Source organism: Indicator indicator, chromosome 36, assembly GCF_027791375.1.
Source record: "Indicator indicator isolate 239-I01 chromosome 36, UM_Iind_1.1, whole genome shotgun sequence".
Classification (NCBI taxonomy): domain Eukaryota; kingdom Metazoa; phylum Chordata; class Aves; order Piciformes; family Indicatoridae; genus Indicator; species Indicator indicator.
The window spans coordinates 5094577-5162301 of NC_072045.1; the positions used below are offsets into that span (position 1 = coordinate 5094577).

The window sequence follows — 67725 nt, forward strand, 5'->3', positions numbered from 1 at the left end:
GCACACATGTCCACAAAGGTGCTGGGCTTGGTTTTCTGCTCATGGAAGCTGCTCAGAATCAGCCCTTCAGTAACAACCTGCAGGAACTATTGAAGTCTCTGAGCCTCTCCCTCACCAGAAAGCAAAGGAAAACAGATACGGTGCACATCAGGGGAAGAAGGTGAAGAAAAGCACTTTAAAGGTGCACTGGAGTTAAAATTTCATTTTCTTTCTGCCTTCCTCCCCTCTACAGAGTAGCAAAGAGGAGACAGAAGAAGAGAAACAGCAGGATTCAATGGAAGGCAGGAGGTTCTTGATGGGCTCACCGATGGCTCAAAGCTGCTTGGTGCATGGGTGATGGCTCTTTGCTTCACTGTTGCTTGGTTTTCAGGGATAATCTCTGGATCATCTTGTAAAGGAGACCAAAGTGCTGGAAACAAGGAAAAGAAACCTGTATGAATTCTAATAGAATGACTGAGTTCTACACAGGAAGAAAACTTACTACTAGAAGGCTTAAAAACAACACTCATGTGCAAATGCAATGCCTTGTTTGGATCATCCACTGGCACTCTCCTCCTGAAGACAGAGTGGCTGAATTACATGGAATGATGGCAATGAAGCCAGGTACTTGGGAATTGTGCAAGAAGTGAAGGCTTACAGGAAGTGTTTTGCAGGCCTGTATCACCCCCATGGTGAAAATGCAAACACTTGTTAAAGATTTGACTTTTTTTTTTATGCAATTCTGTTCCTTCTGAAGGGGAGGAGAAAGCTTCAGCTTTTGATACATGTCTGATACTGGTCACTACACAAAACACTGCTGCTAGCAGCTTCAGGAATGGAAAAATTAATCTGGCAAACAGATTCCTAGTAGTTCCCAACCTTTAAGCTGGATCTCCTCTTTCACCATTTCATCAGTGAATTAAAAATTCACTTTTGCTTCTGCTTTGATTAATTGTGTTTTGATTCAGTAACAGCTTCTTCAGATACCTGACAGACAACAAGATCCAGGCTTCAAATTATTTGCAACAGCCAACACCATAAAGATAGCTGACAAGTCAAAGTTTCTGTTTTTCCTCCTGTTTCTGTTGTTACATTGGATTTCTAAATGCTTATGCTTCAGCCCCCCCCCAAAAAAACCAAACCCAAACAATAAGCACAAATGATATGAAGAGATCAAAACTTACACTGACCTAAAAATGCTTTCCTTTCATTCATGTTCTTGAGGGAACCCAGCCAGAATCAGAAGCCCAGCTCACAGTGGCTTTGTGAACACTTAAAAACACTAAATTAAAGCTGGCTGACCAAGGTAGAGAGTATCACTTTTACAGGTCTCTGGACACAGGACTATTTATGGTTTCATTGAAAACAAAACAACCCCCTGAAGATGCATTTCTAAGCTGCATCCCAAGTTCAGACACTGGAAGGATGTCCTAACACTCCTAAACTTACTACATGCTGCAACCCTTTATTACAACAGATTTTTAGTTATCTTGAGCTTCACAAGTGAGTTGTATATGCCCTAGACCAAGAAAAGAGATTGCCAAGAAATTGTCTTCAGCACAGTCAACTGAGATGCTCAAAAACATTCACACTGAAACAGTCAGCCAGTTTGGATTGCTGCTTTTAGAGTGGGGTGGCAGTGGCCTGCACCATTACCAATTACTGTAGTAAATGTGATTTGTGAGGACAGAAACACATCTGTCTCCTGGCTTTTCTTCTCTTACCTGCACTGCAACATAGGCAACACCAAGGTAGGCTGCAATACAGACAGCCAAAAGGAGGTCAAAGATTGCTGGCTTGACCCTGCAATTAAAGAACACATGGAATTGTACAGCAGGTACTGCCATGGAGTGAGACAACAGCCCAACAAGCTCAAGAGGATTCCATACCTGTATGCATTCATCACCTGCTTCAGCTGGTCATAGAAAACAAACTCGGGGTCCCTGGGAAAAGAAGAAATTGTTCAGGTTCTATTACAGCTCTGGACAGTGCAGTAAGGACAGTCTAGACCTCTGTTCTCAGGGAGTTCATCCAAGTAAAGTAAGCATGACCAGCTTGCATACCAGCTTGGAACTGATTTTACTTGTCAAGTCTTTCTTTTCCTAAGGATACAACTCACATGCTGTTGAGCTGTCTCAGAAGAGGCACACAGAAGGCACCTCAGCAGGTTCATTAAACTGCTTCAAACCCAAGCAGGTTAGACAGGATGGAAGCTGCCCTTTTACAATTAAAGAAAAGCCTTCTAGGGGACTTCAGTCTTCTGAATTCAGAGGAAGCAGCACTCAAGAGTTGGAAGGGTGGAACCAAAGCAGCAGAACAACAAACAGACAGAGGGAGCTGCTGGGACTTGTCACTGTGCTATGAGGATCAATAAATTGCTTTCTCTGGAGAGCAGAGAGCATGAACCAAATCTGACAGGAGACCAGGAAAGAACAATCACTTCTAACTCCATGCCAAGAAGCTAGAAAAGCTGAGAGAGAGAATTCAGTGGAAGGGGAAGCCATTTCACATGGCCTGGCTGGTTCTTGCCTCTCTTCTCTTACCGTTTGTCTGCCTTTACATGATGCTGTTTGACATCCTTCAGGTACCGACCCATGCAATACTCTAAGGTGTTGAGGAAGGTGCTGTCTTTGTCAATCAGCTGGGCAGCCCTGGGCTGACTGCTTAGCCAGTCCATTACTGATTCTAGTTGCTCCTGTTGGATCTGCTGCAGAAAAACACCACCAAAGAAAGGGACTCAGCCACACATATGCTAAAGACCAGACCTCTCTCCCAGAATCTTCATTCCTTCTTTCCACAAGTTACCAAAATGCACTGTGCTCACCATCTGATCTGTGAAGATCTGCAGATCTGGGGGTGCTCCCTGTAAAGGAAAAAACAAACAAAATTCAGGCTACAGCTGAGAGCAAACTTGGTTGGGCAGGACAAACATGGCCAGCACTACAGGATGGGCAGCTCTTACCTTGTCTGTTAGGTTGTAGATGACCCTTGTCAGAGCCTCAGCAATGATCCTGGTATTCCTGGTTAGTGCCTTAGTGTCTATTCGTGCCCTGAAGCAGAAGAGCAGATTGTAGATTTGTCATAGAACCAGAAAATTGTCAGGGTTGGAAGGGACCTCAAGGCTCCATCCAGTTCCAACCCTCCTGCCATGGGCAGGGACACCTCACACTGGAGCAGGTTGCTCACAGCCACATCCAGCCTGGCTGCAAAAACCTCCAGGGATGAGGCTTCCACCACTTCCCCAGGCAACCTACTCCACTGTCTCACCACCCTCATGATGAAGACTCTGGGCTCAGCTTCCTCCAGAATCCCCCTTCTCCACAGCACCAAGCACAAGCCTGAATCCAGAGCCCTGCTCCCTGTGTTTTGGGCTTTTTTTTTTTAACCCATTCTCTGACCATCAGAACTGCACAAGCAGTCATGAGGCCAATTTGTCTTTCTGGGCTGGATTTCAACTGCAGCCCCCCATCCATGGAGCAAAACTAAAAGTGGGTAGATTCAGATTGGATGTTAGGAAGAAGTTTTACACCAGGAGACTGGATCAGGGAGGTGGTGGAAGCCTCATCCCTGGAGGTTTTTGCAGCCAGGCAGGAAGTGGCTGTGAGCAACCTGTGAGGTGTCCCTGCCCATGGCAGGGGGGTTGGAACTGGATGAACCTTGAGGTCCCTTCCAACCCTAACAATTATTCTATGATTCTGAAGGCCTCCTACCTCCTGTCCATGATGCTGTTGCGCAGGCTGTCCCGGTGGCTCTCCAGGTGGGAGATGGTGAAGGCTGGCAAGCGGCGGATTGCAAACCGCTCGTGCTCCCAGGCCAGCATGTCCTCAGCCAAGTTTATCTTCTTGTGCACCATGGAGAACTTCACCTCTGGGAACTGGCTGGTGACAACCTGAAGGAAAGGACAAGCAATCCAGCAGGGTGCCATGCTGTCCGCTGCTCAATCCACCTAGACCCACGTTTTTGTGGGCTCCAGAGGTAAATACACTTCCTACTGTAAGGTGCACTTACTGCCACTGAAAAGCTGTTTTACTGTCACTACAGGGCAGCTTCTGCAATGAGCCACAAAGAAGTGCAGTGGAAAATGCAGCAGATGTGGTCTGCTTGTTACAAACTACAGCACAGGAGCTTCCACCTCACCATGAGGAGAAACTTCTTTACTGTGAGGGTCACAGAGCACTGGAACAGGCTGCCCAGAGAGGTTGTGGAGTCTCCTTCTCTGCAGACTTTCAAGCCCCATCTAGAAGTGTTCCTGTGCCCCCTGTGCTGGATTCTATGGTCCTGCTCTGGCAGGGGGGTGGGACTCGATGACCTTCATAGGTCCCTTACACCCCCTAACATCCTGTGATCCTGTGCTTCCTCTGGGACTGTGGCATGAGGATTTGTCTGCCCTTCAAATCAAGTGACTGTACACAACACATGAAACATTTCAGTGGCACACCTTTTCTTCACATCCTTCCTTCCTTTCTCTCTTGGAGAGCTGCAGCTCCCTTTAGAAAGTCCCTTCTACCCAAAATGGTTTTCCTTACCATCTCCAGTTCTCTCAGAAATGCATGCTGCAAGGTCCCCTCCTTGGGAGGCTTTGAGACATGGAGATGAAGACTATTGTCCCGGCCCAGAGTATCAAGGCAGAGAACAAATGCTACGTTGTCCTGCAGCAGGCTGGAATCTGGAACAGAAAAATCCCAACCTTTATTGCTATGCTTTGTGCTGGGACTTCCACCACAAACAAGCAAGGCCCACACAGGAGAGCTGACATACTAAACATATTAACCAACACAGAGGCCTTGCCACAGAACATGCTGCAATGCCAACCTCACACTCACCAGTGTGGTCCAAATTGTCTTCCAGCCACCGTTTGGTTCCTTGATAATTAAACTTGCCACCTCCAGATGCAAAGAAGAGCAGGTTATACCTGTCCATCAAAGAAGATGAAGGTGTTAGCATGCTGCTACAGAACTCCTTTAACTCCCCTGTGGTGAGATGACAACAGCTACCACCTGACATTCAAAGCAAACAGGCTTCCTATGTGCCACATAACGGTGGGACAGGGTCCAAGGGGGCTGCCCCCAGTGCTTGAGGATGGAATTTACTTCCCACATGTCCCCAGGCTTGAGCAGAGCTACAGCAAAGAAATTGAAGCAAGGAGCTTGGCCATTAAGAACAGCTGTATCTGGAGGGAAGCAAAGCAACCCAAAGGGATTGAAGGACTGCTTCTAAGACTCTCTTCAGGTGTGGAGCAAAAGCCCTCCTTCTCTGATCTCAGCTACACCCATTCAGCCATGAGGAGAGAGGTTTCTTACGCAGCATGGGTACGTCTGTAGGTGTAGAGCCGGGAGAACAGCCTGGCCAGTTCCAGCAGCACTGAGATTCCACTGCCATTGGAGTCAGCACCATGTGACAGCCACTGTGGGATGAAGTGGGACAGAGACAAGGTGACAACCCTACACCTATTCTCATCAACCACAAAAGCTTTCAAGATAGCACACCACCATGTTCTGCTTACAGCTGTTCCCCATCTTTAATGCCGAGAAGAGGCCACACGAAAAAAAAACACCAAGCCAAAAAACAGGAAGAGAGAGCTGCAGGAAGAAAGAATACTCACTGGAGCCACTCCAAAAGAATCATAGTGGGCAACAATCACAACAGTGGGCAGGTCTTCTCCACCAAGCCCTGTCAGCCTTCCCTGCAGAGGAGAGAGATCAGTGCCACTCAGCATCACCTCCTGTGGGCCTGTACAAAGACAACTTGTCTTCTACACACCTCCTGAGTCTGGGGTGGCCTCAGGACTGAGAGCTTTAGGAACCTACCTGGCTAAGACTCCCCTGGCTTCCCCCATCAATGCCTGACAAAGTCCCAACAAAAGAAAGCATCCCATCAATGTTGCCAGTTTGAATCACTGCAGAACTCACCTCCACACTGGGTATGAGCCAGTCATTGATAGCTTTGCTTTGAGCCCCACTGGTCACCATCTGGAAGCCATTGGCAGTTGCTGTGTGCAGCAGAACTGGAAGAAAAACAAATCAGTAAGTACACCAGGGGAAGTTTCAGCCCTTTATTTCTCTTGCTAACTGAGCTTTGGAGAGACCACCTTTAAACCCTTCATGTCTTCTAACTTGTCACTTGTATTTATGCCTTGACATGGAATCCTGGTGACAATGCATTCTCCTTCTGTCCTGAAATCTCAGTGTTTTCAGCTGGATACACCAAAAAACATTTCTGCAGCAGTCCTAAAGTTAATCCTGAACACCAGATCAGTAAGACAGAACAAACATGAAGGCAACAGAACACTGGGTCATAAAATCATAGAATTGTTTCATTTGGAAAAGACCTCTAAGATTATCAAGTCCAACCTTCAACCCAACACCACCATGGCTACTTAACCATGGCCCCAAGTGCCATGGCCACTCATCTTTTAAATGCCTCCAGGGATGGTGACTCCGCCACCTCCTTGGACAGCCTGTTCCAGTGCCTGACCACCCTACTCTTGCAGCAAATATATTGTTCCCCATATCTAACCTAAACCTCCCCTGGCACAACTTCAGACCACTTCCTCTCGTTCTATCACCTGATCCTAGGGAGAAGAGACCAACTCCTACCTCACTGCAACCTCCTTTCAGGGAGTTGTAGAGAGCAATGAGGTCTCCCCTCAGCCTCCAGATTAAACAACCCAAGTTCCCTCAACTGTTGTTCTCCAGACCTTTCACCAGCTTCACTGCCCTTCTCTGGCCATGCTCCAGCCCCTCAATGTCCTTCTTGAAGGGAGGAGCCCAAAACCAAACCCAGGATTCGAGGTGCGGCCTCACCAGTGCCAAGTACAGGGGGACACTCACTGCCCTACTCCTATTGACCACACCATTGCTGGTAGAGTTCATGGTGCACATGACAGCAGACTGCTCCCAGAGGTGGGGATCAGGCCCTGTCTTCCTCTAAACCTTTCCCCCAGACAGCAGAACTCACCTTCTGCAGCAGAGGCAGAGCCCTGTGAGGCGGAAGCAGCTCGCGTTTGTTCATAGATGGACAGCAGCTCTTCATCTTCCACCGCGAAGTAGACTGGCACGATGGTTTCCATAGCCAGCATTTCTGGCTCTATCTCCATGAATTGCTGAGGATTTGAACGAGACAAGAAAATCAGCAGGAGGGCAGAAAAATAAGCCCTGACAAGCAAAGCAGACAGAAAAAGGTTTAAGTTTTCAAAGCAGAATGCGATCTGTGGTACATTACAGCAGGAGCTTTCCAGTCCCGAGGCAACCCAAGCTTCTCCCATCGTTTAAGAGGAAGGGAATGATTTGTTTTGTTTTACCCTTACAACATCCTGTGGGACAGAAGAGATGGATCGTGGCAAGATGATCACCACAGCCCCAGCTGACTGGCGGAGAGCCTTCTGGTACTGCTCATAGGAGAAATCCACCAGCCGCATCATGACGCAGCGGCGGCTCAGGACGTCTGCTTCTACAGTGCGAGCTTCGGTGTTCAGCACCGCGCTCCTGGTGCCTGTGAGGAGAGCACAGCAAGAGCTTTGCTAAGTGATTTCATCACATCCCCTTTGCTCGAGCCTGCCTCCTTCTCAGAATACTTTGGGTGCCAGCCTGATGCAACCAGGACCGACAGAAAAAGCTAAATTCATCTCTTTCCTCTTGTCCGAGAGGGAACAGATGTGAGCTGTGCAGAACTGCTCTGAGGGAGGACAGGAGGTTACCCCAAGTCCATCCAAAAGGCTGCTTCTACCTCCTACTTCAGTAGGAGGTTTAGCAAATTTTAGTTTTAGTTTAGCAAATCTCCTACTATGAAAATGCAATCCTTTGGGAGCACAGCAGTCTGGAGGCTTGCCAGCAGCTCCTGCATTCTCCAAGTGAGGCCCACAAGGACATCCTGTATGAGCCATTCAAATCCACCTCACTATTTGTAATGCTCCAAATTCAATTTCTTCTTCTAGAACTCTGGCACCTATGGAGCTGAAGATTTCATTGCACTGGGTCCCCAGGCAGCCAAGGAAAGAGCAAAGGTGCTCCAGCAGGCATCTCAGCCTATGCCAAATAGGAGCGAGTGCTGCTAAAGGTCATATTTAAACTTGCCTTAAGCCTAGCACTAGTTTGTTCTCACCAAAAGTCAAATCACCTGAACAAGAAAAATCTCTATTTCCACTGCATAATATCAGTGAAATACTCAACAATGCAGTTAAGGCAGTCTAAACTCTCCACACCAGAGCTTACAGACTGTGTAACAAACAGATAGGAACAGCAGCCCCCTCCCCAGCCAGAGAAAACCAATCCATAACGAGGATAATCTCTCCACCACTCCCCAAGCAATGATGCATGAGCACAGCAGAGTTGGCCCAACAGTATTTCCTGACAGCAGGACAAGGCAAGTTGATTCTATGTAGTTTCTCTCTAAAGAATCACAGCATTGTTAGGGTTGGAAGGCACCTCAAGGATCATCTAGTTCCAATCCCCCTGCCATGGCCAAGGACACCTCACACTGGATCACAGCCACCTCCAGCCTGGCTTTAAAAACCTCCAGGGATGAGGCTTCCACCACCTCCCTGGGCAACCTGTACCAGTGTCTCACCACCCTCATGGTGAAAAACTTCTTCCTAACATCCAATCTGAATCCACCCATTTCCAGTTTGGCTCCATTCCCCCCCAGTCCTATCACTACCTGACATCCTGTTTAATAATCATTCATTTCCAACCTAAAGAATTCCTTTCTAACAAATTTGTTCTGAAGTTGCTCTATAACTGATGTTGATTCTTCTAACCCCTGCAAGGAAAGGCTCTGCAGCAATCTCTAATTGGTCTTTTTGGAAAAGGAAGAGTCTCTCACAGGCAGCCTCCATGCCTTGATCTGCAGTAAAACATCTATGGAAGACTCAGAAACAACATCTGATTCTGAGTACAGGGGGTGGAGGCTAAAGGTTACAGCACTTCAGAAATTCAAAGAACAGGTTGTATTCCTGACTCAAAGGAAGATGTTGCACAATCATCAGCCTGGAAGCAACAGAACAAAGGAACTGGAGGTCAACCTTAAGATAAAGGAAGAAGCACAGGGCACTCAAATGAGAAGAGACTGGAGCAATGACACTGCTAAATGAGACTGGAGAAGATGCTGAAGAGCAAAGAAGAATCAACCTGTCAATAGAGGAGTCAAAGGAAAGAGAACAAAACAGCTCATGACCAGCATGCAAGACGGCTTGAGCTGAACTATCCGAAACACAGCGAGTTCAGCACACATCCAGGAGCCTGTAAGGACACCGCAGGGTCCTTGGCCACTTCTAGATCACCGCGTGCGAGCTCTGGACACCCTCCTGCTCCCGCTGCGACGTGGCCATATGGGCCACGTCTGCAGTCTCCTGGGGTCTGAGCCCGAACTCAGCCCCGGCTGCAGCCTTGCAGGGCTCTCCGAGCTCTCCTGCACCCTTCCCCTGGGCTGGGTCGCCCTTCCCGGCCACCTGCAGCTTCGCGGCCTACCCTGGGCGCCTCCCCAGGGTCGCGGCTCTTCCTAGGGCCCCATCGGCCCTGAACGGAGCCGCTGCCGGGATTCGCCCTCCCAGAGGAGGGAGGCCTAGAAGCGGCCGGTGGCCGAAGCGAGCCCGGTTGGGCGGTGCAGTCTCTCACCGTAGGGTTGCCCGCCCAGCTCGTACTGCTGCATGCGGTAGACCGTGAACTCGTGGGCGGCCTCGGCGGCCGGCGGCGGGCCCAGGAGCAGGAGCACAGCAGGCACGAACAGCAGGAAGCTGAGCGGCAGGCATGAGGCCTTCAGCACCGACTCCAACACCTCGCCCGCCTCCTCCAGCATCGCCGCGGCCCCGACCCTGCCTGCTGCGGCCTGCTCCACCGGCTCGCACGGCACGCACCTTACGCACGGCACGCACCCTACGCACGGCGCGCGCGCCCCGCGGGCTGCTGGGAGCTGTAGTTTGCTGGCCGCCGCCGCCGCAAGGGGGACTGGACGCTGTCGTTGCATTGCCCCTTCTCCTGCCTGGCCTGCAGGGGGCGCTCCGCTCCGCTGCTGTGCGCACGCCGGCCGTCGCCGCCGCTGCCCGGGAAGGACTGGCACGGCGCTGAGAGACAGCGAGGGCCGGAACGCTCCGCACAGCGGCGGTGAAAGCACCCGGTGCTGGCGGGACACAGCGCTGCGCCTCCCTGGGCCCTGCTCCCTCTCGCTGTGCCGCCCCGGGAACCGACCGGGAAGCTGCCGCAGGCGCCGGGCTCCGGTAATCCTAGTCCTGCGGGGGGCGTCTGCAGGCTCCTGCACACTCGGACGTGGAGCGTGCGGTCCGGGGGATCCTGAGCAGACAGCGAGCTGGGGCTCGGCCCAGGGTTGCGCTGAGCAGGCAGCCTGGCCCTGGCCGGTACCGGCCGGCCCTGCACTGCCACACGGAGGTCCCTGGCCGGCGGGACCAGCCGCCAGGTACCGGCTCTGCAGGAAGGTAAACTCGGAGTCAAAGGCTGGCCCTCCTCCGGGTCTCTGCCGTGCTGAGGACTCCAGAGCTGCCCCAGCACTGCCGGGGGAGTCCCAGCAGAGATGGGCAGAATCCCCTCCCTGCCCCTGCTGCCCACGCTGCTGGGGATCAGCCCAGCACAGGGCTGGCTCTGGGCTCTGCACGTTGCTGGCTTATGTCCAGTTTTTCAGCCAGCAGCACCCAGTACAGACCCCTGAGGGATGCCACTTGTCACTGCTCTCCACCTGGACACGGACCCATTGACCACTACCTTCTGAACGTGATCAATTCTGTATCCACCACACAGTTCCCCCCTTCCCCCCATCAAACCTCTCTCCTGTCAAACCATAGCAAACCAAACACAGCCTTTCTTATCTCTAGATTTATTGCAAAACAAATGGGCTGGAAGCTCAGCACCTCCTGCTGAGGGGCTGTGCCTGCAGGTTTGAAGTTCTCAGGAGCTTCTCCTTCCCACTGCCTGGGTGGCTTTGGTCTCCTTGCACAGTGAGAGGAGGCACTGGGTGCTGCTCTGATTTGTTTTTTCACTTGGCTGGGGAATAGAAGAGCAGGAATCTGAGTTGCAAGCTGGGCCCTACTGGGTCTCTACCAGACCAAGTCTGGAATGGGACTGGCCTGGAGCCAGCTGTTTTCTGTAGCACAGAACAGCCTTCTGAGTACCAAGGGTGAAGCCTGGCCCCAGCGAACTTCTGCAACCTGCAGGCTTCACATGTGGATGTCACTGTGCCCCTGGTCTCCCCTTCCCTGTGCTGCAGGCATTCTGCAATGTCCTGTTGGCTCCTCAGGACCTTCCAGTGCTACTTGACTCCTACCACAGCCCCCAGCCCTGCTGTGAAGTTCTCCAAGCCCTGCAGAAGCCTCTGCTGGCCCCAGCCAGCCCTGCCCCTTGGAGCAGTTCCCCAAACTTCATGCAGCACAGCTATGCCCACAGGACATGCAGGTTTGCTGCCAGCTGGGCTGTGTCCATGCACAGTTTGGCAGCCTCCTGAGCTTTCTCCCTGTGAAGCTGCAGCAACCTGGGGCCTCTCCTGCTGCTTCAGAGATACCAGGTAGCAAAGTGGCAGGGCCAGGGGCTGTGGGTAGGCAGTTGCTGGCTTGCATGGCATTCAAAGTGACCAAGGCAGCAGTGCTCAGCCCTGGGGCAGCAGGGAAAATCCCTGTGGCTGCTGTGAGCTCAGGCTCTTAGGATTCCTAACACAGAATCACAGAAGGCATTGGGTTGGAAGGAACCCTTGAAGGGCATCTTGTCCAACCCCCTGCAGCCAGCAGGGATACCTCCAACCTCAGCAGGTGGCTCAGGGCCCCATCAAGTTTGACCTTGAATGTGTCCAGGGATGAGGCTTACCACCACACATCTGGGCAGTATTCCACCACCCTCGTTGTGAAGAACCTGACGTCCAACCTTAACTCTGCCTTGCTCCAGTTCCAAACCACTGCTCCTCATCCTACCCCCACAGCCCCTTCTGCACAGTCCCTCCCCAGCCTTCCTGTAGGTCCCCTGCAGATATTGAAATGCAGCTCTAAGGTCTCCCTGGAGCCTTCTCCAGGCTGAACAGCCCCAACTCTCCCAGCCTGTCCTCACAGGAGAGGTTCTCCAGCTCTCTGATCATCTTTGTGTCCCTCCTCTGGACCCGCTCCAGCAGGTCCATGTCCTTCTTCTGTTGGGGACCCCAGAGGTGGACCTTAAGCACCTTCTCTGCTGTTGATGCTGCCCAGCTCCCAGGGAAGTGGAAACTCTCAGCACATTTCCCTGGCAGAACCCCTGTGTGACCCTCCTCTTAAATGTGACAGCACCTAGAGCAACCCTGCTAGGATCAGACCTCTCCACTCCTTTCCCCAGACCTCTCCACTCCTTTCTCCAGACCTCTCCACTCCTTTCCCCAGACCTCTCCACTCCTTTCCCCAGACCTCTCCACTCCTTTCCCCAGACCTCTCCACTCCTTTCCCCAGACCTCTCCACTCCTTTCCCCAGACCTCTCCACTCCTTTCCCAGACCTCCCTCCTTTCCCAGACCTCTCCACTCCTTTCTCCAGACCTCTCCACTCCTTTCCTCAGAGCTCTCCACTCCTTTCTCCAGACCTCTCCACTCCTTTCCTCAGAGCTCTCCACTCCTTTCCTCAGACCTCTCCACTCCTTTCCCCAGACCTCTCCACTCCTTTCCCCAGACCTCTCCACTCCTTTCTCCAGACCTCTCCACTCCTTTCAGTCCTGCTGAACTTCAGAAGGACTTGGGGCAGGCTCCACCCTGCTGTTGCCTCAGGGTGATGATTCTGTGCCAGGCTGATGAAGTGATGCTTACCAATCTGTGCTGTTGCCAGCACTGGGTTTGGACAAGGTTCTGGAAGGATGCAGCCTTTGCAGCCCCAGAGGGAAGAGGAAACAATTCCTGCTGCTTCTGTTCAGATGTCAGCCAACCCTCCCCCAGACACAGCAGAATTCAAAGCCATTTAGAACTTGCTGCTCAATTTTTCAGTGCCCACCACGGTGGGCATCTCCCCCTCTGTGGGCACCTTAGAACCTGGCAAACTTGCTGGCCCCACTTTTCTGGGAGGCCACAGCACTGTGAAGGTTCTGCTGTGCAGGCAGCTCTGCTATGCAGGATGGCACCAGACTCCCCAGTCACTGTGGGGACCTCCTGCCCGTGGTGGTGCCAGGGCTGTCACTGCAGGTTCAGCCCCGTGCCCAGAGGCACAGCAGAGCTCTTCTTGCTGCCAGGCTGCAAGCACTCTCAAAGCACTTGCCCAGGCACAGTGCCCAGACTGAGATGTTGCTGTCACCCTCTGCCATGCTGTGGCACAAACCAATGTGCTGCACTCCAGGTGGGCACCTGGCTCCTGGGCAGGGGTCTGAGCTCCCTGGCAAGACATTGAGCCTGCATCCCTCCTTTGCCAGCAGCTCTGCCCACCACAGCACTTCCACAAGGCTGTAAATTGCAGAAGAAGGTTTAAGGATCACCTCCATTCCCACATGGCATGCAGGGATGGCAACACTGCCAGCCTAGCCTGCTCCCAAGGGGTTGGGGAACAGTCTGGTTGGGGATCCCCCCCCCCCCCCTGCTTGTCACTGTGCCTTGGGGCAAAATGCCCTCATCTGGGCAGGGACAGCATCTATTTACATGCACACACAGAGCAGGGTCCACCTGTAACCCAGGCACAGCAGCTGGCATCAGTGCCCACATGTGCCTGTGGCCTTCACCCTAACAGCAGTGCCTGTCCCTGGGCTGCAGCCAGCCTGAAGCAAGGTCCCAGCCTGAAGCAAGGTCCCAAGCCTGCAGGCACTGCAGAGCTTGGCCACGGTTAGCCAAGTGTGCTGGGGCTGCAGCAGCTCAGCCTGGGCTGCGTGAAGACTACAGTTCTGCCAGGCCAGGCTGGCAGCATGAGGTCCTGGGGGGCTGTCTGACCCCTCCCCACCGCCTCTCAGAGGCTGGGCAGGTTGCTCATCATGCTGGAGTTGCTGGACAGAGGCGCCCTGGGCCGGGCGTTCGGGGCGAGGGAGCTGCGGAAGCTCTCCCGGTAGCGCAGGGAGCTCTCGGTGGACGAGCCGGAGTTGATGTCTGGGATCACCAAGCAGCTGCCAGGCTTGCAGAGCCCAGCCCTGAGGCAGCAGCAGCACAGCAGGTTCCCCACAGCTCGCCGCACCTCCACGCTCCGCAGGGAGTAAATGATTGGGTTGATGGCCGAGTTCAGCATGGCCAGAGCCAAGGGCCAGTCCAGGCTGTGCAGCGCCGCGCAGCTCCGGCTCTCGCAGAAGACATCCAAGAGCAGCAGGACGAAGAGGGGGCTCCAGCAGACGATGAAGGCACCCAGGATGATCAGCACCGTCTTGAGCAAGCGCAGGGACCGCCTGCGGCTGTGCCGAGAGCTGGTTTGCTTCGAACTGGCCTGGACCAGCTGGAAGATGGAGATGTAGACGCCGACGATGCCCAGCAGGATGATGCTGAACATGAGCACGGAGAAGAGGATGTAGTTCTTGGAGTAGAGGGGCAGGAGGACGGAGCAGGCGTCGAGGTCGCAGAGGCAGTTCCAGCCCAGCAGGGGAAGCAGCCCCAGGAGGAAGGCCAGCAGCCAGCAGGCGACGATGAGGCCGCGCAGCCGCAGGGTCTTGCTGGCTTCGTTCTCCGCGATCGGCCTCACCATGGCACTGTAGCGCTCCACCGCCGTCACCAGCAAGCTGAAGGTGGAGGCGGCCAGCGCCACGAAGAGGATCCCTTCCCGCAGGAACCAGAGCTGGGCCGAGAGCTGGAAGGTTTTGCCCCCCGACAGGCAGAGGTTGCAGAGGTAGGCGACCCCTGCCAGCAGGTCGCTGAGGGTGATGCTGGCGATGCAGGAGTAGACCCAGCGGCGGGCGCGCAGGCACCGCAGGACGGCCAGCAGCACCAGCAGGTTCTCCAGGATGATGCTGCAGCTGATGATGGCGAAGACGGTGCGGAGCAGACCCAGCCCCTCGGCCCCGGGGCGCCGGTTGCTCAGCCTGCCTGTGAAGTTGTAGTGCTGCAGGATGAGGTTCGCGTTCCGCATGGCTGCCAGCTGCAGGCAGGAAACTTTCCTGCCGAGGAGGTCGGCTCTGAGCTCAGGGGTTTGAGCAGAGCCCAGGGGAAGGGGAAGGGAGTGATTCTCCAACCAGCTCAGCTCTGCACCATCCATCTTCTGAGCCCCGGGGCAGCAGCAGCCAGGAGCTGCTAGTCAAGGGTTGAGAGAGCAGAGCAGAGCAGAGCTTCTGTTTGAGGACTCTGAGACTGTCTCTGATCCCTGCAGTCCCACCCAGCGTGGAGATGAGAGTTAGAGCCTTGCCTGCCAGCCCCACGGCACTGAAAGAGCAAGGGGAAAGGAGGGTGAGGTGTTTTGTAAGGCCACACATGAGCATGGGCTTCCTGTTGTTTAATAAAGCTTCCTGTTGTGAGCTAGAGGCTTGACATCGTTTCTGACTGCTGGGAAGGGTCTGGCTGCTGGCAGCTTTGCTGTGGTTCTGAAGGTGGGACAGGAACAAAGTGATGTGTCAGGGCAGGCTGGGTCAAACAGGGTAACACTTCCAGCCTTGATGGGGAGGGTCTGTTGGGCTAAGTGCCACTGAAAGCTCTCAGAGAGCTGGAGGCACTTAAATGCTTTGCCTTTTGTGGCATTAGATTCTGGCAGAGAGTGCCTGCCTCAGCAGCAGCTGCCCTGGGCACCACCCATGCCCAGATGTGTCCTTCTCCAGGGGAAAGCTCCTTGCTCTCAGCCCTGACTCCTCCATGGGCCCAGCCCCTGCCAGTCTCTCAGGACACAGCCCCCCAGGTCCTGTGCTGTCAAGTGCAGCTCTGTGTGGCTGCAGCTGGGGCTCTGCTCCACTCAGTGTGAAGGAAACCTGCATGTGCCCTGGCACTGCCCACCTTCAGCTCTCCAAACACCTGCTGGAGATGGCTCTGGGTCTTCCCATTGTCTAGGTCACAGGCAGGGAAAGAGAGGCACAAAGCTGCTGGCACTGAAGGTGCAAGGGACTGGACTGAGGCCAGAACCCAGAAGTTCTGACATGATGGCCACAAGAGTGACCACCACTGACCTGTTCCCTGTGTCTGCAGAACTTGCCTGGAGAGAGAAGGTCTTGCACTGTGCTATTCCCAGCTGCTGCTGTTGAATCTGCCTTTGGACTCACCTGGCCTGAGGCTCTTGCTTCCAGAGGGAAGTTCAGCAGGGCTCTCCAGCTCCTTGTCTGAGGCCCAGCCCAGAGCAGGTAGTGAGGGAGATGTCCCTGTGCAAATCAGTGAGACTTGTACCTACCAAAGTGACCAAAAAAGGGAAGTTACAACATCAACCACAGTGTTGTGCAGGATGGACCCCACCCAAAAACAACCCAAAAGAGGCCCAGAGAGCAGAAAGAGAGAGAGAGAGCACCTTTCAGCTGGGGCTCAAAGCAGAAGCTGTGCCCTGCCTTCTGCTTTCACCTCTGTCCTCCCTCCACGCTGGCACAAAGGCCTGGAGAGGTCCCCAGGTTGAGAGCAAAGTGTGGGCATCTCTTCCACCAGCATGGCAAGCAGGGAGCTGTCTTGGGAGTCCACCCACTGCTTGATGGGTGGAGAGATCCTAAGCCTGGATCCCAAGTGGAAAATGCAAAGGAGGTTCCCACTGCAGGAAGTCACAGAATCACAGAACTGTCAGAGCTGGAAGGGACCTCAAGGTTCAGCCAGTGCCAACCCAGTCCCATGGGCAGGGACACCTCACACCACAGCAGGTTGCTCACAGCCACCTCCAGCCTGGCTGCAAAAACCTCCAGGGATGAGGCTTCCACCACCTCCCTGGGCAACCTGTGCCAGTCTCTCACCAACCCTCATGGGCAAGAACTTCCTAACATCCAATCTGAATCTCCCCATTTCTAGTTTTGTCCCATTCCCCCCTGTCCTATCCCTGCCTGACACCCTCCAAAGTCCCTCCCCAGCTTTCTTGGAGCCCCCTTCAGACACTGGAAGGCCACCAGAAGATCTCCTTGGAGCCTTCTCTTCTCCAACCTGCACAACCCCAACTCTCTCAGCCTATCCTCATGGGAGAGGTGCTCCAGCCCTCTCCTCATCCTTGCCCTGTGCAGGGCAAGAGTGGCTCCTCAGCAAAAGCTGAGGGCTCCATCCCCCATGGTCACCCTTTCAACTGTTCTTTTGGGCTTTTCTATCAGCAGTGTGGAAAGAAACTCAACTGCTGATAAAGTCAGCAGATGACCCTGAGATTGGAGGAGAGGAAACCAGCAGGAAGGCTGAGCCCTGCCTGGGTGCAGCTCAAGTCCAGAGCAGAGCACTGCAAGGTGGCACATTGAAGCCCAAAGAGCACAGTCCCAAAGGTGCTGGGCAGCTGCTCCTGGCACAGCACTGGAAGCAGCAAGGTCACTGTGATTTTTTTTTTTTTTTTTTTTTTGCACATCACCACTGCTTCAGGCTGAGCCTCCACTTACCTGTGTCTGCTCAGGGCACAGCTGCTGGGGGATAGCCCTCAAAGATTAGAGGATGAAGAAAGTTGCCCTGGTAGGGGCCCCTAAGTTGCTTCTCAGGTAGCTGGCAGCAAGTCTCAGGAAGGAGGCATCTGACAGGAGCCAGCTCCTGGTCAGGGAGAGCTGCAGGGAGTGTGGGGCTGGTGGCAGGGAAATGTTTTTTGAAGGCAGGAAAGGGCTTGAGGCAGGGAAGCAGCTGGGACACCTCCACACCCCCCCCCCATGGGGTGCTGGGTCCTCTGGACCAGCTAAATATCAGAGGATCCTCCTGGTGCCCCTGCCACAAGCACCTGAGGTGCTGCCTGGAAGGCAGGGCTGATAATTTAGCCAAACCTTGCTGCTTGCACTGTCCTAGCTCCTGGCTTGTTCTCCCTTTCTGGAGCAGAGGGGATTGGGTAGCTCTGAAGCACATCACAGCTTCACAGCACATCAGGAAGAGGATTGATGGAATCACAGGGTTGGAAGGGACCTCAAGGATCCATCCAGTTCCAAGCCCCCTGGGCAGGGACACCTCACACCACAGCAGGTTGCTCACAGCCACCTCCAGCCTGGCTGCAAAAACCTCCAGGGATGAGGCTTCCACCACCTCCCTGGGCAACCTCTGCCAGTCTCTCACCAACCCTCATGGGGAAGAATTTCTTCCTAACATCCAATCTGAATCTCCCCACTTCAAGTTTTGCTCCATCCCCCCCAGTCCTATCACTGATATCCTCAAAAGTCCCTCCCCAGCTTTCTTGTAGTCCCCTTCAGACACTGGAAGGCCACCAGAAGGTCTCCTGGGAGCCTTCTCCTCTCCAGACTGCACAACCCCAACTCTCTCAGCCTGTCCTCATAGGAGAGGATCAGATCTGGGAAGCTCCTGAGCTGTGTGCCTGCCTTTGCTGGTGCCCTTCCAGCACTCTCTGACTTTTGGCCCCCAACAGCCTGCTGAGCACAAATCTCACCCTGCAGCCCCCTGAGAGCTGTGCTGCTGCCAGAGCTGAGGCAGGGAGTGCCCAGCTCCATGGCTGGGGGGGGGGGGCAAACAAGGTTCCCCTCAGCTGGGCACCCACCCAAGGGAGAGTTCCTGTTGTTGAGCACAGGCTGCCCTCTGCTATCTGCACAAACAGCCTGAGCATTATCTTGGCACTTCTCATTTGCTGCTGTTTCAGTTCAGATGTTCTTTCTTTGGAAGGAAGGGGGGGGGGGGGCAGGGGAGGGACACCCCCATCCTGCAACGTTTCTCATCTCTTCCCTTCAGACCAAGACCACAATCTCCTTCAAACTGCCTGACAGGGGCTGAGTGCTGGCCTTGAAAGGACCTAAGGGGTGCTAATGAGGGTGAGTAAGGGCCAGCTGCAGCCCCTCAAGCCCTTTGGCAGAGCCATGGCCACAGCAGCTCTGCGTGGATGCTGAGATGAGGCCACAGCAGCAGCAGAAGCCCTGGGACCCTCCCCAGCCTGCTCCTCCCTGGGCCAACAGCAAGGCTGAAGTACCTCAGCCCCAAAGGGAACAGTTTGGCTGCAGCCAGGGCTGCCTGGAGAGAAGCAGGGCAGGAGCAGCCTGGAGTTGTGGCCTGTGTGTGGTCACTGCTGCTCTTGGCAGGGTGTCCAGCTCCAGGGAGCCAGGGGCCATGAGCACCTGTGGGAGGAAGAGAGCAAGTGGTAAATGCAAGATAAAATAGCAATGATTTCTGTTGAGGTTTTCCTGCTGTGCTGCTGCAGAGTCCTGATTAAAAGTTGACTTTTCAGACATTCTGATTACCAAAAAAAAAAAAAAAAAAAAAAAAAAAAAAAAAAAAAGCAGCTCTGGGTGGAGCTGTGTGGAGAGCTCTGCCTGGAGGGCATAGCCCTGCACCCCCCTCCTGGTTAGCTCATGGACAGTTGGCAGCCTCATGTCTGTCCCACCAAGCTCTCTCTCCTCATCTCTATCCCACCAAGCTCTCTCTCTCCTCATCTCTATCCCACCAAGCTCTCTCTCTCCTCATCTCTATCCCACCAAGCTCTCTCTCCTCATCTCTATCCCACCAAGCTCTCTCTCTCCTCATCTCTATCCCACCAAGCTCTCTCTCTCTCCTCATCTCTATCCCACCAAGCTCTCTCTCTCCTCATCTCTATCCCACCAAGCTCTCTCTCTCCTCATCTCTATCCCACCAAGCTCTCTCTCCTCATCTCTATCCCACCAAGCTCTCTCTCTCTTCATCTCTATCCCACCAAGCTCTCTCTCTCTTCATCTCTATCCCACCAAGCTCTCTCTCTCCTCATCTCTATCCCACCAAGCTCTCTCTCTCCTCATCTCTATCCCACCAAGCTCTCTCTCCTCATCTCTATCCCACCAAGCTCTCTCTCTCCTCATCTCTATCCCACCAAGCTCTCTCTCTCTTCATCTCTATCCCACCAAGCTCTCTCTCTCTTCATCTCTATCCCACCAAGCTCTCTCTCTCCTCATCTCTATCCCACCAAGCTCTCTCTCTCCTCATCTCTATCCCACCAAGCTCTCTCTCCTCATCTCTATCCCACCAAGCTCTCTCTCTCTCCTCATCTCTATCCCACCAAGCTCTCTCTCTCTTCATCTCTATCCCACCAAGCTCTCTCTCTCTTCATCTCTATCCCACCAAGCTCTCTCTCTCTTCATCTCTATCCCACCAAGCTCTCTCTCTCCTCATCTCTATCCCACCAAGCTCTCTCTCTCTCCTCATCTCTATCCCACCAAGCTCTCTCTCTCTTCATCTCTATCCCACCAAGCTCTCTCTCTCTTCATCTCTATCCCACCAAGCTCTCTCTCTCCTCATCTCTATCCCACCAAGCTCTCTCTCCTCATCTCTATCCCACCAAGCTCTCTCTCTCTTCATCTCTATCCCACCAAGCTCTCTCTCTCCTCATCTCTATCCCACCAAGCTCTCTCTCTCCTCATCTCTATCCCACCAAGCTCTCTCTCTCTTCATCTCTATCCCACCAAGCTCTCTCTCTCCTCATCTCTATCCCACCAAGCTCTCTCTCTCCTCATCTCTATCCCACCAAGCTCTCTCTCTTCTCATCTCTATCCCACCAAGCTCTCTCTCCTCATCTCTATCCCACCAAGCTCTCTCTCTCTTCTCATCTCTATCCCACCAAGTTCTCTCTCTTCTCATCTCTATCCCACCAAGCTCTCTCTCTCTTCATCTCTATCCCACCAAGCTCTCTCTCTCTTCATCTCTATCCCACCAAGCTCTCTCTCTCTTCATCTCTATCCCACCAAGCTCTCTCTCCTCATCTCTATCCCACCAAGCTCTCTCTCTCTTCATCTCTATCCCACCAAGCTCTCTCTCTCTCTTCATCTCTATCCCACCAAGCTCTCTCTCTCTTCATCTCTATCCCACCAAGCTCTCTCTCCTCATCTCTATCCCACCAAGCTCTCTCTCTCTTCATCTCTATCCCACCAAGCTCTCTCTCTCCTCATCTCTATCCCACCAAGCTCTCTCTCTCTTCATCTCTATCCCACCAAGCTCTCTCTCTCCTCATCTCTATCCCACCAAGCTCTCTCTCTCCTCATCTCTATCCCACCAAGCTCTCTCTCTCTTCATCTCTATCCCACCAAGCTCTCTCTCTCTCCTCATCTCTATCCCACCAAGCTCTCTCTCTTCATCTCTATCCCACCAAGCTCTCTCTCTCTCTTCATCTCTGTCCCACCAAGCTCTCTCTCTCTTCATCTCTATCCCACCAAGCTCTCTCTCTCCTCATCTCTATCCCACCAAGCTCTCTCTCTCCTCATCTCTATCCCACCAAGCTCTCTCTCTCTCCTCATCTCTATCCCACCAAGCTCTCTCTCCTCATCTCTATCCCACCAAGCTCTCTCTCTCTTCATCTCTATCCCACCAAGCTCTCTCTCCTCATCTCTATCCCACCAAGCTCTCTCTCTCCTCATCTCTATCCCACCAAGCTCTCTCTCTCTTCATCTCTATCCCACCAAGCTCTCTCTCTCTTCATCTCTATCCCACCAAGCTCTCTCTCTCCTCATCTCTATCCCACCAAGCTCTCTCTCTCCTCATCTCTATCCCACCAAGCTCTCTCTCTCTTCATCTCTATCCCACCAAGCTCTCTCTCTCTTCATCTCTATCCCACCAAGCTCTCTCTCTCCTCATCTCTGTCCCACCAAGCTCTCTCTCCTCATCTCTATCCCACCAAGCTCTCTCTCTCTTCATCTCTATCCCACCAAGCTCTCTCTCTCCTCATCTCTATCCCACCAAGCTCTCTCTCTCCTCATCTCTATCCCACCAAGCTCTCTCTCTCTTCATCTCTATCCCACCAAGCTCTCTCTCTCCTCATCTCTATCCCACCAAGCTCTCTCTCTCTCTTCATCTCTATCCCACCAAGCTCTCACTCTCTTCATCTCTATCCCACCAAGCTCTCTCTCTCTCCTCATCTCTATCCCACCAAGCTCTCTCTCTCCTCATCTCTATCCCACCAAGCTCTCTCTCCTCATCTCTATCCCACCAAGCTCTCTCTCTCTTCATCTCTATCCCACCAAGCTCTCTCTCTCCTCATCTCTATCCCACCAAGCTCTCTCTCTCCTCATCTCTATCCCACCAAGGTCTCTCTCTCTTCATCTCTATCCCACCAAGCTCTCTCTCTCCTCATCTCTATCCCACCAAGCTCTCTCTCTCCTCATCTCTATCCCACCAAGCTCTCTCTCTCTTCATCTCTATCCCACCAAGCTCTCTCTCTCCTCATCTCTATCCCACCAAGCTCTCTCTCCTCATCTCTGTCCCACCAAGCTCTCTCTCTCCTCATCTCTATCCCACCAAGCTCTCTCTCTTCATCTCTATCCCACCAAGCTCTCTCTCTCCTCATCTCTATCCCACCAAGCTCTCTCTCTCCTCATCTCTATCCCACCAAACTCTCTCTCTCCTCATCTCTGTCCCACCAAGCTCTCTCTCCTCATCTCTATCCCCCAAGGCTCTCTCCCCCAGCTCACCCTTCCTGTCCCCCCTGTGTGGCCCCAGCACAGGCTGGCATCAGCCAAGGGCTTTCATCTCCCCACAGGTGTTTTCCTGCCCCAGGAAGGGTGGAGCTGTGCTGGTTGAACAATGACTGCTTGCTCCTGGCCCTGGCTTGGTTGCACTTCCCACCTTTGCTCTCTTCTACTGTGCAGCAGGAGGTGCTCAGCTTTCCAGTAGCACATCCCAGTCCCCAAGCATGGCAGGAGGCCTCCGAGGAGCTGGGAAGAACCAGCAAAGCCTCTCTGGCTTGGGCTGACACCAAAACCTGGAGCCCTGACCCTGCCTAGTGCTCAAAGAACTGTCCCAGGCACAGTCGTTGTGGCTGGGTGCCAGCTCCCTGCAGCTGGGCAAAGTCTCTGCAGGAAAAGGCTCTCAGCAGTGAATCTCTGGGCTTGAAGGAAAACAAGAAGGTGGAAGACAGCTTCAAGATCATCTCCTTTAGCCCACGTTAATCACAGGCTCAGTCAGGGTTGGAAGGGACCCCAAGGATCACCTAGTTCCAATCCCCCTGCCATGGGCAGGGACACCTCACACTAGTGGGGCACTAAATGGCAAAGCTTGGTTGGTTTTTGTGGTGGTTGCTGTTGTCTTTTCTTGAAGTGGCTTTGCTTTAGGAGCTGACACTCCCTCAGTGCAAAACAGCCAAGAGCAAGCAAACAGCTTCACAGCTTCACAGCTCCACCTGCTTGGAAAGGACCTGAGGCTGGGAGAGTCCAACCAGAAGCCAACAGCTCCCTGTAGACCACTCAGACCACATCCCTGAGCTCCTCACCCAGACATCTTCTAAGCCCCTCCAGGGATGGTGACTCCACCACTGCCCTGGGCACTTCCTGATGTCCCTTGCTGGGAAGAAATTTTCCCTCATACCCTGACACAATTTCAGGCCATGGTCAGTGTGGTGTCACCAAGACCAGGACCTGGCTGGAGCCTCTGGCCTAGGGTGCCCTGAGCAAGACCTGTAAAATCCCCTAGGTGAGCTCTTTGGTGCCACTCTGCACCCCCTGTGGCAGGGCCCAGCTCAATGCCAGCTCAATGCCAGCTCAGTGCCAGCCCTGCCTGCACAGGCTCAGCACTCAGAGCTGCTTCTGCCCCACGTTTATGGGTGGAGAGCATGGAGGAGGCAGCCCTCACCCAGGAGGTGGGGCAGGGAGGGCTCAGTGTGAGCAGCAGGAGGGAGCTGGCAGGGGCTGGTGCCAACAACCACACAGCCCAGAGGAAATCTCCCTGGTTTGAACCTCACCTGGGCACTGCAGAGGAAGGACAAGCACCACCCCTCCCTGTGGTTAGTGGGGCAGTGGCAGCTCCTCTGCCAGCAGCAGGGCTGCTGCCAGTTTGTCCCACGCTCTGCTGCTCACCATCCCGTGCACCACCTTCTCCACCTGCTGGTTCTCCTCCTTGCCTGGCATGCCCGAGATGCCCACAGGTGTGTGGCAGAGAACTGCTCTCTCAAGTGTCTTAGAGTGGACCCACACAAGTGCTGTGGCTGGAAGAGACCTTTCAGATCATCCAGTCCAAGCCTCACCCCAGCACTGCCAGGGCACCACCAAACCATGGCCCTCAGCACCACATCCCCACAGCCTTGAAACCCCTCCACGCCTGGGGACTGCACCTCTGCCCTGCCCAACCCTTTTGGGGCAGAAATTGTTCCTTATGGCCAACCTAATCCTCCCCTGCTGAACCCAAGGCCATTTCCTCTGGTCCTGTCACTTCTTCCTTGAGAGAAGAGACCAACCCCTGCCTGCCTCCAGCCTCCTTTCAGGCAGCTGTAGAGAGCCAGAAGGTCTCCAGCCCACATCGTGGATATGAGGAGGGTTCTCATCTTGGGAATGTGTGGTAGGAGGGGCAGAGGTCCCCTGTGAGGAGCAGAGGTCCCCTGTGAGGAGGGAAGCCCTCAAGCTGTCACCTGGCAGTGCTCTTTGGTTTCTCCTGCCTGCAGCACAGCCTGGCCCTGGTGCTGCTGACCCCAGCAGCTGCCACAGAGCAAGCAGTGAATTCCAGCAGCCCTGGGCATCCGAGCTTGGAGCTTTCAGCTCAGGAGCACTGGGCTCAGGGGGAAGGCAAGAACTTTGCAGGAGGTTATGGCAGGAGAAGCCTCCTGGAGGGAGCTGCTGCTCACAGAGACCCACTCTGCTGTGGGCATGCAACTGCCCAGCCAAGCCCCAGGGAGCAAGAAACAATGCAGCAAACTGGGACAAAACTTCTGTGCTCTGAGGGTGCTGGAGGCCTGGAGCAGGCTGCCCAGGGAGCTTGTGGAGTCTTCTCCTCTGGAGACTTTCAAGCCCCACCTGGATGTGTTCCTGGGTGACCCTGCTCTGGCTGTGGGGTTGGACTGGGTGATCTCTGGAGGTCCCTTCCAACCCCACTCTGTGATTCTCTGACCAGTGCCAGCCTGGGGGCACGGGGGGCATGTGGGCAGGCTGGGGCAGCAGAGATGCAGATAGCCCTGGAGGGATGCTGCACTGCTCTGATTAGCACAATCAGGCCATCACAGATGGTTTCCTGGCTGCTGGGGACAGCTGGTCCCAAGGTATAAAAGCAACCCTCGGGCATCAGGAGAGACTCAGACCTGCCACACACCTTGGAAGGGGCATCCAGCTGTGGGGAGAGATGTGCCAGCCCCAGCTGCTGCTGGCCCTGCTGCTCCTGCTCTGCAGGGCCAATGCCAGTGAGCTGGGGGTGCTGCAAGCTGCTGGGAGGGAGGCTGCTGGGCTGGGCTCTGACCTCAGCAGCCTCCCCCTCCCTGCCCTCACCCTGCCTGGGGGTTCTCTTGCAGGTGCCCTGCGGGGTCAGATCGTGGGAGGCCACGAGGCTCAGCCCCACTCCCACCCTTACATGGCATACCTGAAGATGGGGCAGTACTCCTGTGGAGGCTTCCTGGTGGCCCCTGACTGGCTGATGACAGCTGCACACTGCCTGCTGGGGTGAGTGCCTCGCTGGGGGGCTTCGTCCCCTTCCTCCTTCCCGGAGGGGTGAGGAATCATTCCGGAGCCGGTTCCTCCTCCTGCTGGGCTGAGCAGCTGCAAAAGCAGAGGGACACAGGTGTGCCACAAGCTCTTTTCCCCCTTTCTCCCCTCTGCTGCCACTGCCAGGAACATCACAGTCGTCCTGGGGGCTCACAACATCCAGGAGCCAGAGAGCACCCAGCAGATCCGGGGAGTCCTCAGCTACCACCCGCACCCCGAATACAACCCCGAGACCGTGGCCAATGACATCATGCTGCTCAAGGCAAGGGGGGCCTGGGGCCGGGGGGCTAGCAGGCTCTGAGCAGAGCACAGCCTTGCTGTTAGCTCCTTCTCCAAGCCATCATCTGCCTCTGCCTGGGAATGCTGCAGGCCGGCAGGAATTGCCGGGAGGGAGCTGCGGGCAGGGCTCGGAGCCGCAGGTTCCGTCGGTGGGGGCTCAGCAGAGCCTGCAGTGCTTTGCGTCCTGCTTGTGAGGTGTCCTGCTCGCAGCCTCCTCTAAAAAACCTTCCTCTTTTATCTCAGCTGACAGCAAAGGCCACCCTCAACGACTATGTCAAGACCATTCCACTGCCCAAGACCAGCAGCGATCTGCCCACGGGCACCAAGTGCCTCATAGCCGGCTGGGGCATGATCGACGAGGAGCAAGCCACTGATAAGCTCTTTGAGACCCAAGTCTCTATCTACAGCCGCAGGAAATGCACCCACTTCTACCCACACCTCACCACTGGCATGGTCTGTGCTGGCAGCTTCCACCAGCTCAAGGATTCCAGCCAGGTAGGGGCTGCTGCTGGGCTGGGGCATGGCCGTGGGCTCGCTGCTGCTGCTGGCACAGACTTGGCTGGGTCCCAGGAGAGGTGACAACCAGTTGTAGCTGTGCCCCTGAAAGCTTGGGCTAGATGATCCTTGGGGTCTCTTCCAGCCTGGTGTTCTGTGAATCTGTGAAAGAGTAGATTTTGGGTGTGAGGAGGAAGTTCTTGCCCAGTGGAACAGGTTGCCCAGGGGGGTAGTTGAAGCCTCACCCCTGGAAATATTCAAGGGGAGGCTTGACAGAGCTCTGGGCTACCTGATTTGATTGAGGGCCCCCTGGTCACTGCAGGGCGGGTCTGGGCTAGGTGACCTTTGGAGGTCCCTTCCAACCCAAACCATTCTATGGCTCCATGTGGAGGAGCTCTCTGGATGCTCTGACACAACAGCCAAGGCTAAAGCCCCAACTGGCCTGCTCCAGGCAGCTCCTCTGGGGCAGGAGCAGAGCCACAGACCTGCTGGCACTGCCTGGGCAGGGAGGGATGGAGGTGAAACCTGTTCCCATGGCAAAGAGGCCTCTGAAAGCAGCCTCTCCTCTGTCCCCAGGGAGATTCTGGTGGGCCCCTGGTATGCAATAAGGTGGCACAGGGCATCGTCTCCTTCGGCTACAACGAACCCCCCGGGGTCTACGCTCGCATCTCCAACTACCTGCCCTGGATCAAACACACCATGAAGAAGTAGCAGCAGCACCACCACCACCACCACCTCCACCACCACCACCACTGGCTCCAGCACTGCTGCAGCCCTGGAGACTGCAGTGGTTTCCTTCCTGCCCCTGCTGAAGCCTCGACTCCCTCCCTGCCCCTGGGTGACCCAAGCGGTGCCCTCCTTCTGCCCTTCCTTCTGCTCTGAGGCTGCTGGGCTGGCCCCTGCCCCTGCCCACCTCAGGAAGCCAGGTCAAGGCCATCTCAAACCACCCAGGCAGAGCATCCCAGATGGCACCAGAAAGAGCCAGACCCCACTTCTTTCTGAAATCCCTCTGTCCCTGCTTGAACCTTGCTGCTCCTCCAACACCCTCAGTAAACTCCGAGCTGCGTTTGCCCAGCGTTGGTCTTTCTTGTCCCTTACCCCAGGCTGAGGGGAGGAGAGGGGAGGGTTCAAAGGAAGGGGGAGAGGGTGAAAGGGAGAGGTCAGCCTCTTGGGACAGGAGCAGTCAAAGCTCTGCATCCACTGAGTTGCTGCCAGCCTTGGAGGATGAGAGCTGCTGTTGCCCTCCCTGTGGTCACAGGGATGAGTGCACTGCAGGAAGAGAATGGCCTGGGAAAAGTGATGTGCACAGCCCCCACTCCTTCCAGGGGCTGGACCTGGGTGCAAAGCAACCTCCCTGAGCTCTGAGCCTCACTTTCCTTTGCCCCAGCTAAGTTTCTGATGGCCTCTCTCCTGTAGAGTTAGGAGAGTGCCAGACACTTGCCTGGAGGAGCTGAGAAGGGGCAGAGTGAGCAACTGAGCTGCAGAGCCCTCGGTGCAGGATGACAGAGATCTGTCCAAGTGCAAGAGGAGACCAGATCTGAGGTGGGGAAACCCAGAGGGGAATTTGAAACCTCTGAAGGAAGGGGAATGGGAGGCTGCCTGATGACCTTCCCAAGCTCTGTGTGACGTTCAGCAAGTGCTGGATCATGCACTTGGCTCACAGCAACCCCAGGCAACACTCCAGGCTTGGAAGTTGATTGGCAGGAAGGAGTCTGGGGGTACTGGGTGGCAGCCAAGTGAATATAAGGCAGCAGTGTGTCCAGGAGGCAATGAAAGGCCAACAGCATCCTGGGCTGGACCAGGACCAGTGTGGCCAGCAGGACCCCTAGGGAGATGCTCATCCCTCTAGGGAGATGTTCACCCCTCTAAGGAGATGTTCATCCCTCTAGGGAGATGCTCTTCCCTCTAGGGAGATGCTCATCCCTCTAAGGAGATGTTCATCCCTCTAAGGAGATGTTCATCCCTCTAGGGAGATGCTCTTCCCTCTAGGGAGATGCTCATCCCTCTAAGGAGATGTTCATCCCTCTAAGGAGATGCTCACCCCTCTAGGGAGATGCTCATCCCTCTAGGGAGATGTTCATCCCTCTAAGGAGATGCTCTTCCCTCTAGGGAGATGTTCATCCCTCTAGGGAGATGTTCATCCCTCTAGGGAGATGCTCATCCCTCTAGGGAGATGCTCATCCCTCTGTACTTGGCATTGGTGAGGCCACACCTTGAATCCTGGGGTCAGTTTTGGGTCCTTCACTCCAAGAAGGACATTGAGAGGCTGGAGCATGGCCAGAGAGGGGCAACAAAGCTGGGGAAGGGTCTGGAGAACAGGGCTGGGGAGGAGCAGCTGAGGGAGCTGGGGGTGTTGAGGCTGGAGAAGAGGCTGAGGAGACCTCATTGCTCTCTACAGCTCCCTGAGAGGAGGCTGGAGCCAGGTGGGAGTTGGTTTTTGATCCCAGGTAACAACTGACAGGGTGAGAGGAAATGGCCTCAAGCTGCACCAGGGGAGGTTCAGGTTGGACATGGGGGAAAATTTCTTCCCAGAAAGGGTCATCAGGCACTGGAACTGCTCCAGAGTCACCATCCCTGGAGGGGGTTAGAAGATCACACAGAGGAGCACAGGGTGGCAGGGGTTGGAAGGGACCTCTGGAGGTGATCAAGTCCAACCCCTTAGGAACGTGGCCTAAGAACTGAGTGCAGGGAGAGCTTAGGTTATGGCTGGACTCTGCTCTCAAGACCTTTCCCAAGCAGCCAGGTCTCAGCTCCCAGCAGCCAGCTCAGTCAGCAGGAGCAGATGTGCTGCGCTCCAGCCCTGGGCTCTGACCTTCTCTCCCTGCTCTTGCCTGGCACAAGGGGAAACTCCTTCAGCATCCTTTCCCTTCAGCACCCACCTGCCAGCGAGGAAACTGAGCTGGGTCCATGGCTTGGGCTTCTGCTCAGCTGCTATCAGCTGAGGAAATCTGCCAGTGGAAAGGCTGCAGCTGCTTATCTGGGTGCTGCACGGCGCTGCGACACGTCAGGCTCTGCCTCGGAGCTCCAGCCTGCTGCAGCCTTTGCACGAGAGTGGCAGCTTTCAGCTGAAAACTGGGAGGGGGATGGGGAAGAAGGGGTGTGGAGGGAGGGGGGGGGGGGGGGGGAGGAGGTGTTTGCTCCGGGGGCAGAGAGGAAAGCAGAATTTCCTGGCAGCCAGGGAGGGCAGCCGAGAGGTTTCGGCGTGGTTGCCGGGATGGGAGCGGTGTGGATGTGGCCAGCTGCAACCTGCTGCTGCGGGGCGGGGGAGAATTCATGCAACATAGAATGGGTTGGGGTTGGAAGGCAGCCTCCAAAGGTCATCCAGTCCAACCCTCTCTGCAGCCAGCAGCAACATCCCCAGCTAGATCAGGTTGTCCTTGTCGAGCCTCACCTTGAGTGTCCCCCAGGGATGGAGCCTCAGCCACCTCCCTGGACAACCTGTTGCAGTGTTCCCTCCACTACCCTCATGGGAAGGAGAGAGGCAAGAGGGCATCCTCTGGAAGGGGCACTGCCCTCCAGTACCCTCACGGAAGGAGAGGGGCAAGAGGGCATCCTCTGGAGGGGGAACTGCCCTCCAGTACCCTCATGGAAGGAGAGAGGCAAGAGGGCATCCTCTGGAGGGGGAACTGCCCTCCAGTACCCTCATGGAAGGAGAGAGGCAAGAGGGCATCCTCTGGAGGGGGAACTGCCCTCCAGTACCCTCATGGAAGGAGAGAGGCAAGAGGGCATCCTCTGGAGGGGGAACTGCCCTCCAGTACCCTCATGGAAGGAGAGAGGCAAGAGGGCATCCTCTGGAAGGGGCACTGCCCTCCACTACCCTCATGGAAGGAGAGAGGCAAGAGGGCATCCTCTGGAAGGGGCACTGCCCTCCACTACCCTCATGGAAGGAGAGGGGCAAGAGGGCATCCTCTGGAAGGGGCACTGCCCTCCACTACCCTCATGGAAGGAGAGAGGCAAGAGGGCATCCTCTGGAGGGGGAACTGCCCTCAGTGGTTTGCCACTTCCAGCATGGCTGCTTTGGTCAAGGGCTGGAGGAGGAGGAGGAGGCACAGCTGCCACAGGGCTTGGTCTGGGGAAGGCCCTCAGGAGGGTCAGGATGGTGATCCAAGGGCTCTCTGTGAGGACAGGCTGGGAGAGTTGGGGTTGTTCAACCTGGAGAAGAGAAGGCTCCAAGGAGACCTCAGAGTAGCTTTCAAATGCCTGAAAGAGACCTCCAAGAAAGCTGTTCAGAAGGACCTGCAGCTGTAGGGCAAGGGGCAGTGGTTTGAAACTGGAGCAGGGAGGCTTTAGCTTGGACATCAGCAGGAAGCTGTTGGTGAAACACTGGAAGAGGTTGCCCAGAGAGAGGGTGGAAGCCACTGCAGACACTGAAGGTCAAACCTGCTGGAGCCCTGGAACAATCCTGCTCCAGCTGGAGATGTCCCTGCTGCCTGCAGGGGGGTTGGAGAAGCTGCCCTCTGAAGGCTCCCATCCAACCTGATGCATTCCAGGATTCCCAGACAGATCCCTGCCATGCAGAGAGGCACCTGGCACTTGTTTGGCATTTCAAAACTCACTGCCTGCCAGGGTGGGGGCAGCTTGGACAAGGCCCTCCCCAGAGGGACCAAACCAGCCTCAGGGAGATGTGGCACCAGGCTGCCTCCAGCCAGGGGAATCCCAAAGCTCCAGCCCTGCCTCCAGCCACCCTCAACACAGCCGGGGGGGGGGGCGGGGGGGAAAGAGGAGCCCTGAAGCCAGGGTCAGGGAAGTGTTCTGCTGTTTTCTCTCACACTGGCTGGTAAGGGATGGCCAAGTCCTCATTTCACCACGTCTGGAAGGAATGGGATTGGTTCCTCCTGCCAGCCCCACACCAGCAGCTGGTGCCCAGCAGCCAGGCTGCTGTGGGTCATGCTCTTGCAGCTTGCCCTCGCATGGCCGTGCCCACAGTGCTCCTTCTGAACGTCCTCACAGCAGTTTTGCTCCATCAGCCACCACCACACCTTCTGAGAAAGGGGCAGAAGGGTCCTCAGCTGCCACTGCCTGGCCTTTGGAACTGGGATGTGGAGGGGAAGAAATCTCTTCTGGCAGGGCTTGATGGTAAAGATCAAGAGAGTTTGCAAGTGCACAGCAAGAACAGCTGCAAGGGGAGAGCAGGAGGATGGGCATGGTCCCCACAGCCTCCAGCCCACAGGCCATGGGTTGGCTCAGGCAGGATCAGGCCCAGGATGGAGGTGAGTTGATGCCCCAGGGTGAGGCTGAGTGAATTCCCCTCTCTCAGATGGCTGAGGCATGCAGTTTTCAGCTAGGTTAATCAGATGAGGCTGCCTCCTGTGGTTTCCTGGAGTCTTGTCTCAGGCTATAAAACCTTGCTGGGAGCAGAGAGGGACCCTAACTGCAGCCTCACCTCCAAGGGATCCACTGAAGCTGGGGAGGAGGCTGTGATGAAGCACCTGCAGAAGCTCCTGCTGGCCCTGCTGCTGGTCACCTGCCCCTCAGCTACAGCCTGTAAGTAGAGCAGCCTGGAGGTGAGAAGAGAGCTGGGGAAGCAAGAAGCCCAACCAGCACACCCTGCATCCTCCCAGCCCCTCATCCTGGGTCCCATCTCTTGCAGATTATCCCTGGAATCGGATGGAAGGAGGAGGTGAAGCCTTACCCAACCTGGCTTACGTGCAGGGAAGGAACAACCATTCCTGTGGTGGCTTCCTAGTGGCCCCAGGCTGGGTGATGACAGCAGCTCAGTGCCAGGAGTAAGTTGTAGCTGTGCTGGAGAGGCTCCTGGTGCAGCCAGGGGGGCTGCTCCCAGGCTCTGGATGGCATCCCCTAGGTGGAAGGGTCTAACAGTTTGAGTCACTCCAGGAGCTGTGGCCAAACCCTTTGCCCAGCAGGGAGTGCAGGCTGGGCCCCAGCTGGCACTGGAAGAGCAGAGCTGTGTCTGCAGCTCTCTCCCTTGAGCTCTCCTTCCCCACGTCCCCTGCCCTCCCCCTTAGCCCACACTGGGATTCTTCCCTTCATTTTTCCATTCCCACCTCCAGGACTCATTTTGATCTTCCCAGGCACCACCACTGCTGAGGCAGAGCAGCTTCCTCCCTCGCTGGCACTGCCCTGCTGGCACAGCAGGGGTTGCTGGTGGCAGGCTTTGCCCTTTCTGCCACCAAAGACCTCCAAGACTGACCAGAATGAACAACCTCTTATGAGCAAGCTGCTTGCCCAACCCTCTTCCATCCCTCCAGCTGCAGAACCTGGGGCATGGCCAGGCAAGAAGGCTTTTCTAGATCCACATGGCCCTTGGGGGTAGCTTCTGCCCTCCCCAGGGCTGGCAGCTCTGCCCTGGTGCCACTAACCCAGGCTCAGGGTCACTCCTCTCACCCGAGCAGCAGAAAGGAAGGTCAGGAGACCCCAGGAGCCTGGATGCCCAAATCCCACCTGCTAGGTTGGGAGAGACTCTTACCCATCCCCAGGGTCCCTCCCAGTTCTCCTGAGGCACTAAGTCCCTTCTGCAGTTGGTGTGGGAGGCCAGGGCAGGTGCCTTGGCACAGGGCAGGCTCCTGACTTAGAAATTCCTCCTTAGTGCCATGGCCTTCCAGAGGCTTCTGTGTAGCCTGCACCAACAGCCCAAATGTTTCAGTACCCAGCAGCAGCATTGGCCCAAAGGCACTCAGCTCAAGGTCCAGAGGTAAAGCAGCACTCGCAGAGCTCTGGGCTGTCAGATGGGAACTTGCTTTGCCTCCTGCCTGGGTGGAGTCACTGGCAGAGGTCCTTGGTGCCACCATTCTTGGTGCCCATCCCTGGAGGTGTTTGCAGCCAGGCTGGGTGAGGCTCTGGCCAGGCTGATCCAGTGTGAGGTGTCCCTGGCCATGGCAGGGGGGTTGGAACTGGCTGAGCCTTGTGGTCCCTTCCAACCCTGCCTGATTCTAGGGTTCTATGATTCTTCTTCAAAGCTCAATTGGTCTCTCCTGGGCATGCTTCTGGGAGCTGTGCCTCTGTGTTACCAGGGATGACAGGAGGAAGCCAATGAAATCAGAGGGCTGGAGCTCCTCTCCTGTGCAGAGTTGGGGCTGTGCAGGCTGGAGAGGAGAAGGCTCCCAGGAGACCTTCTGGTGGCCTTCCAGGATCTGAAGGGGGCTCCAAGCAAGCTGGGGAGGGACTTTGGAGGGTGTCAGGGAGTGATAGGACTGGGGGGAATGGAACAAAACTAGAAGTGGGGAGATTCAGATTGGATGTCAGGAAGAAATTCTTCCCCCATGGTGAGAGACTGGCACAGGTTGCCCAGGCAGGTGGTGGAAGCCTCATCCCTGGAGGTGTTTGCAGCCAGGCTGGAGGTGGCTGTGAGCAACCTGCTGTGGTGTGAGGTGTCCCTGGCCGTGGCAGGGGGGGTTGGGACATTGAGGTCCCTTCCAACCCTGCCAACTCAATGACTGTGTGAAATGGCAGCCACTGAGCTTGGGTCTCCCAGGTACGGACCCCTGACTGTCACCCTGGGAGTCCACCCCCTGCCCAGGAGGCAGCAGAGCTGGCAAACCTTTGCAGTCCAGAGGTACCACAAGCACCCCCACTTCACAAACCCTGCAAATGGAAACGACCTCCTCTTGCTGAAGGTAAGAGCCTGCCTGCAGCAGCAGCTTGGTGCCCCCTGCCCCAGGCTCAGGGCTGAGCTGGAACCCCCCGGAGAGGCAGGGGGACAGCCTCCACCACAGGGCACCTGCACACCAACCACTTCCTTCTGCCTTTTCTTGCCCAGCAGATAGGCAATGCCACCAGCAGGGCTTCCCTTGCCCTTGGAAAGAGCAGAGTCCTTGCTGGCACCAAGTGCAGGATAGTTGGCTGGGGCCACCAGCCCCCCAGTGCCAGGCTCCGGGAAGCCACCATCACCATCATCAGGCCCAGGGACTGCCACACTAACTACAACTGGCGTGCTGAGAACTTGATCTGTGGCCACAGTGGATCTGCTGGGATACCTGGAAAGGTCAGCCTCTGCCTTGGGCAGGAGGAGGTGCTCCAGGGAGGTCTCCCTGCAGCTTTCTTTTCTCCGGGGTTTGTACAGCCTGGAGGTGAGAAGGCTCCAGAGAGAGCTTAGAGCTGCCTGCTGGTGCCTGAAAGGGCTGCAGGGGAGCTGGGGAGGGACTTCTGGCAAGGTTAAGGTCAATGGCTTTGAGCTGGGAGAGGGGAGACCGAGATGGAGATGAGGAAGAAATTCTTGATGGTGAGGGTGGGGAGAGACTGGCACAGGTTGCCCAGGGAAGTGGTGGATGCCTCCCTCCTGCCTGGAGGTGTTCAAGGCCAGGCTGGATGAGGCTTTGAGCAGCTTGGTCTGGTGGGAGTTGTCCCTGCCCATGGCAGGGGGGTTGGAACTGGATGGTTTCCAAGGCCCCTTCCAACCCAACCCATTCTATGGATCCACAGAGGCTGCTGGGGAGGTTTCAGACAGGTGCTGGCCACAGACCTGAGCTGGGCTAAAATCCCTCACTGAAAAGTGGCCAGTCTGAAAAACTGCTTCTTGTGGTCCCCTCACCACCACCAGCAGCCCAGGCTGCCTCACCAGCATCCCTCTCTCTTGCTGTGCTGGCCCAGGAGGTGCCCTGGGTCTTGGTCTCCAAGGATCAGACCCTCAGAGGCTCAGCACCACCACACTTGTGCTCAGCTGGGGGCCAAGCAGAGAGGCCAAAGGGATCTTTGTTTTTCCCCCTGCAGAGGACCTGGCAGTCTACATCAGGACAACAGCTTGGCCTGAGAGGGTTTGTCCTAAATCTCCTGGCTGGGCTGAGTGCATTTTCGTGTGCTCTGCAGCCAGCAGAAGGGCAGGAATGAAGCAAGACTTGAGGCTTTGCACTGTGTTTGCCCAGCTGTAGCTGTGCTGGCTCCAGCCAAAGCTGCCAGTGGTCCCTTTTGGAGCCAGATGCACTGAGGCCAAGCTTCTGGGAGAGCCCAGACTTCCCCTGGGGAAGCTCTGCCCTGATAGCTGCAGCCTCCTTGTTCTCTGCAAATGCCCTCCTTCCCCCTGAGCACCCCACTGACCTCTCTCCTCCTTTTGCAGAGTGATGCTGGGGATCCCCTCATCTGCAACAGCAAAGTCTATGGCATCTTCTCCTACAGGCATGGCCACTGGCCTGGCTTCTACACACACATTGCTCCTTACCTGCCTTGGGTCAACAGTGTCATAAAGCCAGCATGACCCTGCTCTGCTGCCAGCTGCTGCCCTCAGGACCCCATGCTCACCTTGCTCTTTCTGCCTTTCTCCCTGGGGGGGGAGAAAAAAAAAAAAAAAAAAAAGGCAAAACATCTCCTGCTGATCCCCACGGACTCCTCTCTGGCAAGGCCAAGAGATGGCAGTGAGAGGCTTGCACCCCTGCTGCATTTCCTCCCTCTGCCCATTCACACCCAGGCTGTGCTGCTCTGAGCTGCCCCTTTGGTGGCTACAGCTCCAGCAAGGCAGCAGCAGGACAGCCCTGAGCAGCTCCTGGGATGGCTTCCACCCTTTTGGGGACTGCAGGGCAATGAGCCTGGAGGCTCCTCCCTGCCCCTGGGGCTGCTCTGCCCAAGCCCTGGGGCTTAGAGGGTTGCCCTCAGCTCCAAGGAAGGCACTTCCAGCTCCTCCTTCACTTCTGCTGCTGCTGTCCCTTACCTCTGAAGCCTGCTGCCTCCTTTCTCCCCTCTTGCTGCAGCTCCAGTGTTGTAGGAATCCACAAAGCCAATAAACTGCATCTGCACTGGAGAGACTTCTTTGTTTTTTTTTTTTTTTTCCTTCTGTGGTTTGGATTTCTCTCAGCTGCTGGGTCCAGTGCTGAACAGCTCAGAAGAAAGTCACTGCTCGACCAGCTGAATCCCAGGCTGGAATTCCACACTGTCCCACACCACAGCCTGGTCTCCAAACTGGTGGCACATGGGTTTGATGGGTGGACCACGAGATGGATACAGAACTGGCTTGATGGCTGCACCCAAAGAGTGGCTGCCAATGGCTCTGTGTCCCAGTGGAGGCCAGGGACAAGCAGAGTCCCTCAGGGCTCAGTCCTGGGACCAGGCTTGTTCAACATCTTTGTTGGTGCCATGGACAGAGGCATTGAGTGCAGCCTCAGCAGGTTTGCTGCTGACACCAAGCTGTGTGGTGCAGCAGACAGGCTGGAGGGGAGGGATCCATCCAGAGGGACCTGGACAGGCTGGAGGGAAGGGATCCAGCCAGAGGGACCTGGACAGGCTGGAGGGAAGGGATCCAGCCAGAGGGACCTGGACAGGCTGGAGGGAAGGGATCCAGCCAGAGGGACCTGGACAGGCTGGAGGGAAGGGATCCATCCAGAGGGACCTGGACAGGCTGGAGAGAAGGGATCCATCCAGAGGGACCTGGACAGGCTGGAGAGAAGGGATCCAGCCAGAGGGACCTGGACAGGCTGGAGGGAAGGGATCCAGCCAGAGGGACCTGGACAGGCTGGAGGGGAGGGATCCATCCAGAGGGACCTGGACAGGCTGGAGGGGAGGGATCCATCCAGAGGGACCTGGACAGGCTGCAGAGCTGGGCACAAGCCAACCTCAGGAGGGTCAACAAGACCAAGGGCAAGGTCCTGAAGCTGGGTGGAGGCAATCCCAAGCACAAATCCAGGCTGGGCAGGGAGTGGCTGGAGAGCAGCCCTGAGGAGAGGGACTTGGGGGTGCTGGGGGAGGAGAAGCTCAGCAGGAGCCAGCAGTGAGCACTTGCAGCCCAGAGAGCCAAGCAGAGCCTGGGCTGCAGCAGCAGAAGTATGGCCAGCAGGGCCAGGGAGGGGATTCTGCCCCTCTGCTCCACTCTGCTGAGACCACTCCTGGAGCTCTGTGTCCAGTTCTGGAGCCTCTGTTACGAGAGGGATCTGGAGGTGCTGGAAGGTGTCCAGAGAAGGGCCACCAGGATGAGCAGAGGGCTGGAGCTGCTCTGCTCTGGAGACAGACTGAGAGAGTTGGGGTTGTGCAGTCTGGAGAAGAGAAGGCTCTGAGGAGACCTTCTTGTGGCCTTCCAGGATCTGAAGGGGGCTCCAAGAACGCTGGGGAGGGACTTTTTAGGCTCTCAGGGAGTGACAGGACTGGGGGGAATGGAATAAAGCTGGAAGTGGGGAGATTCAGACTGGATGTGAGGAAGAAGTTCTTCCCCATGAGAGTGGTGAGAGCCTGGAATGGGTTGTCCAGGGAGGTGGTTGAGGCTCCATCCCTGGAGGTGTTTGCAGCCAGGCTGGATGAGGCTCTGGCCAGCCTGATCTGGTGTGAGGTGTCCCTGGCCATGGCAGGGGGGTTGGAACTGGCTGAGCCTTGTGGTCCCTTCCAACCCTGACTGACTCTATGATTCTCTGATCCTCCACCAGATCAGCTTGCCCAGAGCCCTGTCCAGCCTCACCCTGAAGATCTCCAGGGATGAAGCCTCAACCACCTCCTTGGGCAGCCTGTAGCAGTGTTCCACCACCCTCATGGTGCAGAACTTGTTCCTAACATCCAACCTGAGGCTGCCCTAATCTAGCTTGAAGCCATTGCCCCTGGTCCTGTCACTGCAGGCCTTTGGAAACAGAAGCAGCTTGAGCACAATTCAGCTCAGCATCGAAGGGTTGGGTCCTGGTTGAAGCCAAAGGGTGGACAAGGAGGACATTGAGCCTTGCTGGAAGCAGCACCTCCCACAGCAAGGCCTTGTGCCTAGGCTGGAGGGCACAGAAGAGCTTATCTCAGATCTCTGCCAGTTCATAAAAGGGCAAAGTCAATCTGTAAGCAGTAAAGGAAACGGAACTGGGAGTGCAGCTCCTGCGCTGATGCTTCAAACCTATCCTCACCCTCCTCTTCCCACCAGCCCCTGTAGCTTGTGATAGCCTCCAGCCAAGGTGTTACTGAGGGGCAAAATCCACTTTTGCTGTGGCCAGAAAGAAATCATAAGCAAAGGTTCCAGAGGTTCTTTGGGGTGTTATGGGGGAGGTCTGGGTGTAGCTGGAAATCAAGAGTGAGAGGTGCAGGCATCAGCCCCCCTGGCAACCTAAACAATGGGAGAGGTTTCAGGGCTGCTGGCCAGCCAGCAGGCTCAGCCAGTCCCAACCCCCCTGCCATGGGCAGGGACACCTCACACCACAGCAGGTTGCTCACAGCCACCTCCAGCCTGGCTGCAAAAACCTCCAGGGATGAGGCTTCCACCACCTCCCTGGGCAACCTGTGCCAGTCTCTCACCACCCTCCTGGGGAAGAATTTCTTCCTCACATCCAATCTGAATCTCCCCATTTCTAGTTTTGTTCCATCCCCCCCAGTCCTATCCCTTCCTGACAGCCTCAAAAGTCCCTCCCCAGCTTTGCAGGACACTTCCTAAGGCCCATCTGCTACCTGTGGCAGTGCTTGATCCAAGACAGGAGACCAAAGAGTTGAAGATCATAGAATCCCAGAATGGGGTTGGGTTGGAAGAGACCTTGGAGACCATCCAGTCCCAACCCCCCTGCCATGGGCAGGGACACCTCCCACCAGCCCAGGGTGCTCAAGGACTCATCCAGCCTGGCCTGGAACACCTCCAGGGAGGGAACATCCACAGCATCCCTGAGCAACCTGTGCCAGTCCCTCCCCACCCTTACCAGGCAGAATTTCTTCCTCATCTCCAGCCTCAATCTCCCCTCCCCCAGTTTAAATCCAGGTTCTTTCCAAACGCAGTCGTTCAAAACATCTGAACCACCACCCCCAGGTCCCTCTCCCCCCCCAGGTCCCTCTCCCCCCCCAGGTCCCTCTCATCCCCAGGTCCCTCTCATCCCCCAGGTCCCTCTCATCCCCCAGGTCCCTCTCCCCCCCCAGGTCCCTCTCATCCCCCAGGTCCCTCCCCCCCCCCAGGTCCCTCTCATCCCCCAGGTCCCTCCCCCCCCCAGGTCCCTCTCCCATCCCCCCCAGGTCCCTCTCCCCATCCCTCCCCCCAGGTCCCTCTCATCCCCCAGGTCCCTCTCATCCCCCAGGTCCCTCTCCTCCCCAGGTCCCTCTCCCCCCCCCAGGTCCCTCTCATCCCCCAGGTCCCTCTCCCCCCCAGGTCCCTCTCCCCCCCAGGTCCCTCTCATCCCCCAGGTCCCTCTCCCCCCCAGGTCCCTCTCCCCCCCAGGTCCCTCTCATCCCCCAGGTCCCTCTCCCCCCCCAGGTCCCTCTCATCCCCCAGGTCCCTCTCGCCCCCAGGTCCCTCTCCCCCCCCAGGTCCCTCTCCTCCCCCAGCTCAGCGTCGTGAGGGATTGCTGCCGTCAGCGAGGATGTGGCGCAAGGAGCTGCAGCCGCGCCGGGGGTTGTGCATGCACACAGTGCCCTCTTCGGGTTAGCAGCAGCACAGATTCCTCAGGGTGCTGCCTCCCAGCACCTTCGGAACTGAATTCGGAATTGATCAGCAGCACAGGGAGAGGATTCTGCCCCTCCGCTCTCTGCTCTGCTCTGCTGAGACCCAGCCTGCAGCACTGCCTCCAGTTCTGGGGCGCCCCAGCGCAAGAAGAGCTCTTGGGGAGGGTGCAGAGGAGGCCACAAAGATGGTCAGAGGGTTGGAGAACTTCCCCTGTGGGGCCAGGCTGAGAGAGTTGGGGATGCTCAGCCTGGAGATAAGGCTCCAGGGAGACCTCAGAGCAGCCTTCCAGTGCCTGGAGGGGCTCCAGGAGAGCTGGGGAGGGACTTTGGACAAGGGCTGGGAGTGACAGGATGAGGAACAATGGTTTTGAGGTGGGAAAGGGGAGATTGAGACTGGAGATGAGGAAGAAATTCTTGCCAGTGAGGCTGGGGAGAGACTGGCACAGGTTGCCCAAGGGAGGCTGTGGATGTTCCCTCCCTGGAAGTGTTCAAGGCCAGGCTGGATGAGCCCTTGAGCAACCTGGGCTGGTGGGAGGTGTCCCTGCCCATGGCAGGGGGTTGGAGCTGGATGATCTTTGAGGTCCCTTCCAACCCAACCCATTCTGTGATTCTCTGATCCAGAAGAAAATTCACCTCTAAAAACCTTTTCAAGCAAAGATTGCAGGTTGGGAGCAAATCTGTAGCCAAGCTGAGGAAGACCTCTCTGTGCCTCAGGGTTCTTCACAATATTTACTCTGCTCTCCCATCAAGTGTTGCAAAGCTGACAGCAAGATGAAACTTCTTTTCTCATCAGGCTGCCCATTTGTCTCCAGCAGAATTCCAAGGAGGTCCTCATCCTGCACCACCTCTGCTTTGCAAAGAGCCTCACTGAAGCCATCAGCTGCTTGCAGAGTTAGAGACTGAAGATCTGATCCACTGGGAAAGGAGCCTATGAGCCAGCCCAGCAGGACAGACCTGTCCTTTGGATGCTTCACACCAACATCCATGGCCAGGAGCTAGAGATCCACACCAGAGATGAAGGGAGGAGAAGTTCTGGGAGCAGAGCATTGGAGTAGCACCTTGAGTACTGTGTCCAGTTCTGGGCTCCTCAGCTTAAGAAGGGCATTGAGAGACTTGAATGTGTCCAGAGAAGGGCAATGAGGCTGGGGAGGGGGCAGGAGCACAGCACTGTGAGGAGAGGCTGAGGGGGCTGGGGGTGTGCAGCCTGGAGAAGAGGAGGCTCAGGGCAGACCTCATTGCTCTCCACAGCTCCCTGCAGGGAGGTTGGAGCCAGGTGGGGGTTGGGCTCTTCTCCCAGGCAAGCAGCACCAGGACAAGAGGACACAGTCTGAAGCTGTGCCAGGGGAAGTTGAGGCTGGAGGTGAGGAGAAAGTCCTTCCCAGAAAGAGGAATTGACCATGGGATGTGCTGCCCAGGGAGGTGGTGGAGTCCCCATCCCTGGAGGTGTTCAAAAAAAGCTTGGATGTGGCACTTGGAGCCAGGCTTTGGTTGTCAGGAGGTGTTAGGTGTTAGGGTAAAGACCTCTGAGGTCTTTTCCAACCTGGATGATCCTGTGTGAGTGGCCAGGGACAGCAGGTGGTGGCACCTGAACAGCCCCCAGGCTGCATCTCCAGCCCCTGCTGAGCCACATCCTCCCCCCAGCTCAAGAGCTGGGTGAGCCAGAAGCTCTCCCCCAGCCCCAGACACTGTGTCCTGCCATACAATCTGGTGTGAGAGCTCCTCAGCAGCCAGGAGTCCTCAAGCCAAGGTGACACAGAAGTCACAGCAGACAACCTTGAGGTCAGGCTGGACATGGGAGAGGGCAGCAGTGAAAGGAGGGAGTCATTGTGGCCCTGCTTTACACATTCCATGTGACATTTTTTGTCCTCCTCAAGCTGGCCAGATGCTTCTCTCCTCTTTGCCAAGAGAGCAAATGTGATGCTCAAAGGACAGAGCTTTCTCCTGCTCTGAGGATGCCTGCCCAAGGTGAATCCCAAATTCTCTCTTTGCCCTCATCTTCTGCAGGAGATTTTTTTTTTTCCTTCTTTTTTAATACCAAAAAAAAAAAAAAAAAGATGGAAATTGATTTCTTTACTATCTGGGCCACCCAGGGACATCTAACAGCCGGGTGGCAGTGACTTGCAGCACTAACAAAAGCCCAGTCCCTGGGGCCAGCAGCACTTGGCAGGACACTCACCTGCCCCACAGCCACTTTCTGACCACCCTCTCCCCCCCAGAGTCCCTCGAGCGCAGGCTGCAGGAATTCTCCTGGCAGCAGCAAACTGTCCCTGGCTTCCCAAGACTTCTCCTTGCAGGAGGGGGTCCTGCCTGCATGGGACAAAGGAGCTGAGGGCCTCTCAGCCCAGGCCAGGAGCTGGCAATGGTTTACTCAGGCAATGTTTGAGGGGCCCTTGGGAAAGGAGGCAACTGTGAGCGAGCTGCAGGATCGTTCTGCCGGCTGCTGCTCCCAGCTGCCCCTTTCCCTGGGCCTCTCCAGGACCCAACCTCCTCCAGTGTGCAACTCAGCAGGCTGCAAGGCTTCAGACAGAGGCTGCAAGGCTTCAGACAGAGGCTGCAAGGCTTCAGACGGAGCCTCTACAGCTCCCTGCAGCAGCTGTGGGCCATGCACACCTCCCAGCTGGAGGCTTCTCATGCAGCCCATTAGGAAGCCTGGGCAGTGACCTCCTCCCCTGGAGAGTCCAAACCTGGCTCTGTGCTCTGCTGAGGTGGAAGGCACTTGGCTCTCTTTGGAGGAGTGGCACAACACATGACCCACATGGGGCTGAAGGAAGCAAGAAACCAAACTGCTTCCTTCAGGCAGTTCATAGAATCACAGAATGGGTCGGGTTAGAAGGGACCTTCAAGATCATCCAGCTCCAACCACCCTCCCACCAGCCCAGGTTGCTCAAGGATTCATCCAGCCTGACCTTGAACACCTCCAGGCAGGAGGCAGCCACAACCTCCCTGGGCAACCTGTGCCAGTCTCTCCTCACCCTCACTCTCAAGAATTTCTTCCTCATCTCCACTCTCACTCTCCCCTCTCCCAGCTCAAAGCCATTGGCCCTCATCCTGGCACTCCCAGCCCTTGTCCAAATCCCTCCTCAGCTCCCCTGTAGCCTCCTTCAGGTACTGGAGGGCTGCTCTAAGCTCTGCCCAGAGCCTTCTCTTCTCCAGGCTGAACAGCCCCAGCTCCCTCAGCTTATTCTCACAGCAGAGGTTCTCCATCCCCCCAATTCTTTTCATGGCCTTCCTCTGGACCTTCTCCAAACACTTTACCATGGAATGAGGAAGAAGTTCTTCACCCTGAGAGTGGTGAGAGCCTGCAATGGGTTGCCCAGGGAGGTAGTTGAGGCCCCATCCCTGGAGGTGTTTAAGCCCAGGCTGGATGTGGCTCTGAGCAACCTGATCTATGGCAGGGGGTTTGAAACTGGATGATCCTTGTGGTCCCTTCCAACCCGGACTGATTCTGTTCTAAGAATGGCTTAGGGTGGGAGAGACCTTGGAGAGCATCTGCTCCACCCAAACCACTTCGATTCTGTGCCTCAGAATCCTGATTTTGAGCAGTGACACCAACCACTGAGTTGGGAAAGCAGAGTGTGCAGGTCCCACAGGGCTCCCAGGATGGTAGGAGGGTGGAAGGGACCTCTGGAGATCATTGAGACCAGAGCAGGACCATAGAATCTAGAGCAGGTCACATAGGAACGCAGCCGGATGGGTCCTAGGCTGCACAGGAGACTCCAGGGTAGGGAAGCAGGGGGAGAGGAAAGGAGAAGCAGGGGGAGAGGAAAGGAGAAGCAGGGGGAGAGGAAAGGAGAAGCAGGGGGCGAGGAAAGGAGAAGCAGGGGGAGAGGAAAGGAGAAGCAGGGGGAGAGGAAAGGAGAAGCAGGGGGAGAGGAAAGGAGAAGCAGGGGGAGAGGAAAGGAGAAGCAGGGGGAGAGGAAAGGAGAAGCAGGGGGAGAGGAAAGGAGAAGCAGGGGGAGAGGAAAGGAGAAGCAGGGGGAGAGGAAAGGAGAAGCAGAGGGAGAGGAAAGGAGAAGCAGAGGGAGAGGAAAGGAGAAGCAGAGGGAGAGGAAAGGAGAAGCAGAGGGAGAGGAAAGGAGAAGCAGAGGGAGAGGAAAAGAGAAGCAGAGGGAGAGGAAAAGAGAAGCAGAGGGAGAGGAAAGGAGAAGCAGAGGGAGAGGAAAAGAGAAGCAGAGGGAGAGGAAAAGAGAAGCAGAGGGAGAGGAAAAGAGAAGCAGAGGGAGAGGAAAAGAGAAGCAGAGGGAGAGGAAAAGAGAAGCAGAGGGAGAGGAAAAGAGAAGCAGAGGGAGAGGAAAAGAAGCAGAGGGAGAGGAAAAGAGAAGCAGAGGGAGAGGAAAAAGAAGCAGGGGGAGAGGAAAAGAGAAGCAGAGGGAGAGGAAAAGAGAAGCAGAGGGAGAGGAAAAGAGAAGCAGAGGGAGAGGAAAAGAGAAGCAGAGGGAGAGGAAAGGAGAAGCAGGGGGAGAGGAAAAGAGAAGCAGAGGGAGAGGAAAAGAGAAGCAGAGGGAGAGGAAAGGAGAAGCAGGGGGAGAGGAAAAGAGAAGCAGGGGGAGAGGAAAAGAGAAGCAGAGGGAGAGGAAAGGAGAAGCAGGGGGAGAGGAAAAGAGGGGAGACAGCAATGAAGAAATGCAAACCTGACCACCATGGCTTTTAGGAACAAAATTTATTCCAATTTCAAACAGAGAATTTATTTCAGGAGAAAGATATGAAAATCAATTTCCATCAGCTAGTTCTGTAGTAAGGGTCAGGTGTTGCCCAGCAAGCAGAGTGAGATCATCCCAAGACAACAATCCCACTGCTGGGCCTGGAAATGAGACCACTTTGGAGCCTGAATAGATCCTGACACTTGGGAGCATCTCCTTCAGGAACTCCTTTTCTCCCCTCCCCTCAAAGAATTGCCCTCCCCCCCCCCCCTTACCCCAAAACACTCACAACAATACATGCATTGCAAATGACAAGGTTTAAAAACAGCCTTAGTTTAGAGAGTTCTCTTTTTTTTTTTTTTTTTGTCATTGTTTTTCTCGTTTTTTTCCTTCTTTTTTATTTTTTTAATTATTATTTTATTTCTTTTTTTTAATAGGCTAATGTTTAAATTGTCTTAAATCAAGGATCCTATAATATACAAGTATAACCAAATAATAATTTTTTTTTTGTGTGTTTTTTTTTTTTTTTCCACCACATTGGCACTTTTGTAAAGAGTCTCTGGCACTACTTAAAAGAAAAGAAAAAAAAAACAAAATAAAAAAAAAAGGATATTGGGGGGTGGGAGAGGGGGAGGGGAGGACATTGGCACAAACCATACTCTTTAAAAAAAAAAAACTGGGTGCTGCATAACACACTTTGACCTCTGCTGGGCTCTAACAAACCTGGGCTCTGTACAGTACAATACAATGGTCAGCACACTATTTTTTTTTTAATATATATATTTTTTTTAACCTTTTTTTTTTTAACCTTTTTTTAAACCTTTTTTAACCTTTTTTTCCTTTTTTTAAACTTTTTCCTTTTTTTTTAACCTTTTTTCCAACCCTTTTTTCCTTTTTTTAACCTTTTTTCCAACCCTTTTTTCCTTTTTTTAACCTTTTTTCCCTTTTTTTAAAACCTTTTTTAATCTTAACCTTTTTTTCCTTTTTAATTTTTTTTCCTTTTTTTTAAACCTTTTTTTCTCTCTCTTTTTTTTTTTTTTTTATAACTTTAAAAACCAATAAAACACATGAAGAGAAACCCAGAAGTTGAAGGCAAGGTCGACATTGCTAGGAAGCGACAACAAGAGACCAAAAGGATCAGTGCTGAGGGGAGGGGGAAAAAAAAAAATGAGGTGGGGAGGGGAAGGGAGGGAAGGGAAACAGGCAGAAAAGGGCAGGAAAGGTTGCATCTGACACACTGGAAAAGCAGGCCAGGGCTTTGTTGCTCACCAAGTTATCAATCCACAGAGAAATGATGCAAAGAATTGGGATGGTCCTCTCCTCAACTGGTTCCAAGGTTTCTTCAGCAAGAACAATGATTAAATAAAATAAAAAGTGCATGGTCAGCAGAGGTTAGCCAAGAGTTCCTTGGATTTTAAGATGCTGAGGTTCTCTTCAAGAACCCAATTCCACTGTTTTGCTTTTTTGTTGTTTTTTTCCTGAAGGTTCGATCTCAACCTGCAGAAACCCCTCCCCCCTAAAAAAAAAAAAAAAAAAAAAAAATTCTGCCTGGCCTCACTTTCAGAGATGATGATAGAGGCAAATTTGGTTGAAGGTTTGGCACTTTTTTTTTTTTTTTTTTTTTGGCTAGGGCAGGTTGGTTTGCCAAGGAGTCAGCCAAGAGAGACATGAACCAGTTCTGCAGGAATGCTTCATCGGCCACGCTGGAGGCACACGAGCTACTGCTTGCTGAGGCAAAAAAAAAAAAAAAAAAAAGCAGGTGCTAACACTGGGATCTTCTCACACAGAACACCACAGGTCACAGACAACTCCAGAGTATGTGTACAAGTCTGACCCACTCCTCCCCTGATGCAGAATGAGGTTGCAGGGAGCCAGGAGACAGCCAGCGCCGGCGCCGCCTCCTCCGCCCTTCGGAGACTCAGCGTCGCACCAAGTCCTTTATGAGGCCAACAGCTACCCCACAGCAGCTTTGCTCAGGAAGGTCCAACACATGCCTAAAGGTCCCTGTGCCCACAGCCTCCCCCCCACCACGGTGCAGAGTCACTCTGCAAGAGACAGAAGGCAAGATCCCTCCTCCTCCTGTGCCAGGGAAGCAGAGAAAGGGAGGATACAGAAAAAAAAAAAAAAACCCAAACGCAAGAAGTTTCTGATTCAAGTGGCAGTGCCACCATCATTCACCTTGATAAAAACAAAACAAAACAAAACAAACCCAAAACCAAAACAAACTTCTGGGAAGCTATTTCCAAGAACCTGTGTATCTGAGTGCCAGCTCTGGTGCTGGCAGTAGTTGTAGTGCGAACCATTTACAAGAGGATCATGGAAGCGGAAGAAAGTTGCTGCCATCTGTTGCAGATGAGCAGCACTTTGGAAATACGTGAAGATGATTCTAAATTCCTCCTTTTATAGGACAGTTGCTACCAAAAAAAAAAAAAAATTTTAAAAATATGGATCATTTTGGCATGAAGACACCCAAAATTAAAAAAAAAACAACCAACAAAAAAAAAAAAAAAAAAAACAAAACATCAAACCACAACCCAAGCAATGAAAGTGATGCAAAGTTGTCTGACAGGTGGGAATCCCTCTCCCTTTCCTCCCCAAGTGTTTTAAATGCAGTCCAGAGCATGGCTTAGACTCAAGGGATGCTGTTTTGTTTCCCTCAGCATCACCACTCAGCCAGACTGGCTCTTCAACAAACTCTTGGTCCCATGGCTACTCTTCCAGCTTGAGCTCTCTGATCACACCCAGCAGAGCTTGTTGCTTTCTTCTGTAGTGCTCTGAGAGCACACACAGAGGCTTCCCTCAGCTGGTCTGGCAAAGAAAGAAGGGCCCTAGAGACAAGAGTGACTCCAAAGTCCATCCCTCCACATCTTAGTGTTCTAGATCAAAGCATCTCAAGCAATGTCAGACAGTTTTAAGGTTTACTCTTAGGCGACGTGCAAAAACACTGATGTAGTGCTCTGTCTACAAAAGAGACAAAAATTATCACCAGCCCCCTTCAAGAGTGCAGCTTCATTTCTAGTCTGTCACCCTCCTGGCAGCCTGCTGGCCTCTCCAAGGGGGCAACCTTGGTTGTTCCAGAGAAATTTGGACCCAATGCTACTCGGTTGGGACTCGAAGCAGAAGCATCAGTGGCGGTGCAAAGTCAACACACCACCGTCCTGAGGTGGGGCAGACCCAACCCTGCTTCCTGAACTCCTGCCTTGCCTTTCTCACTGCAGTGAGCTTCCAAGGCTGCCAACAGATCTTCAGCACATTTGTTCAGCCCCTGGGAAAAAAAAAAAACAACAAAACAAAACAACAAACTAACCCCAAAAAGATAAAAAGCCCTCTCTAATGTGCAAAGGCCTCACATCCTTCTGCTTTAGTGGAGTTTCCATTTGGCATCTGGACTCCAGAACTCCTTCTACCTTTTTTTTTTTTTTTCTTCTTTTTTTTTTTTCTTTCTTTTTTTTTTTTTTTTTGGATTTTTCTGCCTGCAACCAGCAAACTCCCTGCTGCCTCCTGCTAAAAGCAAAGTGCACAACCACAGCAGGGCCTCCTGGATTCAACACAGCAGAACCACTGCAACTTGATTATCACTCACATGCAGCCCGGAGCAAGGATGTGTGCAAGTCTGGTTCAAAGAGGAGCAGAACTCCTCCAAAGAGAGACACAGCAGTGCCTCAGGGGAATGCAGAAAAGAAAACCAGGAGAGAGGGAGCTGCCTCTCTCTCTCTCTCCCCTCACCCCCCGCAAAAACCAAGAGCTATCCTCAAGCTTTTCAAGTAAGAATCCTATTTATGTCCCCCCCCAAAATTTTGTCACCCACCAGCTGTTGGTTCCTTCTAAACACCTGCAAGCTGGACAGGACCAAGGAATTCTTACAGAGTCATTTGACACACTGGCACCAAAGAAGAAAAGAATGCAATAAACAAAGGTTTGGTTGCTACTAGCAGCAAGAAAAAAAGAACTGGAGGGTGGCAAAAGACTTCAGATTGATTATTTTTGGGTCTTTTTTTTTTTGCCTTTTAAATCAACCCAGCCAAAGTCCTGATGTTTAGATGCCACAATTGGACTCAGTGTGCTTTTTGCTGTTTGCTGCATAGAGAAGTTGCTTGCTGGATGTCACAGCACTCAAGCAGAAAAGGTGAAGGAATTTCCTCCTCCTCTCTGCAAAGCATCCAAATTTCCTCTCTGCAAACCATTAAAAAGTTTCTCTTTGCTAAAAAAAAAAAAAAAAAAAAAAAAAAATATTAAAATTAAAAAAAGAAATCAAGAGCCTCGTGGTGTGGTGTGTGTGCATAAAAAAAATTAAAATTCAAATTAAAAGAAAATTAAGAAACAAATAGGGGAAAAAAAAAAAAAGAACAAATACAGTCAGGCACTTCCCCAGGCTCAGCAGCTATTGCTCCAAGAGCTTCCATCATCATTTTGTAGTCCATGAGCAAAATACAGCAACAGGTAAGCAAACTATGTATAGAACATCAATAATTTAAAAAAAGGGGAAAAAAAAAAAAAAAGACAAAAAAAATTAAATCACAGTCTCTCCACAACTTTTATCATTGATAAGAAGAAAAAAAAAATATATAAGTCAGAACTAGAACATAAAGAATGGAAAAGTGATGGCTTTGTTGTTGTTGTTTTGCCTTTTTCTTTTTTTTTCTTTCTCTCTTTCCTTTTATTATTTTCTTTTTCTTTCCTTTTTTGTTCCTTTTTTCTTTCATTTTTCTTTTTTCTTTCCTTTTTTTCTTCTTTTTTTTTTCTTTCATTTTTTCTTTTTTCTTTCCTTTTTTTCTTCTTTTTTTTCTTTCATTTTTTCTTTTTCTTTCCTTTTTTTCTTCTTTTTTTTCTTTCGTTTTTTTTCTTTTTTCTTTCCTTTTTTCTTTTTTCTTTCATTTTTTTCTTTTTCTTTCCTTTTCTTTTTCTTTTCTTCTTTTTCTTTCCTTTTTTCTTTTTTTCTTCCTTTTTCCTTTTCCTTTTTTCTTCCTTTTTCTTCCCTTTTTCCTTTTTTTCTTTCTTCTTTTTCTTTCCTTTTTCTCTTCCTTTCCTTTTATTTTCCTTTCCTTTCCCTTTCCTTTCTCTCTCCTATTTTTTTTTTTTTTTTTTTTTTTGCCTTTGCACAACAGCTGGAGAGCAATCAGCTCCTCCCCAACCCATTTCATCACAGTGAACCATGGAGCATGTCCTGGGGAAGAGAAGAAATAAAAAATAGAGGGGAAGGGAGGGGTGGAGGAAAAAAAAAGGCAAGCAGGGTTTAGCAAATGACACCAGAGGCACCCTACAGCACAAGGCAAAGGGACCAGTAGCATTCTGCACTCCCACAGTCCAGTGAATTCACAATCTCAGTTGGGAAGTTATTTCTTTTTACATATATATATATTTTTATATATATATATATACCATGGGAATGAAAAGAGAGGGGAGAGGGGGGAAAAATGGTTAAGCTACAAAAGGAAAAGCTCAAGATGAGGCTGCCTTAGGTGTTTGGCAAAAGAAACCCAACTTAAGAAGCAAGGTGCTGAAGAAAGGAGGCATTATCCCCGTTAATTGTGGAATAAAAAACAACAACAAAAAAGCAATCTGTTAAAAATGAAAGGAAAAAAACCAAACAAACAAGGAAAAAAAAAAAACCAAAAACCTCAAAGCTGCTCCTGTGGACAGAGACATGAGACTCCAGGAGAACACTGAGCACTTGCCACTCCACAGATCAGACAATTTGCAATCAATTTTACATCATCAAAATTTTAAAAAGGAAAAAAAAAAAAAAGAAAGGCAGAGAGAGAGAGAGGGGCAGAGAGAGAGAGAAAGAGAGAGGGGCACAGAGACAGAAAGAGAGACAGAAAGACAAGAGAGAAAGACAAGAGAGAAAGACAAGAGAGAAAGACAAGAGAGAAAGACAAGAGAGAAAGACAAGAGAGAAAGACAAGAGAGAAAGACAAGAGAGAAAGACAAGAGAGAAAGACAAGAGAGAAAGACAAGAGAGAAAGACAAGAGAGAAAGACAAGAGAGAAAGACAAGAGAGAAAGACAAGAGAGAAAGACAAGAGAGAAAGACAAGAGAGAAAGACAAGAGAGAAAGACAAGAGAGACAAGACAAGAGAGACAAGAAAGAGAGACAAGAAAGAGAGACAAGACAAGAGAGAAAGACAAGAGAGAAAGACAAGAGAGACAAGACAAGAGAGAAAGACAAGAGAGAAAGACAAGAGAGAAAGACAAGAGAGAAAGACAAGAGAGAAAGACAAGAGAGAAAGACAAGAGAGAAAGACAAGAGAGAAAGAAAGAGAGAAAGAAAGAGAGACAAGAAAGAGAGAAAGACAAGAGAGAAAGACAAGAGAGAAAGACAAGAGAGAAAGACAAGAGAGACAAGAAAGAGAGACAAGAAAGAGACAAGAAAGAGAGACAAGAAAGAGAGACAAGAAAGAGAGACAAGAAAGAAAGACAAGAAAGAAAGACAAGAAAGAAAGACAAGAAAGAAAGACAAGAAAGAAAAAGAAAGAAAGACAGAAAGAAAAAAAATAAAAAGAAAAAAAATTAAAATTTTCCTCTCAGCTTTAATTTTTTTTTTGGGTCTTTTTTGGCTTTTTTTTTTTTTTTCAGTAAGCTTTTTTTGTTGTTGTTGTTTTGTTTTTTTTTTTTCTCCCCTCTTCACAATGAAAACCTCTTCTTTCTCAAGAGGTGAAGAGAACCAGGTCAAACCAGGTTGTACTCCTTCAGGTTGAGCTGGAGGATGGTGTCCTTGACAGCCGCAAAGACGAAGCGGATGTTCTCCGTGTCTGTGGCACATGTGAAGTGAGAGTAGATGATTTTGTCACTGTCGGGATTCAAATCCACAAACATCTTCAGGATGAACTCCCGGGCTGCCTGGGCATCCCTCTGTGGGCCTGCAGCAAAGAAAGAAAAAACATTTACCAGGCAGTGCTTTTTTTTTGGGGGGTGGGGGGAGGGTGCAGCAGAACTGCTGCTGTGGTTTGGGGTTTTTTTTTAGTGGGTTAGAAAGCTGAAGATCAGAGAATCGTCAGAGAATCGTCAGAGAATCCTCACAGCATCCTCAGAGAATCCTCACAGCATCCTCAGAGAATCGTCAGAGAATCCTCACAGCATCCTCACAGCATCCTCACAGCATCCTCACAGCATCCTCACAGCATCCCCACAGCATCCCCACAGCATCCCCACAGCATCCTCACAGCATCCTCACAGCATCCTCAGAGAATCCTCACAGCATCCTCACAGAATCCTCACAGCATCCTCACAGAATCCCCACAGAATCCTCACAGCATCCTCACAGAATCCCCACAGAATCCCCACAGCATCCTCACAGCATCCCCACAGCATCCTCACAGCATCCCCACAGAATCCTCACAGCATCCCCACAGAATCCTCACAGCATCCCCACAGCATCCTCACAGCATCCCCACAGCATCCTCACAGCATCCTCACAGAATCCCCACAGAATCCCCACAGCATCCTCACAGCATCCTCACAGCATCCTCACAGCATCCTCACAGCATCCTCACAGAATCCTCACAGAATCCCCACAGAATCCTCACAGAATCCCCACAGCATCCTCACAGCATCCTCACAGCATCCCCACAGAATCCTCACAGCATCCCCACAGAATCCTCACAGCATCCCCACAGAATCCTCACAGCATCCCCACAGAATCCCCACAGCATCCTCACAGCATCCCCACAGCATCCTCACAGCATCCCCACAGCATCCTCACAGCATCCTCACAGAATCCCCACAGAATCCCCACAGCATCCTCACAGCATCCTCACAGCATCCTCACAGAATCCTCACAGCATCCTCACAGCATCCTCACAGAATCCCCACAGCATCCTCACAGAATCCCCACAGAATCCCCACAGCATCCTCACAGCATCCCCACAGCATCCCCACAGCATCCACATCCCCACAGAATCCTCACAGAATCCCCACAGCATCCTCACAGCATCCCCACAGCATCCCCACAGCATCCTCACAGAATCCCCACAGAATCCCCACAGCATCCTCACAGCATCCCCACAGCATCCCACAGCATCCCACAGCATCCTCACAGCATCCCCACAGAATCCTCACAGCATCCTCACAGAATCCCCACAGCATCCTCACAGAATCCCCACAGAATCCTCACAGCATCCTCACAGCATCCTCACAGCATCCTCACAGAATCCCCACAGCATCCTCACAGAATCCCCACAGCATCCCCACAGCATCCTCACAGCATCCTCACAGAATCCCCACAGAATCCTCACAGCATCCTCACAGAATCCCCACAGAATCCCCACAGCATCCTCACAGAATCCCCACAGCATCCTCACAGCATCCCCACAGCATCCCCACAGAATCCTCACAGCATCCCCACAGCATCCTCACAGCATCCTCACAGCATCCTCACAGAATCCCCACAGCATCCTCACAGAATCCTCACAGAATCCCCACAGATTCCTCACAGAATCCTCACAGAATCCCCACAGAAATCAACCAGGTTGGAAAAGACCTCAGAGATCATCAAGTCCAACCTCTTACCTAACACCTCCTGACAACTGAACCCTGGCTCCAAGTGCCACATCCAAGCTTTTTTTGAACACCTCCAGTGATGGGGACTCCACCACCTCCCTGGGCAGCACATCCCATGGTCAATTCCTCTTTCTGGGAAGAACTTTCTCCTCACCTCCAGCCTCAACTTCCCCTGGCACAGCTTCAGGCTGTGTCCTCTTGTTCTGGTGCTGCTTGCCTGGGAGAAGAGCCCAACCCCCACCTGGCTACAACCTCCCTTCAGGTAGTTGTGGAGAGCAATGAGGTCTGCCCTGAGCCTCCTCTTCTCCAGGCTGCACACCCCCAGCTCCCTCAGCCTCTCCTCATCTGTCATTAAGGTGCCAGGTTCCACACTTTGGCCACACCAACCCCATGCAGTGCTACAGGCTGGGGAGAGAGTGGCTGGAGAGGGGTCTGGAGCACAGCCCTGTGAGGAGAGGCTGAGGGAGCTGGGGGTGTTTAGCCTGGAGAAGAGGAGGCTCATGGGTGACCTCATTGCTGTCTACAACTACCTGAAGGGAGGTTGTAGCCAGGTGGGGGTTGGTCTCTTCCCCCAGGCAAGCAGTGACAGAATGAGAGGACACAGCCTCAAGCTGTGCCAGGGGAGGTTTAGGCTGATGTTAGGAAGAAATTCTTCAGAGAGAGAGAGATTGACCCTTGGAACGTGCTGCCCTGGAGTCACCATCCCTGGAAGTGTTTAAAATAAGACTGGATGGGGAACGTAGTGCCATGGTTGAGTTGTTTAGCTGGTGTTGGGTGATGGGTTGGACTTGATGATCTCTGAGGTCTTTTCCAACCTGGTTAATTCTGTGATTCTGTCAAGGTGTTTGCTCCACCTCTAGGTCTCAGTTCTAACCAAACCACCTTCTTAAGGGGTACAAAGATGAAAATGTTATTAAGATGTTTGCTCCATCTCTAGGTCTCAGCTCTAACTAAACCACCTCCTCAGGGCTTACAAAGCTGAAGAGGTTTCTAAATGTTTTCTCCATCTCTAGATTTCAGTTCTAACCAAACCACCTCCTCAGGGAGGTACAAAGATTAAGATGTTATCAAGATGTTCTTCATTTCCTCCATCTCTAATCTGAGTTCTATCCAAACCACCTTCTTACTGGTTACAAAGATGGAGATGTTATTAAGGTGTTTGCTCCACCTCTAGCTCTCAGTTCTAACCAAACCACCTTAAGGGGTACAAAGATGAAAATGTTTCTAAGATGTTTGCTCCACCTCTAGTCTGAGTTCTAACCAAACCACCTTAAGGATTACAAAGATGAAAATGTTTCTAAGATGTTTTCTCCATTTCTAGTCTCAGTTCTAACCAAACCACCTCCTTATGGATTACAAAGATGATGTTATTGAGATGTTTTCTCCATCTGTAGCTCTCAGTTCTAACCAAACCACCTTCTTATGGGCTACAAAGCTGAAGATGTTTCCAGGATGTTTTCTCCACCTCTAGTCTGAGTTCTAACCAAACCACTTCCTTATGGGTTTCAAAGCTGAAGATGTTTCCAAGATGTTTTCTCCCCCTCTAGGTCTCAGTTCTAACCAAACCACCCCCACCCCTTCTTCTGGAGTGCCCACTCACCATCAAACTCTGGGAAATAGTCAACGAGGTGGGAATAGAGGATCTTGTCTTCCAAGAGATCTTTCTTGTTGAGAAAGAGGATGACAGAAGAGTTTTGGAACCATGGGTAAGTGATAATGGTTCGAAAGAGAGCTTTACTCTCCTCCATCCGGTTCTGAAAGGAGAAAAAGGAAATCCTTGTGGTCACAGTGAGCACCAAGATGCACTTCTGCTGCCTGCACACAAACTCCAAGCTGTATTGATCCAGCCTCCCAAAACCCTTTGCCCCCAGGTAGGATCTGTCTCAAGCTGTGCCAGTAAATGAAGGTGTCCCTGCCCATGGTTGGAGGGGTTGGGACTAGATGACCTTTAAGTTCCCTTCCAACTCAAACCACCCAGAATCTGATGGACTCAAGCTTCATTTAATTGCCAAACCATTCACAGCAAAAGGCTTAGAAGTCATTTTATGCTCTGACAATGACATGAGAGGACTGGCAGGGTCACCTGGAGCACATGCTTTGTCTAGCAGACATCAGCTATCACCTGATGGCATCGCGTAATCTATTAGCAAGTGCAAAAATCCACTTCCCTTTGCAATAGGAAGAACTGAAGGCCAGAACTGGCCCTGGGCAGCTTGACCTAGTTGGAGATGTCCCTGCTGATTGCAAGGGGGTTGGACAAGATGACCTTTGAGGGTCCCTTTCCAACCTGATGCCATCTGTGAATATTTACTAACCCAACTTGGCATCAAGAACTTTGGTACCAACACCCAAGAAGCTTTCCCCCCCCCACTTCCTTTTCTTTCCACCCCTCCTGCAGAGTTCCCACTCTTTGGCTTACCTCATTATCAGATTCCACCAGAACTTGGTCATATTCACTAAGTGCTACTAAAAACATGATGGAAGTCACATTTTCAAAGCAATGGATCCACTTCCTTCGTTCTGACCTTTGACCTCCAACATCCACCATTCTAAAGGAGAGAAACACACACAGCATCACAGCAGGAGCTGCAGCTCTCTGGCTGAAGTCCAAGGACCAGCACAGGATAAAGATTCAGATTAACCTGGCACGGGGATGCTCGCCCACAAAACCATCAAGTTTACAAAACATCCTGCTCCAGAGCTGGCCACAGTCAGGCAAGCAATCCCTCCTTCAAATCCCAAATCCCAGCACTACCATTTTCAGCTGGATTCTGCTCTGGTTTGCTAAGCAGCTGCCCTGAGTTTGAAAAGAGGAAGTCCTTCCAAACTCTGCTCTGCCAAAGGAGCAAATTCATGCCCCTTAGCACTGGGGAGGGCCACACCTCAAATATTGGGTTCAGTTTTGGGCCCCTCACTCCAAGAAGGACATTGAGGGGCTGGAGTGGGTCCAGGGAAGGGCAACAAAGATGGTGAAAGGTGTGGAGAATAGGGCTGGTGAGGAGAAGCTGAGGGAACTAGGGATGTTTAGTCTGGAGGAAGCTGAGGGGAGGCCTCATTGCTCTCTACAACTCCTTGAGAGGAGGTTGGAGTGAGGTGGGAGTTGGGCTAGTGGGAGGTGTCCCTGCCCATGACAAGGGAGCTTGCAACTGGATGATCTTCAAGGTCCCTTCTGACCCAAACCTTTCTATGAATCTATGGAACTTCCCATGCTCAACTCTGTGCCTCTTACCCCTTGTTCTGTCACTGGACACCACTGAACAAAGCCTGGTCCCATCCTCCTGACACCCACCCTTGAAGTATTGATCAGCACTGATGAGATCCCTCCTCAGTCTTCTCTTTTCCAGGCTCAAAAGCCCAAATTCTCTCAACCTTTTCTCAGTGATGTCCAACAACAGGACAAGGGGCAGTGGGTGCAAGCAAGAGCAGAGTAGGTTCTAGATGAACATGAGGAAAAAAACTTTTCCACTGTGAGGGTGCTGGAGCCCTGGAGCAGGCTGCCCAGAGAGGTTTTGGAGTCTCCTTCCCTGGAGACACTCAAACCTCATCTGGATGCATTCCTGTGTGACTTGCTCTGGGCAGGGGGGGTTGGACTCGATGATCTTTGAGGTCTCTTCCAGCCTTCTTGATTCTATGATCTTTCAAGGTCCCTTCAGTGATTCTATGCTAAGGGTCAGCTCCCACTTAGAATCATAGAATCAGGCAGGGTTGGAAGGGACCACAAGGCTCAGCCAGTTCCAACCCCCCTGCCATGCCCAGGGACACCTCACACTACATCAGGCTGGCCAGAGCCTCACCCAGTCTGGCTGCAAACACCTCCAGGGATGGAGCCTCAACCACCTCCCTGCACAACCCATTCCAGGCTCTCACCACTCTCATGGTGAAGAACTTCTTCCTCACCTCCAGCCTGAATCTCCCCACTTCCAGCTTTATTCCATTCCCCCCAGTCCTATCACTACCTGAGATCCTAAAAAGTCCCTCCCCAGCTTTCTTGTAGCCCCCTTCAGATATCGAAAGGCCGCAAGAAGGTCACCTCAGAGCCTTCTCTTCTCCAGACTGCACAGCCCTAACTCTTTCAGTCTGTCCTCATAGGAGAGGTGCTCCAACCCTCTGATGCATCACAGCACATCCATCCCCTCCAGGCCTCTCCGCCGAGCACCCGGAAGCTCTAAAGCGATCCCAAACCCCATCCCTTTCTTGCAAGCCCTATCACTGCTGTCTCAAGTTCAGCTGTAACATGAATACACCTGCAGTACCTGAAGATAATATTCTCTAGGTCAAAGGGGTACTCTATGATCCCAGTGGTAGGAACTCTAACCCGTAGCACATCTTGCTGAGTTGGTAGATATCCCGGGGTAGCGATACGATCCACGTCGCTGAGATAGCTACAGGAAAGCAAAACAAAACACAAAGCAAAACTACCTTAGGTTGCAGCACATCAAGGCACAGGTTGGAAGGCTGCTAACCTTCAGGGCTCTCCCCCGGCGCTGAGGGGAGAGGCAGGAGTCACCCCAAGGGTTTCAAAACACGACGCGGGAAACTGAGAGGGCTGTGAGGAGCAGCAATTTGTCAGTCCTTGGCTTTGGAGACCAGCAGATACATTCTTAATGGTCTTAACTCTGCAGGAAGGACACCTTTCTCAGCTCTGGAGAGGAGTGGGGAGGAGAATCCTGGCCCCACTGGAGGAGGAACCCCTGGCCCTACTGGAGGAGGAATCCCTGGTCCCAGTAGAGGAGAATCCTGGCCCCACTGGAGGAGGAACCCCTGGCCCCACTGGAGGAGGAATCCCTGGTCCCAGTAGAGGAGGAACCCCTGGTCCCACTGGAGGAGGAATCCTGGCCCCACTGGAGGAAGAATCCTGGCCCCACTGGAGGAGGAACCCCTGGCCCTACTGGAGGAGGAATCCCTGGCCCCAGTGGAGGAGGAATCCTGGCCCCACTGGAGGAGGAGGAACCCCTGGCCCCACTGGAGGAGGAGGAACCCCTGGCCCCACTGGAAGAGGAGGAACCCCTGGCCCCACTGGAGAGGAGGAAACCCTGGCCCCACTGGAGGAGGAACCCTGGCCCCACTGGAGGAGGAACCCTGGCTCCACTGGAGGAGGGACCCCTGGCCCACTGGAGGAGGAACCCCTGGCCCACTGGAGGAGGAACCCCTGGCCCCACTGGAGGAGGAACCCCTGGCCCTACTGGAGGAGGAATCCCTGGTCCCAGTAGAGGAGAATCCTGGCCCCAGTGGAGGAGGAACCCCTGGCTCCACTGGAGGAGGAGGAACCCCTGGCTCCACTGGAGGAGGAGGAACCCTGGTCCCACTGGAGGAGGAGGAACCCCTGGCCCCACTGGAGGAGGAGGAACCCTGGTCCCACTGGAGGAGGAGGAACCCTGGCTCCACTGGAGGAGGAGGAACCCCTGGCTCCACTGGAAGAGGAACCCCTGGCTCCACTGGAAGAGCATCCCTGCCCCACTGGTGAAAATTTAAGCCCAGTGGATGCTTCTGCTTCAGAATCAACTCTCACCCAAGGTTTTCCATTTCTAAACAAAGCCCTGCCACCTGACTGAGATTTTATTAATGATAAATCCATTAAGTTACAAATCCATGGACACCTGTGGGCCACAGGACAAAGCTGAAGAGAAAGAGCAACATTTCTGCTGCCTAAGAGCCATGACCAAGGCAGATGGCATAAGGCAGAGCTTCCAGCCCCTAGGCTCAGGGATTCTGTGATATCCAGAAGCAGATGTGTGAACCACTGCCTTTATCACCAACCAGAACACCTCATGCCCTCATGAAAAGTAGCAAATGGGAAGGAATTTCCTGATCTAAATCTATCCCCAAATAAATATAGCTTCCCTCATCTCCAGCAAAGCTTTTTACCTTTCTGGAGCCAGATTCAAACAAGTTACCAGTTCCCTGCTCTTTGATCTTCATTTTTTTTTTTTTTTCCTTAGGATACTTCTGGCTGAGAGAGGCAAAGTGCCTTTATCACACTGCCTGGGATTTTTATCCCAACAGAAGCAGCCAGCAGAGACTGTGCAGCTGGTCTCCCAACACTACAAACCCCACCTGCCTCAGTGGAGAAAAGGAACTTTAAACAAACTACTCAGTGAAATCCACAGCAGGTGTTTGTTTGTGCCCTCTGAAACAAACTCTAGAAGGGGTTTGATCTGTTTGGAGCATCACCACCAGCCAGCCAGGGCATGCCACTGATCATATACTTACTATTTAGCTGAGTCAGAGAGCTGATATTCTCTTCTCCTGTCATAACACTCTTGTATTCCAGGGTCATTCCACAAGGTTTTAATTGCACTTACATATGGCTGCTCAAATGTCATGACCTTTTCTACATCCACTTCCCGGATCAGCACTGCATTGGCCTAGAAATTGAAAAGGAAGAGTTGTGGGGGGAAGGGAAAAAAAAAAAAAAAAAAAAAAAAAAGAGAGGATGGTGGTCAGGAGCAGCCATCCCAGGCAGACAAAAAGTCTTAGATCACCCAAAAAAAAAATATTTAGATGTGACTAAGTTCTCATTTAGATGGGACTAAATTCTTATGTTAGGCCTTCAAGGATGGAGGTGGTGCTTGTGGATCATGTTGCTAAGAGCAGAGGGACAGTGTCACACCTCAGATGTATCAGACACCAACACAATTCCCCCTCCCCAAAGCATTGGAGGCTCCTTCACAGAATAAGCTGTGGAGCAGCAGCAGGTTTCACCCATCATTAGGTGTTTGGAGAACATAGCTGCTTCCTAGACTGTGAGGAACCCCAGGCTGCCCAACTTCTGAGGAGGTTAAAGTGCAGCTGGAGCACAGAATGGCTCAGGTTGGAAGGGACCTCAGAGCTCATCTACTCCAACCTCGCCCCTCTGGGCAGGGATGCCTCTCAAATAGATCCAGCTGCTCAAGGCCTCTTCCAACCTGGCCTTGAACACCACCAGGGAGGAGGCATCCACAACCTCCCTGGGCAACCTGGCAGACTGCAGGAAGAGCTGCAGAGCTGTCTCTTGGCCAGGGTGTGTCTCGCTAGCTTCAGTGTGAACAGTAACACAAAGAAATGCCAAGCACATTTAGCACGGAATGCTTGAAATGAGGAAAAAGAACACCTCTCCTACACCCTATAGCCTATCCCAACCCCACCCCCCATCCTGTCCCAATCCCACCCCCCCTATCCTGTCCCAATCCCACACCCCCTATCCTGTCCCAATCCCACACCCCCTATCCTGTCCCAATCCCACCCCCCCATCCTGTCCCAATCCCACAACCCCTATCCTATCCCAACCCCACCCCCTATCCTGTCCCAATCCCACCCCCCCATCCTGTCCCAATCCCACCCCCCATCCTGTCCCAATCCCACAACCCCTATCCTATCTCAACCCCACCCCCCTATCCTGTCTCAACCCCACCCCCCTATCCTGTCCCAATCCCACTCCCCCATCCTGTCCCAACCCCACCCCCCTATCCTATCCCAATCTCACACCCCCTATCCTATCCCAATTCCCACCCCCCCTTACCCTATCCCACAACCCCTATCTACCCCCCACCCCTATCCTGTCCAACCCACCCCCCATCCTATCCCAATCCCACTCACCCCCCACCCTATCCCAATCCCACACCTATCCCATCCACCCCCCTTACCCTATCCTAACCCATACCCCCCACCCTATCCCATCCCACCCCCCACCTATCCCATCCCATACCCCCCACCCTATCCCAATCCCACACCCCCCACCCTATCCCCATCTCACACCCCTCATCCCATCCCCATCTCACACCCCCATCCCATCCCCATCTCACACCCCCATCCCATCCCCATCTCATACCCCCCATCCCATCCCCATCTCACACCCCCCATCCCATCCCCATCTCACACCCCCCACCCTATCCCAATCCCACACCCCCTATCCTATCCCAATCCCACACCCCCACCCTATCCCCCATCCTATCCCAATCCCACTCCCCCATCCTATCCCAATCCCAATCCCCCATCCTATCCCAATCCCACACCCACCCTATCCTATCCCAATCCCACACCCACCCTATCCCATCCCAATCCCACACCCCCCATCCCATCCCCATCCCCCTCTCCCACCACTCACTCTGCAGCCCAGTGCGCACAAACCACCCTGAGGAAGTTTCTCCGTCCCTTAACAGAACCAAGTCAGTGGAGTCAGGGATCAAGCAGAAGGCATTCAAAGCACTCCTCAAACACAAACCCTTCCTGGGAAAGCTTTCAAGGAGGCTGAGATGGCAATGCAGAAAAGGCCACAGACGGAGACTGCAATCCCCATGGCTTACAGACACACAGGAGGACAAAACCCAACCAAGCAAAGGAGAAGCTTTACCTTGTTCTGCTCATATTTGTAGAGAATCTTCAGGGTTTCCATGGCCCTGATCATAGACTGCATGGCAGTGAAGATGTTTTGGTACACCAGCTTGGTGAAGCCTTTTTTGTCCTCTTCAGAGTAGCCTGAGCCATGAATGATGCGCATCTGCTTAATGAACGTGCTTTTGCCACTCTCCCCAGTGCCTACAGGATGCAAGGCAGACAGTTAGGAGCCAGCCCAAGCAAAGCCTCCCTGCAGAAAGCAACCAACCTAACACCAACCACATCAACCTCCCTCCCAACCCCAGAAATTCCTGGGGCTATACCCAAACTACACCGCTCCTTCCAACCACCTCTCTTTTTTTTTTTTTAGCCGCTTGCCAGAGGATTAAAAAGACAACCTGGACGGTCCTGCTTATCCCCCAACGATGAATAAGAGCAAGGAAGGAAGACATCTCGTCCTTTACAGCAGCCTTCAAAAAGCAGCTCTGCTACTCTAGTCCCAATCTCACGTTACAGCCACTCCCACACCTCCTGCGTCAAAAGGCCCTCGTCCGTCACACCTGACCTATTCTCAGATACTCCAGCAAGATGCTACAGCCAGAGCACCCACCAGGGAGGGCCCAGATGCACTCTCAAGCTGGTAAGCACTGCAGACTTGAGATGACAGCACTTGGGGCCAGGGGAAGCTTCTTCCTCTTTGCAGCCAGATGCCTCGCGCCGCGATGCGGCACAAAAATTCTCTTTACCTCTCCCATCGGTTTTGGGGGAAAAAAAGAGAGAACTGAACACAACAGGAAAATCAAGTTGGAAGGAGAAGAGAGCTCAGGAAATTGCTCCCTCTCAAGTCATAGAATGGCTCAGGTTGGAAGGCACCTTAGACATCATCTCCTGCCATGGGCAGGGACACTTCTCAACCAGACTTGGCTGCCCAAGGCCTCATCCAGCCTGGCCTTGAACACCCCCAGGGAGGAGGCATCCACAGCCTCCCTGGGCAACCTGTTCCAGAGTCTCACCACCCTCCTATTGAAGAACTTCTTCCTCAGCTCCAGTCTAACCCTCCTCTCCCTCAGCTTCAAACCACTCCCTCTTGTCTTTAGACACCCTCAGGAGAAGTGCCTCTGCAGCCTTCCTGTAGGCTCCCTTCAGGTATCGGAAGGCAGCTCTAAGGTCCCCCCCCAGAGTCTTCTCTTCTCCAGGCTGAGAAGAGAAACTCAAGAAACTATTTGCTTCTCCATCTGACATCAACAACCCAATCAGTGCATCTGCCCAGTGTCTCAAACCACTGTGCAGTTTGTTCTTAGGGCTGGGCTGCAATGATAATCATCCCTGTGGCAAGCCACCTCTAACACTGCTTTGCAGCCTCTGGGTACTCCGGAGTTAAAAGCAGCAACCGGCAGGGAGAACAGGGTAGGATGCTGCTGGCAGCTGCCTGAACGCTGTCCTGACCCTGATCCCCACCAGCCAGTGGCTGCTTGGGAGGTCCCCCAGCTTCTTAAGCACAGGAGAAGCTGGGAGGGCCAGGCAGCAACACCGTGGAGTTCCACAGTCCAGCCCTCTCTCAACGCCTGCTTCCTGCACAGTCAGCTGGGCAGGTCCTCCCACTCCTACATTTATGGCCCCAGAAAAGCGTCATTCAGCATGTGAAGGCCAACAGATGATATAAAAAGACAGTCAGAACTTTCTAAGACAGCAAGGGAGATTGAGATTAAAAAAAAAAAAAAAAAAAAAAAAAAAGGCACTGCCTTGTTAAATCCACAGCCCAGAAAGGACTCAGCCACCTTCCTTCAGCACGTGGAGAACTGCGGCGGAGGGGACGTGTGGGTCGAGCCTTGCATGCCTTATCCACACCTCCACGCTTCACCCCACGACCAACAGCCCAGGCATCTACCTCTGACACTTTGATTCGGTCTTCTACGAGTTGCTATTGATCTGCAGAACGTTTATCAAGGGAAAAAATAAAATAGAACAAAAAAAAAAAACAAAGGGGAAAAAAAAAAAAAAAACAAAACCACAGAATCCTGGAGTGGCTGGGTTGGAAATGAGCTGCAAAGGTCATCCAGACCAACCCCTCCACCCACCCTCTGCACTAAGCAAGGGCATCCTCAACTAGTTCAGGTTGTCCAGAGCCCTGTCAAGCCTCACCTTGAATATCTCCAGAGATGAGGCCTCAACCACCTCCCTGAGCAACCTGTTCCAGTGTTCCACTACCCCCACAGTAAAGGACTGTTAAATTCAGCTCTTTTGGATTCAGTGGCCCAGCTCCCTTGACTGCTGAGAGCAAGAACCTAAAAGCATGGCACAAGTGGGAAATGCTTTTTGACCTGCAGGCTGGCTCCCAGCACAGGATCCACCAGGTCCACTGCTCAAAAGAGGAGACAGATCCATTAGGACCTGAGGATTAGGATCTTTCATGGTGATACACAACTGCTGCTCACATTCAGCTTCTCAATTAGTCATGTTTATAGTGCCTGGCTAAAAGGCAAACAAATAAATATGCTCCAATAAAAGCAGCAAACACGTAACCAGAAGCAGCATGTTGAAGATAAAACAACTCTGCCCATATCTGAGAAGTGCCAGGAATCATCTCAGCATCATTAGAAATTCACATTACAAACACCATTAAAATGCACCAAACCATCTCCACCTCTCACAGGAAAGAAAGAAAAAAAACAAAACAACACACCATAAATGAGAGGTGGGGGAAATAGAAACTGAAATCCTTTGTGGTTTCTCTCACTGTGGTGAGAAATACTTCCCTGTCTTTTACCACAGCAACCAAAACTGGGGGGGGGGGGGAAAAAATATAAGAAGTGGTGTTTCAAATCACTTCAATAATGAAAAAAGAAGAGAAACCTCAACAGCAGCCATTCACTTCCTTCAGAAGTTCAAACACTGATGATTCTTTCTGACACTCCATCATCACTTGGCTTTTTGGGTTGGATTTTTTTTTTTTTTTTTTGGGGGGGGGAGGTTGTTTTGTTTCAAAAAAGGTGCCTGGTTTACAACAACACAGAGCAGCACCACCCCAGAAGGTGAAAGGCTTTGGTGGGGATGGGCTCCTGACAATAAATCTCTGTTCAGCTGACAATGCTGAGGCAAGAAACTAACCTGAGTTCACCTTCTGGCAGCACCTGAAAGCAGCAGGGTTTACAAGTTGCTGCTGACCCACTAGCACCTGCCAGGCACGAAGCACATCACTGTCTGGTGGTTAATCAATAGGAATTTTTACATACAATATTCTCCCCCCCTCCCTCACAGCCACTTCCTCACACAAATGACTGCCCTGTACCAGAGGGCAACGTCCAACACCTTGATATCAAGTTTCACCAGTGCTTAGAAGTGTTCTTTCCCCCCCACCCTCCCTACAACTTTGTTTTAGGCTTCAACAAACTAACTGTCACTTGATGTAGCCACAGGGGGAAAAAAAAAAAAAATCCTCAGAGTTTCTACAAAGCAGAAATTCCCTCCACAAACAGAGCCCTCCAGTTCTTGAAGGTTTGGGAAAGGCCTCTCATTGATACAGTTGTGAGAGGGGAAAACCCCACATCGTGGGAGCAAGGCAAGAAACCCCTGCAAGGAGCACAGGGAAGACATCACCTGGCACAGCTTCAGGTGGGCAACGTCCTGCACCCAGTGAAAGGCTGGCAGTAAGCATCCTAAAAGTAGGAGTCTTGCTTACACCAATATGAACCACATACAATTGATGTCCACCACTAATCATTCAGATTTGGGGTGGGTTTTTTGGTTTGGGTTTGGGTTTGGGTTTTTTTGGGTAAATCTGATGCTGAATCTTATTTAACTGTTCCTTTTAGAAAAGCAGAAAGGATTCTTCAACACTTGGAATTATTTCTAAAGTGAAATCTTTAGATCCAGTGGGATCTTCTTAACCCAGATCTATCCTATAGTGCCAACCTATTTTGAAACAGCTGTTTCTGGGGGACTGCTTTAGGGAGGCATGAGAGAGAGGGACGCAGTCCCTCACCTACAAGGAGCCTTACACAAACTGTCACAGCATCCTCCAAGAGCACAGACGTCAAGCCCTTGATTTTTACCTTTCACCTGAAGAACAGCAACATGTTAATGGCCGAGGATTCAGGGTGAGAAAGCAAGCCCTGTCCTTCACGATCACTATGCAACAATGTCACTATTGGAGACCTCCAAAGGGCTGGCCTCACATCACCCCCTCTAAAGCTTTCCATTTGTTTTCACACAGATCATCCTAATTCTTCACCTGGACCTTTCCTGCCTTGCCAACTCCTGACAGACCCCAAGGGAAGGAGCTCAATCCGCCAGACCTGCTTCGTATTTCAGCTTGAAATGCCACCGTATTCCAGACACAAAGCAATGACAAATCACAGGACCCTTGAAAACTGTAACTTCCATTTCAATTCGAGGGCTACCTAGACACCAACACCAAATTCACTGCTGAAGGACATAAAATGCCCGAAATGGAAGCTGGCTGCTCTTCTAACTGGTTACCCACCCCTTTCAACCTTTATCTAACCAGGGACTAGTTATCCATCTGCACAACCACACGACACTATGTTCCCATCTGAACAGCCACATCCTTATCGCTGCAGGGGCCATCTCCACCTCTGAAGGCAATGCTCAAGCACCAGAGCCATTTCCTCATCGGACACACAACTCCTGCACTCTCACTGCAAAATCCACTGCACGGAGCTCCTAACGCTGCCGGCCCTCCCAGGACTGCGCCAAGGCAACTCTGTGGTTTGGGGAGCTGGAAGCCAATTTTAAAACCCCACAGATGTTCATTCAGAGCCCAGAAGTTCACCGAGGGTACCGAGAAGAACCGACTCCACCAGCAAACCTTCCCAGGCCACTGAAGGCCGGCAGGCTCCGGGAAGCCTTTGCTCCAGTCCATTTCCCAGGCGTGTGTGCGCCTGCACCGAGAAGCAGCAATTTCAGCCTCCCCGGTTCCTGCTCGTGTCAAAATCCATTTTGACAGAGAACGCATCATAAGGGGAAAAAAAAAAAAAAAAAAAAAAAAACACGGAAAAAAAAAAAAAAAAAACAACAAAACCAAACAAAGGGCAGCCAACGAGGCGGCCGGGCCGGCACCGGCAGGAAGGCCACACCGAGCGCCAGGCTCGGAGGCGGAGACCACTCGTCGCTCCCGCCGCTGCCCTACCACGCCCGCTCCCTGCCACGGCCCGGGCGCGGCGGGGCCGCGCAGCCCTACCCGGACCTGTCAAGCCCTGGGGCTGGGCGAGCGGGCGGCCGGGCCAGGCCCCGCGGTAAAGAGCAGCGGCCCCGCGGGCCCGGCTGGGCCCCGGCGTTCCTCACCCAACAGCAGCAGCTTCAGCTCACGGCGGGCGTCGCGCTTGTCCCTCCGCAGCTGCTTCTCGATCTCGGCGTTGATGCGCTTCGACTCCTTCACCTCGTCGCTCAGGCAACAGGCCATCATGGACTCCAGAGTCATGGTCGCGCCGCGGCCGGGACGCCCCCGCCCACCCCCCACCCCCCCGCCACCGACCACCGTCCTCCGCACGGCCGGGAGCCCGGCCCGGCCCCACGCCCGGCGCCCCCTTCCTTTGCCTCCCCACCCTCCCTCCCTTCGCGGCGCCGGCCCGGCCCGGCCCCGGCTTCAGCCCCGACTCCTGCGGCCGGGCCTAGCGCCGCCGCCGCCGCCGCCCCCCTCAGCGCGCTGCCCTCGCCCGGCTGCGCCGCCCGCCGCTCCCTCCTCACACAGCCCCACCGAGCCAGCGACGAGCCGGCGCAACCCAACCCGCTGCCGCCGAAAACAAGCTCTAACTGACAGCCTCCGCTGCCAATGAGAGAGGGCGGCGGGGGGCGGGGGCGGGCCCGGGCCGGCGGGGCGGGGCGTGACGGCCAACGGGAGCGCAAAGTTTGGTTGGCCGGCGGCGGGGGAGGGCGCTGGGACGCGCGTTCCCAGAGCGGGGCGGGGCCGCCGGGCATTGTGGGACGGTGGCGGACCGGGGCTAGGCGGCGGCCGGCGCGGGGCGGGCCGGGGCGGTGGGCCCGGGGGTGTCGGCGCAGATAAGCGCGGAGCTGGGGCCGCCCTCCCGGCTCGCTGCGGGCCCGCGGCCTAGTCGCACCGGATGCTAGGTGGGCGGCGCAGGGCGGGCCCCGCGGCCTTGGGGGCCTTGTGGCACTTCCCGTATGTGCCGGGATCCGCCCGCCGCTCGGGATGCCCTGCGCCGTCCCGGCGGAGCCAGCCCGGCCTGGCTCTGCTCGGTGGAGGGCCTGCCTCAGCTGTAGGCCCCGCAGCCCCAGCCGGCTCGGCCTCCCTGTGCCGCCCACGGCTGCGGCAGTCCTCGATGCAGAGGAAAATCCCGAGACATACAAGCGCCAGCCCTGCGCTCCCAGGCTCTGGCTGCCGCCGTCTCCTTGCCTGCATCCTGCCAGGGATGAGCCAGACAGGGGCAGAACCTGTCGGCCGAACTCTGAGTGCCTCCTCTGAGCAATCCCTCCCTCTGCATCTCTCCAGGCAGGGGTCTCACAGGTGTCTTCAACCCTGCTTTCCCCTTTGCTGCTTACTGGGTTCCTCTTGCCCTTCAACTATGAGCTGCAGCCTGACGCATCCCAATCAAGCCAGAGCCAGTGGAGCTTTTGTCTATCTTTCTGAGCAACCCCACAGTGTTCCACAGGAACCTGCCCCAGCAAATCTTCCACCTGGACTCACACACCCCACTGGTGAGCACTCCTGGCTGCACAGCCCTGGCCTTGCACAGCCAGCTGCGATCCCACCTCCAGTCAGTTTCCCTTCAGAAGAGAGGTGGCTGCAGCTGGAGGTGGAGGGTTTGAAATCAAATCAAACCAGCTGAGTTCCATCCCAGTAACCCCAGGATTGTTTTCCTTCAGTCAGGCATTACCCACAGCACAGTGAACACTGACAGGGACTGGAGACCCAGTACAGGGTGCCCCAGCCAGCCATGTGCTCTCCCCAAGA

The 67725-nt window shown here is 53.5% G+C and overlaps 5 protein-coding genes across 6 annotated transcripts; 2 read left to right on the forward strand and 3 right to left on the reverse strand.

The window, feature by feature from the left end:
• Positions 1 to 292: 292 nt before the first annotated feature.
• Positions 293 to 9771, reverse strand: NCLN (nicalin). Of its 2 annotated transcripts, none has more exons than XM_054396195.1 (15): positions 9591 to 9771; positions 7280 to 7470; positions 6937 to 7081; positions 5889 to 5983; positions 5582 to 5662; positions 5280 to 5383; positions 4803 to 4891; positions 4506 to 4645; positions 3690 to 3868; positions 2942 to 3029; positions 2804 to 2842; positions 2523 to 2683; positions 1869 to 1922; positions 1704 to 1782; positions 293 to 409 (listed from the first exon to the last, which is right to left on the reverse strand). In XM_054396195.1, the coding sequence occupies exons 1-15, from the start codon at positions 9769 to 9771 to the stop codon at positions 350 to 352; spliced, it is 1686 nt and encodes a 561-aa protein (XP_054252170.1). In that variant the 3' UTR covers positions 293 to 349. The 2 variants fall into 2 exon arrangements, with proteins under 2 accessions (XP_054252170.1, XP_054252168.1); XM_054396193.1 differs by having other exon boundaries at positions 2523 to 2686.
• A 4080-nt stretch (positions 9772 to 13851) lies between these two features.
• S1PR4 (sphingosine-1-phosphate receptor 4) lies at positions 13852 to 15078 on the reverse strand. Its single transcript, XM_054396299.1, has one exon. The coding sequence runs from the start codon at positions 15076 to 15078 to the stop codon at positions 13852 to 13854; it is 1227 nt and encodes a 408-aa protein (XP_054252274.1).
• A 9848-nt stretch (positions 15079 to 24926) lies between these two features.
• Positions 24927 to 26804, forward strand: LOC128978354 (duodenase-1-like). The gene is made up of 5 exons (XM_054396242.1): positions 24927 to 25008; positions 25117 to 25264; positions 25433 to 25568; positions 25829 to 26080; positions 26657 to 26804. The coding sequence occupies exons 1-5, from the start codon at positions 24951 to 24953 to the stop codon at positions 26789 to 26791; spliced, it is 729 nt and encodes a 242-aa protein (XP_054252217.1). The 5' UTR covers positions 24927 to 24950; the 3' UTR covers positions 26792 to 26804.
• Positions 26805 to 31500: 4696 nt separating this feature from the next.
• LOC128978280 (mast cell protease 1-like) lies at positions 31501 to 35228 on the forward strand. Its single transcript, XM_054396091.1, has 5 exons — positions 31501 to 31564; positions 31671 to 31806; positions 33513 to 33654; positions 33798 to 34022; positions 35091 to 35228. Exons 1-5 carry the CDS (start codon positions 31501 to 31503, stop codon positions 35226 to 35228), a joined length of 705 nt encoding a protein of 234 aa, XP_054252066.1.
• A 15423-nt stretch (positions 35229 to 50651) lies between these two features.
• Positions 50652 to 66234, reverse strand: GNA11 (G protein subunit alpha 11). The gene is made up of 7 exons (XM_054396222.1): positions 66099 to 66234; positions 60811 to 60995; positions 58692 to 58846; positions 56735 to 56863; positions 54901 to 55030; positions 54082 to 54235; positions 50652 to 50842 (listed from the first exon to the last, which is right to left on the reverse strand). Exons 1-7 carry the CDS (start codon positions 66232 to 66234, stop codon positions 50652 to 50654), a joined length of 1080 nt encoding a protein of 359 aa, XP_054252197.1.
• Between the last annotated feature and the right edge of the window lie 1491 nt (positions 66235 to 67725).

Coding starts and splice junctions, on each gene's coding strand:
- NCLN (XM_054396193.1), bottom strand. CDS start 9,771: ATGCTGGAGGAGGCGGGCGAGGTGTTGGAGTCGGTGCTGAAGGCCTCA. Junction 3,869..4,505: donor TTCTGAGAGAACTGGAGATG/GTAAGGAAAACC, acceptor CCTTTCCTTCAG/GTTGTCACCAGCCAGTTCCC. Junction 2,687..2,803: donor AGATCTTCACAGATCAGATG/GTGAGCACAGTG, acceptor GTTTTTCTGCAG/CAGATCCAACAGGAGCAACT.
- S1PR4 (XM_054396299.1), bottom strand. CDS start 15,078: ATGGATGGTGCAGAGCTGAGCTGGTTGGAGAATCACTCCCTTCCCCTT.
- LOC128978354 (XM_054396242.1), top strand. CDS start 24,951: ATGTGCCAGCCCCAGCTGCTGCTGGCCCTGCTGCTCCTGCTCTGCAGG. Junction 25,265..25,432: donor GCTGCACACTGCCTGCTGGG/GTGAGTGCCTCG, acceptor TGCCACTGCCAG/GAACATCACAGTCGTCCTGG. Junction 25,569..25,828: donor ATGACATCATGCTGCTCAAG/GCAAGGGGGGCC, acceptor CTTTTATCTCAG/CTGACAGCAAAGGCCACCCT.
- LOC128978280 (XM_054396091.1), top strand. CDS start 31,501: ATGAAGCACCTGCAGAAGCTCCTGCTGGCCCTGCTGCTGGTCACCTGC. Junction 33,655..33,797: donor ACGACCTCCTCTTGCTGAAG/GTAAGAGCCTGC, acceptor TTTCTTGCCCAG/CAGATAGGCAATGCCACCAG. Junction 34,023..35,090: donor CTGCTGGGATACCTGGAAAG/GTCAGCCTCTGC, acceptor CTCCTTTTGCAG/AGTGATGCTGGGGATCCCCT.
- GNA11 (XM_054396222.1), bottom strand. CDS start 66,234: ATGACTCTGGAGTCCATGATGGCCTGTTGCCTGAGCGACGAGGTGAAG. Junction 58,847..60,810: donor ACAAATATGAGCAGAACAAG/GTAAAGCTTCTC, acceptor TTCAATTTCTAG/GCCAATGCAGTGCTGATCCG. Junction 55,031..56,734: donor CTAGAGAATATTATCTTCAG/GTACTGCAGGTG, acceptor TCTCTCCTTTAG/AATGGTGGATGTTGGAGGTC.